This window comes from Rissa tridactyla, chromosome 1, assembly GCF_028500815.1.
Source record: "Rissa tridactyla isolate bRisTri1 chromosome 1, bRisTri1.patW.cur.20221130, whole genome shotgun sequence".
NCBI lineage: Eukaryota > Metazoa > Chordata > Aves > Charadriiformes > Laridae > Rissa > Rissa tridactyla.
The window spans coordinates 173,449,746-173,521,834 of NC_071466.1; the positions used below are offsets into that span (position 1 = coordinate 173,449,746).

At 38.7% G+C, this 72,089-nt stretch overlaps 1 protein-coding gene across 2 annotated transcripts; it reads left to right on the top strand.

Moving 5' to 3' along the window:
- The first annotated feature begins 7,358 nt into the window (after window positions 1–7,358).
- Window positions 7,359–45,366, top strand: SLC6A15 (solute carrier family 6 member 15). 2 transcript variants are annotated; one of them, XM_054188385.1, is made up of 12 exons: window positions 7,359–7,406; window positions 18,644–19,124; window positions 27,969–28,126; window positions 28,607–28,733; window positions 30,573–30,754; window positions 31,913–32,023; window positions 35,414–35,655; window positions 35,760–35,952; window positions 36,922–37,114; window positions 39,884–40,043; window positions 42,471–42,633; window positions 44,066–45,366. In XM_054188385.1, the coding sequence occupies exons 2-12, from the start codon at window positions 18,836–18,838 to the stop codon at window positions 44,435–44,437; spliced, it is 2,190 nt and encodes a 729-aa protein (XP_054044360.1). In that variant the 5' UTR covers window positions 7,359–7,406; window positions 18,644–18,835; the 3' UTR covers window positions 44,438–45,366. The 2 variants fall into 2 exon arrangements, with proteins under 2 accessions (XP_054044360.1, XP_054044358.1); XM_054188383.1 differs by lacking the exon at window positions 7,359–7,406 and adding an exon at window positions 12,937–13,018.
- Window positions 45,367–72,089: the final 26,723 nt, after the last annotated feature.

Here is a 72,089-nt window from a genome sequence, read left to right on the forward strand (position 1 = left end):
TTTAATTTTTTCTGCTGAAGAAATTATGGTCAATATATCGTTCCATTAATTATATCTAAACCTTCAATTTAGTAAAATTTAAATTTTAAATAAACATTTCAAAACCTAACTATCCAAATCCTCAATTTACAGTGTTCCTGGAACCGAATATTTTAATCTGTAGACGCGTCCAAGTCTTGCAACGCACTTTGATTTGCCCCAGGCCGGGGAGAATAAGGTACCTTCCTAAATGTCTCCAGAACACAAAGCCAGGTGCGAAGTCAGCAAATCCATGTTCACTATGTCCAAAGGGATAATTCATGTCCCAAGGGATAAGGAAAAATCTCCTTCAGAATCCTGACCATATTCGGCTCCTAAGAGCAGCTGGCACCATGCTGCAATATGAAATCATAGTGGCTTGTCAGTGCTTCTGTGCTGTTCAGCTGAAGTTCCTCAACATGTTAATTATCACAAAATCAGTGAAAATAGGCAACTTATACAAAACGTTTTGTTTTTGGTTTTGTTTTTTTTTTTTTGTAACCCTTCTGCTACTGTTGGAAACAAAGCATATTTTCAATTCCATCAATAGACCACTAACGCTGTTAACCAAACAGGCTACATTTAAAATAATTTTAAGTTGAAAATGATCATAAGTGATTTAAAACAATTGGATCATGAGGCTTTTTGAAAAATATGGAAAAAATAGGAACGATAGCTTCTCGAAAACTGTAGTTGAGACTCCAATGTATAATATGTTAGAGAGTTCACATTTTAGCTTTGTCCAGGCTTTCCTCCAGTGTTGTGGCTTATGTTTGTATACTTATTTTATTTTTCTAGTTGCTGTGCATTTGCTGGGGGCTTTTTTAGCTCCTTAGACTTATCCTCAGCCTCATTCTCAACGCAAACATATTATTTTTAAAATTTTTGTGTCTCGAAATTTGATTTTATAGACATAAATTCTGTTAGTTATTACATCTGTTGTTTTATATTCAAGAAAATAAGATGTAGCTGGGTGGCTGCTAGCTTTCTAAATTGCTGTCATCAACCTAGTTTTGGTGATTTCTACATTGTCAAAGATATGGAGAATGGCTCCATTATCGCAATTATATCTTCATTTTCCACATTTTCACAAGTAGTATAATTATCTCTTTTAGATATTAACTGCTAAAATATGACTTAATATATAAGTCTTCTGCTTGGTTTGGATGCTAACTTAATTTACATTTTAACTGTAGTGAACGATGTGTTGCTCTGAGCATCTGTGATTTGCATACCCTTCCAATGTTCTGTTTTATCACTCAATACGATGCCATTGTTTCACACTTGGAAGTATCTATGATAAATTTTTTCTTCAATAGGTGACAGGAGGGCACATTTATTCTGGCCAGATTTCTACAGTAGTTCACAACTTCCAGGACTTCATTTCTCATGTTATTCCCTACTAGAATGAAGTATGTTGCAACTTCCTAAATTAGCTGCCAGAGTTGCCTAAATGTATATATTTAAGGGACAAAGCCTGAAGGCAAGATTTAGCTTTGAGGATGTTCCTCTCACAGCGTGATACACACAGCAATGATGGTAGGAATCACATCAGCCACTGTCTTGCTCTCTTATACTCATGTGGTAAAGCCGCACAAGACCACAGCTGAGAGATTATTAACATACTGTAATTCTAAGCAACAGACAACTGCTACGACCGCTTATTCCTGCAGTGCCCTTGCAGAGTTACAGAAATTCTATGCACTGAAATATTCACGCAACTTCTGTCCAAAACCAGCGAAAGTGAGGGTGAGAATATGAGTTTAGCAGCTAATCCTAGATACCCCCTTGCCCTGCCACTATGGTTGAATGTGCCATTGGTATACTCAAGAGGATTTTTCAACTGATTTTTCACCTTATGTCACCTAGTTGTTAGTAATTTCCATGTGCAACAGACTCTTAAATATTGCAATGAAGTTATACACAGAGTATATAACTATATAAGTATGTATAACGATTCACATTTTGACAACATCGAAACAGACATGTCTTTTGATAAAGCCATCAAAAAGTAGCAAATCTCTTGTATCTGTTAATGTTTTAGAAAACATTTAGAGATAAAAATGTAAAATACTGGAGAAGTATAGCCAGACTTTAAGGACTCCATCATTACTGCAAGATGAACGAGCAACCACTGTGGCTTACAACCACTCACAGTAGTTGCCACTATCTCAGCAGATCACTTGCTATATAACCATTGCCTGGCATCTCTTAAATCACAGTGAGTGGCTTCTCACCTGATCCAGGACATCACAGAATCATAGGGTTGGAAGGGACCTCTGGAGATCATCTAGTCCAACCCCCCTGCCAGAGCAGGGTCACCTAGAGCAGGTTGCACAGGAACACATCCAGGTGGGTTTTGAATGTCTCCAGAGATGGAGACTCCACCACCTCTCTGGGCAGCCTGTTCCAGTGCTCTGCCACCCTCAAAGGAAAGTTCCTCCTCATGTTTAGATGGAACTTCCTATGCTCAAGTTTGTGCCCATTGCCTTTTGTCCTGTCACTGGACACCATTGAAAAAAGGCTGGCCCCATCCTCCTGACACCCACCTTTTAAATATTTATAAGCATTGATAAGATCCTCCCTCAGTTGTCTTTTTTCCAGACTAAAAAGACCTGAGTCCCTCAGCCTTTCCTCATAAGAGTGATGTTCTAGTCCCCTCATCATCTTTGTAGCCCTTTGGTGTACCCTCTCCAGCAGTTCCCTGTCCTTCTTGAACAGGGGAGCCCAGGACTGGACACAGCCTTCTGGTGTGTCAGCCACCCCTCCCAGTTTTGTGTCATCAGCAAACTTGCACTCTATCCCTTCATCCAGGTCATTGACGAATATATTGAAGAGGACTGGACCCTGTACTGACCCCTGGGGAACACCACTCGTCACTGACCTCCAACTAGACTCTGTGCCCCTAATCACGACCCTCTGAGCTCTGTCTTTCAACCAGTTTTCTATCCACCTTACTGTCCATTCATCTAACCCACACTGCCTAAACTTCCCTATGAGGATGCTGTAGGAGACCATGTTGAACGCCTTGCTGAACTCGAGGTAAACAACATCCACTGCTCTCCCCTCATCTTTCCATCCAGTCATGCCATCGTAGAAGGCTATCAGATTAGACAGACATGATTTCCCCTACATACATGTATGCCACATATGCTACATATGCTAACATGTTGTTTGTAGATCATCATTCATGAAAGAACCACATCAAAGTCTACAGTATTTTTCCATGATTTGGTAAGAACACTTAGGAATACAACTATTATGCTCATTTGCTTGTCCAAGGAAGTCTGCTTGTGTCATCAAGTTGTTCTACAGAGAGAAGCATTGTAGGGTCAGACTGAAATGTCATCCTGCCTGAAATTTTCTCATTTTTGAAGGATACATCAAGTTAGGTAAAAATCCAAGATTGTTCACTCTCTTCTCTGCAGTAGTTTCCATTAATGTACTAGGAAATGTGACCAAAATTGTTTGAACATATTTACGTATTTTAATAAGCTGAAAAACTATTCAGTTGTCCAGAACTCGAGTTTCAAAACTAGTTGAGAATTTCTGTCTGATGATAACTGCAAAACTGAAGCCCACATACAGACAAACAAAATTATGAGCAGATTTGAAGGGTGAGTGGAGGGGTGCTAAAAACTCAGGTTGGGGGTTAATTTACACTAAGTTAAATGCTGAACCAAAAAATATAAAAGGCAACCCAAGGTGGAAAATCTAAAAATTTTCTGTTTTGACAGCACAGTATCAAATGATGCTGTTAAAACTGAGGTTGGCATTGACAATAGGCATTGACAAATTATATTAAAAGTCGAGCATATTTTCTTCAACTTCTAACAGAGTTTGAAACTACCACAGGATCAAAACTCAGGCTGAGCATGATCCTTAGAACAATCATCACGCTGTGAAAGCACAAAACTCGACTTGCTATTGACAACATACCTGACACTCTTAGCGTTTTTGTGTGTAGCATCTGCATGCTTACTGTGCCTCAAATCATAGTTTAAAATCTGTAAAAAATAAAGTATTTGTGTAAAGCAGTCTTCCAGAGGCTTAGGTCATCGTGATACAGCTACAGCTGATAATTACTGATGCAACTCAGTTTACAGTCCGCAATATTCTGAACTGCAATAGGTTAAGCTAAAATTCACTGCTGAGCTAATACGGAGACAAAGAGAGAACATTAACAATAGTGACCGATTCAAAAGGTGCAAGATGCAGTATTATCTAATTTCACATTTAGCCAGCATGTGAAAAAGTGTCACTTATATGCACTGAGAATATTAAAAAATCTTGCATACAAAAGGCCCATTTGACAAGAAACTGTTGTTTTTTGTTGAAGCAGTATGCGACAGATCTTATAGAGAATTCCAAAACACTAAATGGTTCTGTCCTGCAAGTTCAAGCCCTGGACTATGAACCTGAGGTATGGCTTTTAACCAGTAACGATGACAATCACTTACCGCTGTTCCCATTCAAATTTACTGGTGTATACTGACTCATATTTATTCCTATTTTGCTATGTGCTTGTCTACTTCATTCTAGTTACAAGGATGATATTCCTAAGTTTCACCTATTACTGAATGGCACACCATCAATCTAAGGAATACAAATAGTTCAGTGCAGACGAGATTTTTAAAGAATTCAATACATTATTAATTAAGATTGTAGTTACTCGATAGTTAGAAGAGATGTAAAAATATTTTTTTATTTAGTGGCTTATTTCACATATATTTACTTCCAACAAAACTATAAAATGATGTGTTCTATTTAAAATCTCTATGCAAGGGACAAGATGGTAAAACCTAGCCGAAAAATAAAATTGGCATAACTGCTACCTAAAACATTTTCTTCCAAACAGCACACACTCGTTTTTCTCAGCTTGTGGATTTTTTTTTTTATCTAAAGTTTTGACAAGGTGGAGATTTTGTACATCAGCATCTCAGCTTTGCTTTAGGATAATGTATTTTCTCATGCTGGCGTTTCTTGCTTTCCACTTAAGATTGTTTCTCTCTGTCCTCAAACCTCCTGAGTCACAAGCACAGACACACTGAGAGTCTGACCCACAAATGAGGCTTTCTCTGCCTGTGTGCAGGCCCATAACTGAGAATGATAAGAGAATGATGAACTCCTCTCCAATGTAGCTCAATCTCATAAAGGCTAAACTGCAAACCTTGTGTCCACCAGTGGTTTCTCGTGTTTAAAAAAAATGGCAAATTAGTAAGCCTTTTTTTTTTGTCATTTGCACCCAGGAGCAAAAGTGGAAATCCTTCTACAGTGGAAGCGGAATTGCTTCTACAGTTTTGAAGCTGGAAATATTTGCACTTTGAAGATTAAACCAATGTGGAATTTAAAGACGGCTGGTTTAAGTTCCAATAAACCTAATAAAAAAGATTACAGAGGTGATTACAAGCACTGGAGTAAAAAATATCCCGTTTACAAGAGCTGCAGTAAAAATACCCTAGGCCATCTATTCTGAATGTAGATTGCTAGTTTGCAAAAAGTCTAAGAAGAGGAAAATATTGCTTCTGAATGGTTAGCAATGTGGGATTTTACATGGTATTTGAGGAATTGCAAAAAGCTGTAAATATCTGATGATATGTTTGGTGGACATTTAAAGTTGAATGATACCTTTCCTATGGTAAAATTAGAGATCTAAGCTCATCATTAACTGCACGCAGAATTCAAAGGGATCCAGGAATGACCTTTTCCTGTTTCAATTAAGTATGCAGTCATGTGATAACATTATTAGTTAATTTACTAAATAAAAGCATCACTCATGATCTGGCAGTCGAAAGTGTAAATTCTTCCTCTCATTAGTACTTAGTATAAGAGAAGTTTAGTCCCCAACTAGTAACTTACTCAAGTTTTTTTTTTTTTACTGAGATCCAAATAGTATTCAATCACTAGGTGAAAATTCTATTGTTTATAGGACCGTTTTTACACATAATTGAAATACATTGTGGAAATTATTAGTTAAGTGCACTACCAACAATGAGAAATGCACAATACTATGACAAATTGCTTTTGCTAATTAAGTAGAAATACGAAAGTAAGTTTGCATCGCAGCTTTCTCAGTAAAATATGAAGGAAATGCAAATCAGCTAGGCAGACTAACTTCATAACTCCTTGAAGAAAAATCTCTCCTTGATTCATGCGGTCGGATATATTTATTCAGCGTATGTTAAGACTGAAGTTGTTGCAATCATTACGCACAGAGTGAACATTTCAACCAGTTCACTCTCCATTCCATCGTCCCCACCTGCACCAAGGCCAAGGAGCCTTCCCCGTCCGATTGCGGCGCCTTGGCACGGCCCGCTTCCTCATCTTTACCTCAAGCCTTCCTTTCTACACAGAATCGATCTGCATTCTTTTTGTTGGTTTTTTTTTTTTTTTCCTAAAGAAAAATGCAAGCGAAATAAAAACCACTGAGCGAAGGGCAGTGGACAGAATGACAGAAAGTTTCAGGGGGGGTGGTGGTGTTAAAGTGCAACATCATCTTCGTGCTGTTGCGGCAGCTGTAGAAGTCTGGGCTACGAGACTTGTCCACCATCACCACGGGGACTGGGTGGTGCCTTCCATCCTCCTCATGGCCTCCCTCCATCCCTTCAGTCTCCAGGCTCTCCATCTCCCCTGCCAGCTCTCCATCCTTCGTGTCCCCCCCCAAGCTGTCTCCCACCCTCCAGCACGCAGGTGTCCCCGCTGCAGCCGCCCCCCTGCTCCTCACCGACACGTCACTCCCAGCTTTTGGAAAACCTCCATGTTCTCCAAGGACGCTCACACCCGTCCTCTCCGCCTCCCGCCCCCCACCCCCGCCTCGCGGCGGCCACCTCCCCGCCTGCGCCCCGATTCCCCGCCAACACGGGGCCAAGGGCGGCGGCACACGGGACCTGGGGACACGGCGACCGTCACGCCTCGGGCGGGAGGCGGCAGGGGACGGGGCACCCGCCGTGCCGGAGCGCGGCCGCAGGGCTTTTGGCGCGGCGGCGGGCCTCTCCTTCCTCCTCCTCCTCCTCCTCCTCCTGCTGCCGCCTCTGCCTCCTCCCCGCCCGGGAGGATGCTGCTGCAGGCGGGGCGATGAGAAGAGCAGGGGGGGGGAACGGGGGGGGGAAGCGGGGAGGGGGGGGCTCCTCCCTGCGTCAGGAGGTGCGGCTCCCCCGGCCCGGCGCTGCCCTCCCCCTTCCTTTCCCCCCCAGCCGCTTTTATGTCTGTCTTTAAACGCCGCCGCAGCGAGGGCTGGGCACACGTGCCCGCCGCCGCCTGCCAGCCGCTGAGACCCGCGCCCGCACGGCCCCGATCGCCACCCCGCGCCCGCGGGGGCACACGGCCCCCCCCCCCCGCCTCGCCCCCCGTTTGCCGCAGCTGGAGCCCGGCGAGCCCCGCGGGCGGAGGTAAGGCACGGCAAGGCAAGGCAAGGCGAAGCGGCGGAGCGCTACGCGGGGCTGCGGGGGGAGGACGGGCGGGCGGGCGGGCGGGCTGGGCTCCGTCGCGACCCGCGGTTTCCCAGCCCTGCCGTGCGTGGGGGGCGCTGGGGGGAGCGGGGCCCGGCCCGCCGCCTCCCTCGTGTCGCCGGGCGGGAAGGGGAAGGATGCGCGGGGGCGGGGGGGGGAGGGTGTCCCCTTTCCGCCCGGTGTCCGCTTTCCTGCGGGGCGCTGGGGGGGTTTCCCCCAGCTCCCCCCCCCTCACCTCCGGGGGGAGGCTGCCTCTTCGCCCCGCTAGCAGGGGGGGAGCCGACCCCTCGGGAGACAATAGCGAGTGCCCGCGGAAGCCGCCCATGTGTTTTAGCTAAGCGGTAGGTTCTAAGGATGTGAGATGTACGGAGCTGTTTTTGTTGTTGTTATTATTATTAATTTTATTTTATTATCATCTTCATCATCATTATGGGGGGGGGGGGAGGGGCGGGGAAATTACATCCTTTCCCTACCACGAGCGATGGGCATTTCATTCATCTCCCGCGCGTTGCGTAAAGCACCTTCCACGGACGGCGTCGCGCCCGCTGCAGGGGCAGAGGGGGCGAGGGCCGTCCCCTCCGTCCCGCCCGCACCGCCGCCTCGCCGGCAGCGGGACGGGCCTCGCCGCTGCGGGTTGGCGATGGAGCGGGCGCGTCGCCAGCCCCGCAGGGAGCGGCCGGCGGGGGCCTCCCTCCCCGCCTCGTACCGGCGGCAGCGTGCGAGGCGGAGGTGGTGGCGGTGGCGGTGGCGGGGCGGGGGGGGCGGCAGGGCGAGGGCTGCTGCCGTCGCCGTGTGTTGAGGGCAGGGTGGAGGCGGAGGAGGGAGGGAGGGAGGGCAGTGGGGAAGACTCCCTGTGGCGGCGGCGGCGGGGCCGCCCGGGCGGTGCATTGTTGCCGCCGATCGTGGGCGTCGCCGCCGCCCCCCGCATCCCTCGCCCCGCACAGGGCCGGGGGCTGGTGCACCCCGATGTCAGCCATGTTTGGGTGGGTATGGTAATGAGGAGCTCTGCTCGACCTTTATGCGTCTTGGATTTATTTTCTGTGCGGGATTTTAATGGTTGCAGTCCCCGGTGTACTACGGCATATCCATAGGGTAGATTAGTACCTACAGTTTTCTCCCAGTGATTTTTTTTTTCCCCCTCTTCCATTTTCTTACTAATTCTTCTTACTTCCCATGCCCATGTTGGCTGGGTTTGTTCCGATTTTGCTAGTATTAGAGCAAACTGGAATTTCTTCGCAAGACTTTGCTTTTGTTGTGGAAGTAACTGGGACGATTGAAATGTCTGCCCAGTCACACCGACCTGCCACATGAGAGGTCGCAATGGGATTTGTTCCATTTAAGTAAATTGCACTTTGTTTTATTTGTAAAAGATGTAGTCAAGACCTCATCCTCATCAGCCATTTTATTTTCTGTGTGGCATTGCTACATAACAAGCTCAGTGCCGTGGTATTGATTTCTAAGAGAAGCCGAATTATTTTTAAATAGGATGTCACTGTCAGTATGTCACTGTGACATACGATAGGACAGGGATTCAAATCTTGGTTTCCCCCTCCGAAGAAAAGGATAAATGAAGATTTTGTTATCTGATGTATATGTGCACTGGGTGTATTATACAGAGAGCTTACTACATTTGGCTAAAAAACGATGACAACATACTCCGTTTTTTTCAATTTAGTAGCATGTTTCCCATTATCAACATCTCATTAAAAAGGAAACTTTAAAAAAATACTTAGGAAAGATGGCTTAGTTTTGTCTTGGTTAATATATAAGATTTTACTTTACATGTAGACCATACTAGGATAACGGCAGAATTACAGCCTGCACTCGGTGCATATCAAACACTCCCTTTGGGCTCAGCTCTGCACTTCAGATTCGAGATCAAAAAATCCCATGGGTTTTGATCTGTGCATGAAAAACCGAGCCATTTCATAGCTGTTCAGATGTGCCACCAGTAGTGAAACTAAGTGAGACAGCTAAGGCGTCTTGAAACTCGTTTTGCCCCATAAGCTGATTCCTGTTGACGTTTAGTGTCTTGTCATTCTTACAGTTTTCTTTTTTCTTACAGGCAAGGCAAGTGAAAAAGTATTAGTGCAGATGAGGACCTTATAGACTGAACAACTCTGTCAGGTCTCTTTTCTCTGCTGTATATTGCAAAAGCTTGTATGCACAAAAGTTTTAAAATATTGAATTTACCAGAAAAGAAAAAAATATCACAGGTTATTCAGAAACACAGCTACTATTTACAGCTATTCCTTTTGGTATAAATTGCACAGTTAAGATATATTGATGTAGCTGCTGCAGAAGTGGTATGGAATTACATCACTTGGGAAGTATTTGTGGTAGGAATCTTTTTGGGAAGACAGATTTTTTTCTGACATTCTCTAGTGTACAAGTAAAAGTGTCCACAACATTAAGGACGTGTTCACCTGTGTCCCCAGCTGCTTTCCGTTGCACTGATTGGTTCACTTATGTCAAGGAATAATGTTCTTGCTCCAAAAGACAAAATATCTGTTGATTTTGGAAGAACAGCTTTGGGTCCTTTGCTCATAAAGTTTATATATCGGCATGGAAATGTATTGTAAAAGATGATGATACCAGTGAGAACTTTTCCATGTGACTCTAAAGATCTCTGAATTCTCAGTTGGTTGCAGAATAACTTTGACTTATCAGCAGGTGGCATCTCAAAACTTAATCAACTCCTTTCTTCAGTGAAATTTGATTCAAAGTAACCTTGCCATTCCTCAGGAAATGTTCTTGAATAATTTTGGAAAAAAAGTATCATCAACAAATGATAACTGGGCTCTCTTCTACTGAAGAACTGGATGCACAAAACCTGACAAGCCCATACAAAGCAGCATGAAAGAGCAATGGTAGCTGCCAGAACGGTTGCTTTAGGCAATGGCAATAACTGGGTTGAGCTTCCCAGAAGCCTATACTGAAATAGAGCTATTCATTCTTATCCTTCACTCTTCAGATTAGGGGTTTCTTATTTTCTGTATGGGAGAAAGAAAAGAAAAAGGTTGCGTAACTCCATGTACAGCAACGCCTTGAATCTAACTCATGGTGCCAGTAGTCTGTTTCCCACTTTGGAAACATAGTTTTTTTTGCCGTTGGCAAATGATAGTATTTTTGCATTTCAAGTGTCAGAAATGTGTACTGCAGTGCTAATGATTCAGTGTGCTCATCTTCAGCCAAAATGGAGAAGAGATGGGAAATTGGAAAAGAAGATTTACAGTGTTGGATCATCTATAGTGGAACTGATATTAATTGTTTTCTTTTTAAGTACATAGGGATTTACTGTAACAAAACTTAACAAAAGCGTGATTTATATAATGAAATTAAATAATCCAATTTGAGGAGAAGCAATATTTCTGCCAACCTATCTATGAACAGTTCAGATTTTTTGCTTATGTATAAAAAACAGATGAAGAAGTAATCGCATAAACTCTTCCAAAGGACTGCTTGATTTACTTATTGATCCATCCATAAGCTCTGAAGGCAGAGAATTAAGGTCTTGGGGCAGCTATGTATCTCATAATGTCTAACTTTCACTACTTGATTTTACGACTTAAATAACTTCGATACTTGAGTGAAATATTTTATATCATTTCCCATCTCAGAAGTGTGATAAGATTTTATAATAAAGTTGTGGTCCTGTTGTAGCTTGTATGGTGAACTTAGAAAATGGAGATTTTGTTTCAAGTTGCCAGCAGTTATGCCTTTTGAACTCGACCAATTTACAGTTAAGTATTGTCAGAATTGCTGAGATTACTTCACTCCGCTTCAGCTGGAGCAGTGGTAATTGCTGAATTTGGTGCTTTAATACACTACATATAGGAAAGGACTGCAGAATAAGTGATACCTTTTCTCCATCTGAATAGGAAATTACAGTTAGCACATCATGTAAGTCTGTGAAGTATTTCAGTGAAGTTGATCTGTGAGACCAAAATAGTGAGAAGTCTGTGAAACCAGGTGAGAAACTACAGTAAGGCCAATAAAGTCTTTAGAGATGGCATCCAATGAAAAGAGGAAATTGACATTCAAGTGCTCTAGGTTGTAACATTCTCTCTCAGATATTTTTGTTTGGCCAGTGATTTTGAAAAAGTCATACAAGTTGTTAAGATCAAATCTATTGACAATGAACAATTCCAAGAAAGAAATGTTACTATTCTTGTCAAATCGATTGTGTTTATCTTATAATAGTAGAAAGTATTCTCCAGTAACTAAAATTTAAGGAGACTAATCCGGGAGAGAAATTGTCTGCCTTTGAGATTGCTCAGGTTGCTGATGTAAGATAAAGTCAGGAAATATATTTTGTAGAAACTGAGAACAAATTTCCCAGCAATATTAAACAGGCGCAGTGTCGCTGAAGTCTGTGTAACTACCTGTATTTGCAGCAGGTGTGAATTTAGTCTTGTGTCTTTAAATAGTTTTGCTATAGTCTAAATGATTTAGTATGGAGACTCCATAATAAAAAACATTCACATTTTCTAGTGCTTTCAAGCCTTCCATAGCTGAAAGAGCTCTCTTTTTTTTTTTTTTGCATTATAATGTAGTATGTGTAACATGCATTAGTGTGTCTCCGATAACATCGCTGAAGAATGCAGAGAAATGTAAGTTTCATTGTATAGAATATAATTATCTTTCATTATGATTGAGTTAAGTAGCCATTGAATCTCTGTCTGTTACTGACAGGCTGCATTAAACTAGCTAGGGCAAAATGCTACGTCATGTAGTTCACGCTGAAGAGCGGCATAATGACCGCTTGAGTAGAGAGATAAAAATGGGCTTGACTAGGCAAAAGGACTATGGCGCATATTCTTATTTCCGCCAAAGAACACAATGCTGCATTGCAGCAGTAATTCAGTCTGTGCAATGAGTACTGTAACACAGCGTAACTCTTGCTGAAGTAATTATCTGCACGCACATCCCCCCCTGCGATGGCCATTCTTCACAATCACGGTACTCCCACAGAACCCGCTTTGCTCCTGCAGCCCTCTTTCTCCCTTTCTCACTCAAATATGATGGTCGTTAGCTATTTGCTCCTCAAACTTTGATTTGCCTTTTTGTATATTGGTTGTTCCCGTCATGCTTTCTTCTGCCTCACTCATAGACTTGTATTTGAGGTGCATTTTATACATTTCTTTCCTCCTGTTCTTCACTTTTGCATATAATTCTTATCCAGTGATTTCATACAGACTGAAACCTTTGGCATGGATATCAGTCAGGATCTTTTATGATCGTCTGCCATGGTGAGAATCCTGACTTTTAGTTCTGGGTCCTCTGCTGAATCATACTGGTTTCTTCACTGGGAATTGAGGTGGGGATTTTGTGAACAGGAGCCTAAGACGTAGGCTTGTGGGACTGGGCTGGTACATTGTGCTACCACAGTCTGCCTTCAAAGCTGAGATTATGGTAATGTGAACTGGCTGTAGCTTTATATTGCATTTTTCATGTTGGTATGTTGACTGCTTCATCGGAGAACGCAGAGCTCTGAAGAACAGAACGTTAATCTTTTTCTCCCTTGAGTGGCAACTGGTGAACTTAAAAAGGTACACATTCTTTCCCTTTTCTATTTTTTATGATGTTATAGTAGCCTTCTAGAAAGTTATTTTCTGTCTGGACTTTCTTGACAGTCTTTTATGAAAGTATGAACACACTGTTTTAATGATTTTCCCCTTCTTTCTTTTCCTTCCAACTCACATTGAAGATTGAAACCGTTTTTGATCAAAGAAGATTTGAGGATTACTCGTAATGCATTAAAATTTGAATGTAGATAATTTTGCTGAATTGCTGTGTTTTCGTCAGATGTAAAAATAAGGTAATAAAAGAAATAAAGGACACAGTTAGAACAGAATGGAGAGTTTATTGAGCTTTCCGTTCCAGAGAAGAGTGCTGGTTTAAAAAGGAATGGAATGTAAAAATATTCACATTTTAATTTATGTCAGAAAAGCATGGCTTATAGTTCTTTAGTTGTATCAGTTGTTGGAATAGTATCGTGGGATGTTTTAAACATGAAATTGCTTTACAAATGGCTTTTTATAGAGAGTTGTGCTGTAATTGCAAGAACATGGGGTAGTTGTACTCATTATACTTTCAAATTTGCAAGCAAGTGAGATTTTTTTGTACCTATTTTTCTGTACACATTGTGAAAATTTCCAGCCTCCTAACTTCTAATTGTTTACTGGTACTACACAGTTGAAAGAACTAGAAGTATGGTGTTGGTGTAGTGGTGTCTGTGCGTTGGCATGCAGAGCTGTCTCATAAAGATGCGTTGAAAAGGAGCCTGACGTAAGATTCGTTACCAGTGTAAGGATGAAGAGGAGCAGGCAGTGTTGGACAGAACTAGTACAACTCCCTTACTAGGCATTACGTCTGGGATAAAGATTGGGAGAAAAGGGTGAACAGCAGAATTTTTCAATGTGTCTTTGGGTGCTTTGGCTAATGAAGTTCCTTTGAGTCTCACAGCAAACACACGCCGTTTGGTCAGCGGAGGCTTTACAGGTCTTATCTCCCTTTGCCAGCATTTCTGAATGCGGGCCTGAAGCTGAAGTAAAAGTTCTATAACGAGCCCAGATCTCCCAGGGAGCTAATTTGGGTCTGAATTCCCTGTCGCAAGGGATTACTATTGCTTAATCTGCTAATAATGTGGCAGTCTAATCAGGTTACTCTACTTCTGTATGCTGATGCATTAAGGCTTGATTCTTCTTCCTTAGAAGAAAATAACCCACTGTGTTCTGAGAAAGAAAGTCTAGGTCTGCAGTTTGCCTGACGTGTCAAAAAAGACTCACTGTTTTATCTGTCAGGGTAAGAAAGAAGTTGAGATTTTAACATATCGAGGACAATGCTAGTAAGACATCATAAAAATCTAGCTGACTTGTTTGATTTAGAAAGTCGTTCCCAAAAGTTCGTTTATACTAACTCAGATTATTGATTACTGTGAATTCAATGACAGAATAATTTTCGAAATGTTCTTCTAACTGAACCATATACTGTTCAGCAATTTCCATTCTGTTAAATTCCCTCAAACGATGCAGACACTTGTCAGGTCAGTTTAAGATTAATTTCAGATTCTTTTAAAAGGAGGTTTTACATAAGAAAAGGGATACCATCTTTATTTGTTCATTTCAGTTGTGGAAAAGTCCAGAGAAATATTATATTCTCCAGTAAATGTGATAATAAAAATTTCCCTTCAGTGTTTTCATCTGACACATGACATCATTTGAGTTATAAAAAGGATGAGTGAAACTGCCTGGAAACCAGAATTAAATCAGTTGATCAAATTCCGTGATCTAGATCTAAGAAAGAAAAAACAACCAACAACAGCCCTCCAAACAAACAGCTTTAATAAGGCTAAGTTATATTTTAGACATTTTACTTTTAATCCAAGGTGCTGGTAATAGTGTCGTACAGTAGTATTTTAACATATGTGACAAGATTTAGGACATGGAGTTTAAAATGATCCCAGTAATGGCTGAGTCTACGATACTGAATGCTGTAGTTCATTAGTAAATATAGCAGTTTGTTATGTACATTTTTTTAATAATACTTAGGAGAAACAATCCTGTCACATAATGCTGTATTCCTGCACAAGGCTGCGCAGAAGGTATCTGGTAGTGGAACTAACTGAAAGAGCAGTTTAATAGAATTTGGCATGGTATTTCCTGATTACTGTTTGATCATAGAATCATAGAAAGGTTCGGGTTGGAAGGGACCTTAGAGATCATCTAGTTCCAACCCCCCTGCCATGGGCAGGGACATCTCCCACTAGACCAGGTTGCTCAAAGCCTCATCCAGCCTGGCCTTGAACACCTCCAGGGATGGGGCATCCACAACTTCTCAGGGCAACCTGTTCCAGTGCCTCACCACCCTCACAGTAAAGAATTTCTTCCTAATATCTAATCTAAGTCTCCCCTCTTTCAGTTTAAAGCCGTTATCTCTCATTCTATCGTTCCACTCCCTGATAAAGAGTCCCTTCGTATCTTTTCTGTAGGCCCCCTTTAGGTACTGAATGGCTGCTATAAGGTCTCCCTGGAGCCTTCTCTTCTCCAGGCTGAACAACCCCAACTCTTTCAGCCTGTCCTCATAGGAGAGAACTTCAATACTGGACTAGATCCAAATGATGAGGGAACCAAAAATACCGTTTTAGAGGTAGAAGTGATAAAGTTCAGTGCTGTGTATAAAAAACCAGAGCTTGTTCAGTGGCTCATTTTTATCCGAACCGTGCTGGTGATTAACTTTACTATGTATCTCTCTATTCAGTCTTCACTGGGGAGCACTCCTATCTACGCCTAGCTCGGGCTGAGCAATTTGGTGTCTGCCTTCTGTGCGGGTGATACTTGGATCAAAAAGAGAGGCTTCTGTGTGTGTGTTTCAGCGTGTCTCTGTGCTGGGAGTGCTGAGCACAGGAGGGCAGACTCCCTGCACAAACCAGCTGGGACCACGTTTTGAACATTTGCACCTGATGGTAGTGTTTGGTGAGGTAGGACTCCTCATTGGGTTTAGTACTGACCCCTTTAGTCCAGAGAACAAGTTGTTAAATCTGACAGTTGGAGACCAACTATGGGTTTGTGATGTATCCTGAAGGACTGTCCTGCATCCTTGATGCAGTCTGGCCAGTGATACATACTTAATTAGAAAACCAGTTCTGTTAGAGCAAGCACCAGTCTGCTGAGCATGCCTCCCACATTTCCTCAAGCCCGGCAAGTATTGCAGGTCTATACAGTGACAGCACTATTGATAACATCCTGCTTAATGTAAGGTTAATGAAAGGGAAATTAATATGATACTGTGCTGGGAATAAAAGTATCAAGCCCAGTTTACTCTGAAGTGTAGTAATGCAATGTTTAATGCATGACAGGACAGAATGATGCAATTTCTGTTGGAATTGACTCATCTGTGAGAACTCCAGATAAATCATGTTGGTGCCCTGCAAGTTACTATACCTAAATTAATTAATACAGATATGACCTTTTTAAACATTTTAATAAATACTGATAGACAGCTTGTGCCTCTGACTGAAAATATCTTTTGCTTATTACAGTTAGAGAAGAATTTCAGACCTACAGACGAATACTGATGTAGTTTCACTTAAGCAGCTGTTATATTAAATACAGAGAGAAAATGGTTTAATTTTAACGTACTCCCTGAACTTATTACTAATTACTGGAACTGAGAAGCTGCTCTAATTTACATCAGTGGAACAAAAGGAAAAGAAATGTTTGAAATGCGACTAAAATAGTGGTTGAAGTATCGGATGCTGTGACTGCTAGTCCCAAAGCTCCATTAGGACTGCTTAAATACTTCAACTTAATGTGTTATTGGTGTTTGCATTCTGGTTCTACCTAGATATCTCAGTCATAACTAGGAGCTACTGAACTATACATAGAGTAGAAGAGGATGTAGTCCTTTGAAGAGTTTACAACTTGAAAGATGAAACAGATAAAAAGAGGCCTGAGCAGACAGACATTGATATACAGGATACAGTATTAGGATTTCTCTGTTGTCTTTAACAACTCTCTTTCCCCACTACGCGGTTCTGTGTATAGCTCAGACACTTGATTTTTTTTTTTTTTTAAAGAGCTGTTATCAGTCAAAAGAAAGCCTGATACTAGTTCCACCATGTCAGAAGGAAGGTTTGTAGGGCCCTGAACTCTTCCAGTGACAGCGGTGAGCAAAAAGCAGATCACAAGCCAGTAGGCTCTACTGTGCTTAAAAAAAATTTGGGCTGACTGCCAGAGCTGGAGTTGCTGAGAAGAGGCAAGAACAGGAGGGAGAGGGGAAGTGAGAAGGCAGTGAGAGGAGTCTGGGGAATGAATGAAAAGAGGTTACAATGGAGTTTAGTAGGCAACTGGAGTGAAGTGCAGCTTCCAAATCCTTGGAAACTATTGAAAAAGGTAATTGTCCTCTCGGCCACGAGGCTGCTGATAGTACTTGTGGTGAAAGAGGTTTTATTTCTGTTGTGAGTCTCATCTTGATAAGCTGTGGGCTGGGTTCCAGTGGCTTAACGTCTTTCCTTCTGGCCTGTCACTGAAGCAGCCATGAGGTGCTTGATCTCTCAATTATTGGGCTGACAGTCCAGTAATACCTTGCAGTGCTTGCTCACCTGCAAGTTCATCAGAACATGGTGATACAGGCTTCATACTATGGACCAAATGCTGCAGCAAGTCCATAAGCAAAAGCTGAAAGGTCCCGTGTATCCTGGAGTAATTTCTGATTCTCATGAGTTAGCAGCTCTTGATTAGACTCCTTCTGTGTTCCCTCTTTAGGGTTTTCATGAAGCTTAATGCATAATCTAAATCCCTTTTAAGACTCTTAATTGTGCAGATGGCTTTGCACATACTAGTTTCATCCCATGTGATTAGTAAAGAATTTATCGAAAAACATTCCTCCCCAAAATCTTATGGTTACCTTCAGTATGGCAGCTGCAAGCAAGTCTGTCTGTCTTTGTAGATGATTCCTTGTGTTAAAGAAAAACACTCAAAAGCAGGCATTTTTGTGTCTGTACATACAAGTTTGAAAGGGCAGGCCTTTTAAATGGATTTGGTTACAGCTTTTCAGGTGTTTCAGATGTGCTTAATTATTTCCTATTTCTAAGAAACTATCTAAAGCATCAAAGCTTATAACAGATGAGGATCTCTGCTTTGAAAAAATGATTGTGATTATATATTCCTTGATGAAGAATACGGGGAAATAAGTCACCCTTGCTTTTGAAGCACTAGGTGCATCCTATATTGATTGCTGCATGACTTTCTGAAATGGTCTGAAAAACTTAATCTACTTTAAAATATATTTTTAGTAATTCAAGCACATTTGTTTAGTCGGGCAGTAATGGAATTGGGCTCCTAAATTTTTATATAAAGTGGATACCCCATTATGCCTGATAAGAAGAATCTTGTTATGCTGTCAAAATATGGGCAATTAGCCTATTAGTCTTTAGGAAATAAAAGAAAACAAAAACCCCTCAGCAAGTGAATTAAATGTGTTCTACATAAATATTAAAGACCAAAGAGTGGCCTTAATTCCTACAATTTGGAAGTGGTTTAACATCCCTTTCTTCTCTTTTTCTTCTCTTGTCAAATTGTTGAGATAAGCAGAAATCGGTAAACCAAAGCATATGATTTCTAGATTAAGTTTTTTCTGCATGATAGTATAATATCCTTTTTTATTTTTCACAGATACTTTCAGTAGAACGAACGTTCAGAAACAGAAGTCCTTACTGTTGATTCCCTGCTATCAAGGACTCATCAGGCACCATCTACTCTCTGTTTCTTCAGTATTTTTGGCCAAGCAGAGGGAGAGCTTTCTTCAGCACTTGTCCATCTGTCTCAGCTTAACTTGACTTCCTTACTGTTTTTCTCATATTACAAATGCCTAAGAACAGCAAGGTAGTGAAAAGAGAACTAGACGATGAGGTCATTGAGTCAGTTAAGGACCTTCTCTCTAATGAAGACTCTTCAGATGATGCCTTTAAGAAGAGTGAACTTATGGTTGATGATCAGGAAGAAAAAGATGTAGATGTTGAAGAAGGCTCAGATGTGGAAGATGAAAGACCTGCTTGGAACAGCAAACTCCAATATATTCTGGCACAAGTTGGATTCTCTGTGGGATTGGGGAATGTGTGGCGATTCCCATATCTGTGTCAGAAAAATGGTGGAGGTAAGTCTTGTGATAGCTAGTCGTAACTAAATGATGAAACTAGCCTTTCAGATTTCAAGGTTAGCAGAGATAGCCACAGTAAAACCTGCTCCAGCATGTCACGTTTTTTTTTTTAATTTCTGCCAGAGCCTATGAGGAAAACCCCATATTCTCTTTATTTAGACACATCTGTTAGAGCAGATTCTTCTAAGATTCCATTTCCTCTTTTTAGGGGAGAAAGTTCTTGCTTGATGTGACCTTAACTAGTGGTCAAATTAGCGGCTAAGCAAAATACAGATTTATGGAGGGGTTGCCTTATTTAGGACCTGGCTATTGTTGTGCTAAAGTGTGCTTTATAGCATTTGTACAATAAATCAAGGCATTAAATCTGCATCCACTTTAAAGACCAAAGCAGTATTTGGTCTTTAGTATTTAGTAGTACTAAGCTTCACACCTTTACTTTTTGATTGCTTTTGGCCCTTAGGCCATTTGATGACGATTTGCTTTCTGCAAGAACGAGAGAACACTCAAGAGTGAAAAGGATTTTTTTTACTGATAGTGAATAATTTAAATCATTACGTTAAGGGTATGTATCTATTTTGTGCTGTTATATAGCTAAACATTTTCCTAAATAACAAGTTACCTTTCACTTAGAACAATAACATCAAGCTGTTTATTTGTTAGCGGTCCATCTGTGGTCTTGAACATAGTATGAAGTATGAGGCTGGAAACTTTCCTTCCTCTATGAATGCAGGATTAGTGTTTTATCCTATGCTATACTGTACCCTACTATACTGCATTAATGCACATCCTGTTGTAGCAAATTACTTAGCTGAATTCAAAACAAACCTGTCGCTTTTTAGGATACAAAAAGTGAATCTGTACTACAGAATAGAAAATAAAGAACAATACTTTATTCATGCTGGATTTTAAAAGTTGAATGACAAAGCTGATGTAGTGGAGGAGTATAGACATGAACCTAGAGTATAATCAGAGTACAATCCTGAATATTATTTGTTTTCTCTCAGTCAGTTCAAGCAGTAAAAATGGAGTGTATACTTTCAAATATTCCTTCTCCAGGATAAAGTCTAAATTCTTTTATATCTATTTATTGAAAGATTTTTTTCACTCTCATTTAACCTCCTTTTTTTTCTCCTTTATTCTGGAAAGAAAGTCATTGAATGGCTGATGTAATGATTTGCATGGAGTCTAAAATTTTCGTCATCTGTCACTGTAATATTGACTGAGAAAACACGTTAAATGTAGTTTCTCAAAACCCATAGCTTTTCAGTGTATGGCAATCTCATCTAGTCTACTAGATACAGTATAGAATTTATTGCATATTGCTGCTAGTTAAAAAAATGAATAAATGTGTTAATTATTTTTTAAAACAAACTGATTCATAGATAAAGGTGCAGCTATTAAAATGTTTATATTCTGTATCATTTCATCCTAAGTATGGTGTCAAGATATAGTCTCTAAGATAATGCATTACAACGGTTTGTTTTGTGTAGTTGCGTCCCTTTGGAAAGTCTGTGTTTAATGTAGTAAGTTATTAATTTTGCAAGCCCATTGGGTTCTCCTTGGAACCAACAGAAAAGATCTGTTGGTATGCTCCTTAGGCTGTTGGTTTCATAGCGTCAGGCACTTCTAAAGTCACTCTGCCAGTGAGTGTACAGTTAATGAAGATAAGAAATAAATGTATCTAATTAATTAATTTCACATTCTAGAACACCACACCCTCCCCCCAACTTCAGGGATTATCACTTCCTTAATCAAACTTGAAAAAAATAAATATGGAGTCATTCCAGGTTGAAATTAAATGTTTTCCCTCGTGCAGTGATTGCAGGAACTTGGATGTGTAACGTAGTCTGTGGAGAGAGAAAGTTTTCTGCACATGGCTGAGACAAGGATGTATTTGGCTTTTAACAATAGTTTTGCAAGATGTTAGCGAATTGCAACCTTCAGAACGACAGAGAAAAGCAAGTGATCGTTACAGCTAAAGCTTTCTTGGTTTTCAGGTTAACCATAATGCAAGGTGGAGAAGGTGACGCAAAACTTTGAAACATGTAAAGTCCATTGGTGCCTGTATACGTGTGTGCAGATGGACAGATAATTCTCACAAGTGCATAAAAGGATAGGGGGAGGGAGGGAAAAGTTCAAATGGGTGGTAAAAAGCCCTACACGCATTTTATATGAGGTTCCAGCTTTCTGCTACACATATTATTTCATGTATGTTTCATTCTAGGTAAAATCAGAGTGGTCTTAGGCACCTTATTCTAAATATCAGTGTCAGAACTGTTTTGTAGTCTTTTGTTGAGAAAGCTTTACTATAAATACCTGTTGACGTCTCTGAGTATAAGGTAATAAAGTATAAATCCACAGCCTTTCTGTGGATTTTCATTAGAACTATTTCAGTGAAGTCTATGGCTACGTCTCCACCTTCAGGCTTGTCCAAACATTTTTCATTTTCTTCCCTATGTTGAAGGAACTTACATCTGGCGAATACCATCAGGCAAGGGGAGTATATTGAAAAGTGGAAACCCAATAACTATACTTCAAATTTAAACAAAAAAGAAATAAAAAACATAGTTATTAGTTTTCCGTCACAGGTTTCTTCCAACATTAAGTGTTCCAAAGCCACCAGTAAAAGAGAAGGCAAATCCTAACCATGTAGTAATCTTTAATTTTGTCTTTTTTTTTTTTTTAAACTTCCGTGGCAAGAACAACAAACCCAACAACATAAACATAGAAAAGACACAGATAAGTTAGCCCAAATAGATGTATATTATTAGAAGATTTTGTGGAGAAAAAAACTGGGTGTTTACCGCCCTGTTTTCTAGAGAGATTGGTTTTGGTTATGGCTGTGGCCTGTGGTACGCCGACACTCCTGACTTCAGAGCTCTGTACTGCTTCAGAGAGGTATCTGTGACACCATCTTTACTGTTTCTGGGGCTGATCTGTACCACCAGAAAAACTTCTTTCACTTTATTTATTGTCATCCTTTAATAGTTTTTTCCTGTTGCTTTCATTCATATAAACTCATAAAAGAGTAAGATCTGGGTTTTTTTATGCTCAACAAAGTTACAGTTAGGCTGGGTATCTCTTTGCTGGCATTCACACTCGGCTCTTTCCCAGAACAAAGATTGTCGTGAGAGGTGAAAGAAGAGGCTAGTATGCAGCTGGGATGAACTTTGATCCACACTGGGGAGGTAGCTGTACTGCAGGAAGTATCAAGAGAAAAAAAGAGGCTAGAAGGAGATCGAGAGTACTCCGGGGTGCTCATTTTCTTGAGTTGGGATGAGAGGGAGATCTCAAAGGAGTTTTAGGTTCTGCGGTTGAGGGGCTGAAGGTGTTCGGGAAAGTTTTGAGGAACTAACTATAGATCTCTCTGCCTCCTTCGCCCTCTGTCCTCACCACAGGTTCTTACCCCTGGTAGGCAATGCCCAGTGACCACCTGGCGCTTAAGGCACCTCTTCCACTCTTTTCAGCTTAACACATAAAAAAGCTGTTTCTTCCTTGATGCCTGACAAAGGTGATTTGCATTGGAGCTGGGCATGCTCTCATTTAGCTTTAAAGGGTTTTTATATTTATAATTTTTACACTGCACAGTTTATTTATTACTCCTTTACTACAAGAAGACAAATAGTTGTGTTTGTTCAGAGAGGCCCTGTTCCTATATAACAATTTGATAACGTATGTTAGCATGCAGTGGGTTCAGAGCTGCCTCAGCTTCCTATAATTGATAGTGAGCCCTAAAAATAAACCACTCAGGTCTACCCAGTCTTGCCATGAAGCTAATAAATACCGACAAACTAAACCTGTGTTTTCCTGCTGCTCTTTGCTATCTTCCGGTGAATAGTTGCACACCTTTCACGTTTTTCAAACAAAGGAAATATTTCAAGTTTTTTCTGTTTGGTTGTCATTTTCCTTTAGGAGTAGCAGAAGTAAAATGGTACTTTCATACGTTAGAAGTAACAAAAGCAAACTGAATTAGCTGTCCTGCTAGAATAACTGATATTTGAGTGAGTTGTTATGAAGAGAAGTGAACAGTTATCTAAGAGATGCTTCTAGTGTTGCAGGTGTTAATTGGGAGTCTACAAAGTGTTGCACACCCAAAGATTTTCTTCTTGCATTTTCACGAGCGTTAACTTCGTTTTCCTGATTTTTCTTTTTTTAAGGTCAGTCTTTTTAATGTAAGACGTAAAAAGTCAAAAGAACTAGTGAACAATGATAAACAGATAAAAGCTGTGAGCAGCATAGGGAGATCTGTAGCAGATGATCTTGCCATTATGTTTTGAAAAGATTGATGTGGGTAGAGTCACATCATGAGGTTTTTACAGTTAAGTTGTCTGGATGTTATACCGAAATACCAGCAGATCGAGCAGTTAAGTTCTGTGGTATTATAAAAAACACAGCAGCTATTGCTGAGAACTGCTGAGGGAATAATATGTAAACTGCTAAAGACTGAGTAGTCATTAGAAGCTACAGTCTGGTTGTCTAATAAAAGCAGAATGGGAGAAAAGCAAGTATTCCCTTGTATTCCAGCACTGCATATGGATTCAGTGGCTTCATTATTCAGCTTTTGATCAATAATTTATAATCAGTGCCTTGAATTCACTGATGACTTCAGTATTATTCTGTGAGTTCTGATTTAAACTGTATTATCAGTCTCAGTTTAGTTGTACTTCAGTGTGCTGAAAATGTCTTACTTTTATTTTGCAAGTGTAATTTTTCATTAAACCTTGTTGGCTAAGGGGATTTTCACCCTCTAAGCACAGATTTGTAAATAGGCACACCTGAACATATTTAAACTGTGAAAGACTAGTGACAGGAAGACTATCCTATCAGTAGGATAGACTAAACACCTACGGATAAAACATAAAACCTTTTATCAGAGTTTTCCTAATAAAAGCAGTTTGTATTTTGTAATGGTAAATAGTTTCTTTTAGAGGAGATTAGCAGACTGTAAACCGATAGCGTTTGGTTGCCCATTTGTCATAACTTTGAAAATTTTAACATTTGATATTGAAAATAACGTTGATCTTCATTTAAATATCATCTTCTCACTAGCTTTCTATTAGTGAGCATCCAGTAAGCTATAAGAACTGGGATGTCTCCTCGATACAGTGGTACAGCTCACCTTCATTGAGCAAGAATTAAATCAAACACTAGACACTTTACTAAAAACTGGCACAGCAGCAGTTTAAACAAATCTGGAAAGTTATTAGATTTTTCAGGTTACATCAAGAGTGGCTAGGAAAAGAAGAGTTCTTCTGTAGTATCGAGATGATAATAGTTATGTCGTCTTGCATAGTGCTTATGAAATTATTTTCCAACTCTTTAATCACTATGAATCATGTAATTTTATGCTATTTTTTCCCCCGACCATTTATAAGAACTTAAATCAAAACCAATGTTAATATTCCATTCCTATCAATAATGTAACCAAATGTAGTACATATTGTAATATCAAGAGAGACAACTTACCAGTTATCCCATTACAGTGCTTGGTTAAATAAAAAAATTAAGAATGCAAAGCAATGCTGTGCACGGTATTAACACACAAAAGATTTCAGGAACTGGTGAATCTTTGCCATTCATTCTGGTAAAGGAGGATGAGGTATATTTTGTACATTTTTTTTTTTTCCCTTATAAGATTGAGCTGATTTTTATAATACGAAAGCCAGTGTTTAAGTCCTAAATATGCAAAAAAAGTGACTTTACAGTAAAATAATTTTGAAAATGTAGAAGAAGAGACCTGAACCGCACAGGATTGTAATATTCAGAAGGCTGCTTAGTTGGCAGATGTAGCAGACAATATAACTAATTGTAGGATGCTGTTCAAGGCCAGCATGTATAGTTTATTGTTCTAATTCAAAAAAAATGATCCTTATTCAATATCATAACTCCAAGGACCCATGTTTTCATGCACTGGCAAATAAGAGACATGCTGAGCTGTTTCCATAGCGATTCTGTTCTATGATGAAGTGAAGATGTCTTACAGTTCTTTGAAGTATCTCTAGCCTCAAGGGAAGGCCAAAAGAAAATAGTTTTCCAGAGACGCCGTGGTTTCATGCTGACTGCAAGGGCACAGAAGCCCTTTGCAGCTGTGATATACAGTTGTATAATCCAGTTATATCCACACTGTATTGCACTGAAACTCGGATGTGCACTATTATCCATTATATCCTTCTTTTGGGGATGGGCACAAGGTCAAAAGGGAGCTCAACAAGTTGGAATGACCAGAAGACCAGTGCTTCAGGTGCTCTGCACGAGCCTTCCAGTACAGAGGTGAACTCTGCCGGCTCCCCACGCTGAATTACAGGGTTGTGTCATGTATCATGTAACGTGGATTTAACACCACATTTCTTTAAATCATTTAGCTGAATCTAACTGATAAATCTTGCAACTTACATTGATAATGCACCATAAAACACCCACGTCAGCCCAGTCTTTAAACATGTGCTTAACTTTGCAGCCTTGTGATAAAGGTTGTGGACTGGGACACTGAAGAGCTGGGTTCAGTTCCTGCTCTAGTACAGTCATCCAGTGGGATACAGGGTAAGTCACTTAGGCCCCAATTTTTTGGAGCTGTTTAGGCTTGTCTCTGCTCAGCTATGCAACACCTGTCTAATTAAGACCTCAGGTGTCATTTACAGTAGCGTTATACTATTTAAAAAACTATGTGCTGTTGGCTTTCAATTAAGTGTATGACCAAAGTTTTAAAGGTAGAGATGCCAGAGCTTCTCATTTGCAATGTGAATTTACAGTATACTGTCTCACAGAATTTTTGAGAGAATGCTGATGGTAAATCAAGGGTATTTAATGACATTATTTGTCTTATATATTCTTAAGACAGGTAGTCCCCCTCATTTTGGAATGTGGTTGTTACTCTTCCTCAGTTTTCCTCACGTTTATTTCCTTTTGTCTCTGTTGTCTCTCTTTTTGTAGTAGAAAGTAAGTCCATTGCGTTCTTTGCTGAATGAGAATGTAGCTGCTACCTCAGTAGAAATAATACTTGAGTAGATGGTCTATACTGTGCTGAAATGGGTAGGTAGACCATGATGTTTGGCTCTGTGAGGGAGTATTGTAACCTCAAAACCAGGACATTGTTCAGAGCCTGGCATAAGTTTTGACCAAATGCTGCTCAAGCAGTGTCATTGCATATCATATTACCATGTCATGAAAATAAAACATGAGGAGCTATTTTTTCACTGCTAACAACAGCCTATAAAATATGAGGTAAATAAGATCAATATTCTTTATCTGGTCCACCAGTAGTTTTTCTCAGATTAACTTTCCTCTGTCTTTTTGTTTACTTTTCTTAGACTCAAGACTGTAGTTACTACATGCTCAGGATCTTTGCAAGATCTTTATAATGGAAGGTGATGTCCAATTTGTGCGTATTTCATGAAGAGCAAAATACCAAGTGGACCTAAGTAGGAGTGGATGGTACTAGATAATCTGAGCCCTCCTGCACAGCTTAGGAAAGTTTAACTTTTCTAAAATAAACCATATTCCGTGAGATAAGCTATCTACCAAGGATATGCAGATGACAGTGTATTTTGTTAGACTCCTAAAAAAGCTATGGAAAGTTGTCGCTGGACAAAGAAACTTAAAGTAGGACTTAGCTGGACTTGAGGATAAATCACAAATTGGTTTCTGAACTTTGTTCAGCTTCTCTCTCATCACAGAGATGAATAGCCTGATTATACAACTTAATAGCTCTGAGTCTAAGCTTCTGAGGTCTTTAGATCTTTGCATATGTAGCTTGCTCTGACACGCCGCAGTCTGCATTTCTCAAGTGCTTCTCTTTAGCCTTACAATGGTTGCAATCAAAACTCCTAAGCCCTTTGAGCTAGATGACCAGCACAGTAGTCTATATTGCAGCATAAGAGCCACCCATTTGAAAATTAGGTGCCACGCTGCTAATTGCTGATGCCTAAATGGTTTCTTAGCTCTAAACCTTAATACTTTACAACAGCAAGGAGGAAGTTTGGCTCTGAACTTGTCAGTGCACTTAGTGTGTGGATATATTTGCTTGCAGTTAGTTTTACTGAAATAAATGGAGATACATCCTGAAGTTAAAATTGCATATGACCGCTTCCTGGGAATAAGACCTTGAAAAAAGGAATTGTTTTGCATATACATGTCTAACAGTGAAGTAACAGTTACATTTTCAAACATGCCTTTAAGGAGAGTTTGTGAGTACTGCAAGATCTGGGTCTACAATACTCCATTTCATTTCCACCTCATGTCTCTAGTCTCTGTCTGGAGCCTGGCAGAAAAGGGCTGATACAGTTCTCGTGCTTAGCTGGATAGAATCATTATTTTGTACATCGTGAAATCCCCTTTCTGAGCATCTGAGGTGCACATGGAGAAATCAACAGGGTGGTCTTCCAAAACTGCCTAAGATCGGATGAAATTCAGAATGTTGTATGCACAGTATGTTCTGTATTTCCTTTATATATTCACTCTTGCTGCTCTGTTACAAGTCAAGGTGTAGATTTTTTTAAGAGATGTAGGTTCAGCTCCTGATTGCATCACTGTATCTCTAAAAATCTTGAACAAATGCCCAAAATTTCACACAAGCAAACAACTATTTTAGATAATAACTCACTTTCAGTAAGATTTGCCTCAAAATGTTACAGCGCTTTAGAAATTTGATGTCTCTGGGCTTTACGTATCTTACGAGATGTATGGCCAAGAGTCAGGTAAAATTAGTCTTTGCATGTGATCACAAAAGCTTTGCAATGAATGACACTAATTCAAACTCGAAGCTATTAGAAGGTTTCGCATTTGTTGTGTCAAGTTCTGCCTTTTCTCCCTCTCACTGTGATTTATACTTTGTTCCTTTCATAGGTGCCTATCTTGTGCCGTACTTAATCTTGCTGCTGATAATAGGGATTCCACTCTTTTTCTTGGAGCTTGCTGTGGGGCAGAGGATCCGCCGAGGGAGTATTGGTGTGTGGAATTATATCAGCCCCAAACTTGGAGGAATTGGATTTGCAAGCTGCGTAGTAAGTGTTTAACATTAATCGCGTGGTTTGCTTTCAGTCTGTATGATTTAGACTTACTGTTTTGGTTCAGGAAAAGGCCGCTGATTTATAGCTGGGCTTCAGGGTCGGTTGGCAATGTTTTGGAAGATCTTAAAACTAAAATTAGTATACTAAAAAATACTAATACAGTTGTGTCTGTAAAACCAGTCAACTTGTATTCTGTGATTCTTTTGAAATTAGGAACTAGGCAACAGAGTAGTCTTCTGGAGAAAAGAAGCCTGTAAAAATATAGGTGTTACACGATAAATACAGAGAAATGAAAATGCAGAAAATGCCAGGTATTGGGGCAAGCCATTCGGTTCTTATTCTGAGTTATTTTAGTTAAAATTTGGTTCAGTGGCTGATGTGCAGAAATATGTAGAAGTTTAGTAGGGATTTTTTTTTTTCTTTTTAAAATGTACTTAACTTTGATATGACTTTGATATGCCTTTTTTTTTATAGGTATGTTTCTTTGTGGCCCTGTACTACAATGTTATTATTGGATGGAGTCTGTTTTACTTTTCCCAGTCTTTTCAGCATCCATTACCATGGGACCAGTGTCCTTTAGTTAAAAATACATCTCATACCTGTAAGTCTGTATTAATGTTATTAAAAGTCATATAAAATATATAAAATTTGACATTTTCAAACAAAAGGGAGAAAAAATACAATTAAAGGAGATATTTGTGGGAAAAAATGTTGTGTGCAAAGCTGGTTTTGCATCTTAATAAGATGTCTCGTTATAATAATTGGAAAAAATACAACAAAGAAATCTAAGATAAATATACTGTATTTGGAAAGCAACATTACTGTTAACAGCATTTTAAAGAGTAATGAAATTAGGGGAGTGCTATTTAGTGTGTTGCAGGAAAAAATATTTCTGATTTTGATACTGCTTTTTATGCTTTCTTGGTGAAAAGCAAAAGTGGAGGAAGGATATTTCTACGTTTCAATCAGTAGGATACTTCCTGTCGACAAAGCAAAAAGTGTTGTATTGATAACAAAGCAGAAAATGGGAAAGTGTACACATCAATGAAATGCGTGTGATAAAAGCATTGTTTGCTTTGTAAACCAATAGAAATTAGATAATTGGTCATTCGTTTGTTGCTATAATGAGTTGGTCTCAAATGGACATACTATACAACAACATTAAAAGTTCTTTATCCCTTGGTTTTGGTTATCTTGTTACAGTTACACACTTTGCATTATTCTTGCTTTTGAAATAGGGAATACTTCTTTTACTTCCTTTTTAGTACAGATCTTAAATTTTCTTTAATTACCTTTTGTGGTTTTTTACTCCTTTAATAAAGAACATAACCAGAGACATTTGAAAAGTTGTACATTTTCATAGTGTCTTTGCCAGAGTTGCTTGCTTCGGTTGTTTGAAATAATCAGTGTATTGACTGTATTGCACAAGCTATTGTCCATTAATCGAGCCACAGCGTCTGTCTGTTTACGTGCTCTTATCCTGCTGAATATCAAAACAGAGTGCATCAGCCTAACTTAGGCAGAGGTCATCTGAACTAAGCTTAAACATGCAAAAGTGTTATATTTGATAACATCCTATCATTTTTGGCAGTTTATTTCAGTGAAGATCTGACACCTGTGTTAGTTTTCTTAAAATTAGTGTATTTTTTCCTTTTCATTAATTAACCTTGACTCGGGACCTAGTTTAGAGGTATGATTGATTGTCAGATACAAATAATTTATAAAAACATTACGTAAATATTTTCTTTGAAGAATTATTTCTATTTGTATGTGTTATATGTCTAGATACACACAGTTTCTTAAACTGTTTGGTAACATGAATAAAAAAGAATTACACTATATCAAAAAATCACGTCTGGAATACATATAGTGACTTCCATTTAACATAGCGATGTAGGAGCCATTTTTTTCCTTTTCTCATCACTTTGGTATCATTATGTTGTTATTTTATCATTTATAATAGTAGTTAAGTGCCTGTTGATTTGAGTAGCGTATCGAAGCGACGCAAGTGATAATTTGTTTTCCATATATTTTCAAAATTGTGTTCAGAGAGATACTTTTCTTAGTATATAAATCGCAGTATTGTATGTAGGTAGTCTAATCTTACATGTGATAAATGGAATGTATGGCTTCATCTAGGCCTGCCTACTATTTCATACTTAAGTGAGAAATAAATTCTGCCTAGGACTTGGGTTGACCATCTGCAGGGGAATACATTATCCCAAAAGAGTGTCTTTAAAAAGACATACCCAGAACCTTTCACTGACAGCAGTCACGTTTTCTTTTAGACACCGTCTTAACACTCTTTGTGAGTTTAGTTTCTTGGTAAATGATGACGGCACAATTACAAATACTGAGAATTGATAGAACATTGTTATGAAATGTTGGGAAAATACTGCTGTCCTGAACCCTTTCTTCACCTGCTAACATCTCTTGACAGTTGTGGAGCCAGAGTGTGAAAAAAGTTCTGCAACAACTTACTACTGGTATAGAGAAGCGCTGAATATTTCCAGCTCTCTGTCAGAGAGCGGGGGTTTAAATTGGAAGATGACTATCTGCTTGCTGGCTGCCTGGGTCATGGTATGCCTAGCCATGATCAAAGGCATTCAGTCTTCGGGCAAAGTGAGTATACTGTTCACCTCGGTGGCAGTTTTTTTCTTTGAAACACTTCACGACGGTTTTCTTCACCACACTCTGTTTACTCTCTCATGAAATCCGTAGGAGCAGGTTAGAAGCTGTGACTCACCCCAGGATTTGTATAATCTCGAGTAGAGGAATGTTAGTAGTTAAGCATTAAAACTGTAGTAGTTTTAGTGGGAATTGTAGTAATTTAGTGGGAATTGAGATCTGAAGAATAATAGTTTCCATTCTTATCAAAGTAACTGTTGCCATTTTTCTGTTTATTGTTACTGTCGTTGGTATCCATGCTTCTGTCATTAACACAGCTGCTTTTCAGGATTCTGGATTGGTTTTTTTGACTAATGACTAACCATCCCTTTGCATCTGAGTATGTCCCCTTGTCTGCTTTCCTTTCCATGTGGCCAGATGGATTGGCTAATGAATGGTTTGTGAGCTCTGTTGATTTCAGTGGGATTTTCAGACGAAAAATAATCTGTGCTATTAAAAATTTTGGCACTGAGGTGGAAATTTCTGTGACCTCTTTAGTGTATTTCAGTTAAAGAAACAACTAGTAAGTTTAGCAAGAGAATCGTTTTACTAAACTTTAAAGTACAGAATAGATTTGCTTTTCAGTGATGGAGTGTAAAGGATTATATTCGATTACTCATTATTTTTTGTTTTGGCAATAAACATTACTTAGTGATTTGAATCCATTGGTTATGTACTTTCCATTGACTCGTGTCTTCTCTCCTTCTGTAGACAGAATGAGTTTTTATTCAAGCTGCGTATCTTTACCGTACTATGTACTTTGATCAAAGTCCATTTGTTAAGTGAAGCATTTCTAAAACAGTCTACTTCTGTCCTTCTTGCCGTCATCTCACTGAGTTCATACTGAATTTCCCTGGAAGCTCAGCAGTTTGTTAGTCAACACAGTGTCAACTGTATTGTTTTGGTACAGTACAGAATTTGTTTTACAGTCATGTGATTTTGCTTTCTTCTGCAGAGACAAGGGGAATGGGAAGTGGGGAAGTGTACTGCATATTTCTTAGAGCATATGATTATCAATTCAGTCGTATATCCAAAAGATACTGAGTAGTGAATGAAACTGTTGAAAATAAAGTCCATGGATGGCGTGTTAACTTTTTTCTCAATGTTTTTCAGATCATGTATTTTAGTTCCCTTTTTCCTTATGTGGTACTTTTATGCTTTCTGATCAGAGGACTGCTACTTAATGGGTCAGTGGATGGAATTCGTCACATGTTCACACCTAAGGTATGTGCTTAATTTCTGTTGTCAGTGTATTAAAGTTTCAGTGGCAATTTGACCATTTATGAATGCTCTCATTTAAGCTTATTGTCTTCATAGAACGTTTGGCCATATTTCTGTTTGGTTAAATTGCAAAATTGTTGTTGACCTCAGTGGCACAATATCAAGCCCCAAGGTCCAAAGGCTCTAAGTGTTCCAAGGGTCCGTATAGAGTTACCTCCCTTAGGTGAAGGGTTCCCAGAGTTAGATGCCTTTACAAAATGAAGCCACTGAAAGTGCTATTTACAGGATTCAGGGTGTTTAGAAAGCTACAAATACCGAGAAGAAAAATGAATCTTAAATCTTGCCATTCTCTAGGGTTGAAATGCCTAGTTCTGGGATGTCACAGTGAAATGCCTTACCTTGAACGCTGTCATAGCTTTACATAATTAATTTGTCCCTTTTGAAAGGTGACAAATTTTTCCTTTTTAGAAATAAATTAATGCTGTTTGCATAGTAGCCCAAAGTAGAGGAGACCTGTCTTAAATACTAAAGTAGTGTAAGTACTCACCCCTCAGCTTTCCTTACCATGTTTCTTATGGTTGTTATGCCGAGATAGCAGCAGGTCTAAGCATACATTTTTTTACAGGAATATGTCTTACGGAACTTTAGATTTTATAACTACAGAGGTGAGAAGGGATGTTATGAATCACTGTGTAGTCTGAAGATCTAAATTCTACCCACACCCATCTCAGATACTTGTAACTGTGTCTATACTACAGGAACAGCACGTTTGAGTAGCCAGAGCCCTGGAATGCTCTGCTGCCCTTCATATTGTATTATGAAATGGACTTTCCAACAAGTCCCATTTCACAATACAGTTGGGCAGAACAGGACTGATGTTTCAAAAATGAAAGCCAAATAATAAGATGATTAAAATCAATGCACATAGTGGCTATTGCCAGATGACAGGATGTTGTTCGTTGTTTTGATTCCAGGTGTTTTGAGTCTGCGGAGAACTGTCATCCTATAAAAATGACCTTTGTTAGCTATCACATTGTTATTTCTTGCATTGTGATATGCAGTCGTGCTCCGCTTCACTCGCTCTCAGCGCTTTAGGGAGTCGGGGTTCTGCAGGAACTTGCAGGCTGCTCAGGCAAATTTGGGGAATCTTAGGGACAGAGAAATGTAGTGCTTGCTGGTGTAGAGGAAGTCTGTATCAGAGGTGGAATACAGACGTCTTGAGGTTATCATTTGGTTTCTCAGTGACAGTGTTAATCCTTTCTTTAACTAGAGAAGCACCACTAGAGACTGAGAGAACATAAACAGTGAAACTCCCCTTGAATACTGACATGTCTTCACTATTTCAACTTTCATGGTTTAGACCTAAAATAAGTTGCAGCTGGTGCTTACTTTATAGTTACTTTTTAACTTAATTACACAGTTGTTTCAAGTGTTCAGATAAACGATCTTGAAAAAAAAAATTGTTTTTAATTTCTCCTACTGGTTTCCAGTTCTGTATCTCAAAATATAATTTAAATTTGAGGTTAGGGGGCCTGTATGTCACATATAGTATATGTGAATATAAACCTCCAAAAGTATTTTCATTATAATCTCTGATTGTTTCTGTACTTGAGTACTAATTTGGACTGTAGATTTGCGTGAAACTACCTGAGGGAAGTCGGACTCCCCACCTGTTGTTGTTTCCATTCGCTCCCTTGTCCCAACAGTTTATTTGGGCAGGCAGGCTGTACAAAGGACTGCTGAACTGATCTCGGTTGAAAATAATTCAGGTAGATAGACATGAAAGGGGAGGGGGAAACATCTTTTCAGCCTCGATTAGTTCAGCAAACGACCACATTTTGACCACAGATGATCACAACACATTCCCACAGAAATGTCGTGTCAGCACAGCAGAGGACTGGCACACATTGGTGCAGGTGTGAGAGCACAGGGCTGACAAAGAAGGGGAGAATTCCTCTGTTTGGCGTGGTTGATGAACAAAGCATCAATTCTAAATAATAACCTTAATGAAGAACCTAAAGAAAGCTATAGAAAAAGCCCACTGAAGTCAGCTACTGAAATGAAACTGTAGGACTGTATGAAGCTTAACTACAGAGGCCCCAAAATTTCACAGGAAACATAATAGCAAACCAATTAAAAGTTTATTTTGAAGTGCTGTGAGGTGTGTCTCTGAGAGTGTCCTACCTTTGATGGTACCAAATGGTGTACTGCAGAAAGAGAGAAGCGTTTTGATACTTAAGCCATTTTCCAGATTTAGTAAAATTAAGACTATTCCTTGCGCTCCCTCTAGTGGAAAAGCTCTGGCATGACTGTGTGATACAGCCAGGTTCAACTACGTGCAGTAGCTACTTGTGCATTGTAATTAGAACAAAAATTGTAAGTCAGGAACAAGTTTATTGTCATAAACTTTTTTTTTTTCCAAGACGCTGGCATCTATGATGATGCTTTTTAGTTTTACTGTTTTTGATAAGCCTAGGGTTTAAAAAAATAAATAATCAGTATGTGTATGTCTTTCACTGTTAAATGAATGGAGGCCCTGAGTCAGCCTGAGAAAATCTAATGTTTAAATGTCATGTGTACTTTTTTTTTTATGAATCGGTAACTAGAAGAATCTGAGCTAGAGAGATGATGATGACTCATAACTTTGTAACAAAGATGTTTCTTGAAGTATGGTCATCTGAGCAATACAGTTCAATTTTTTGATAAGAGGCTTAGTTGTCCCTCAAACACATGACCCATTTAACTTAGGGTAAGTTCAAGGCATCTGGCTTAAGGGAGATTTGACATGTGGACTATACAGATGGTGGTGGCCAGCGTTTATCTCATATGTTGCATTTTGCTTTACATCATTGCATGTAATAGAATTCCATATAAGCATGTGTATCTCCTAGTCACTTTTTTTTCTAAAAAAAGCAACAAAGCAGTTTTCAGCATACTTACTGCATTTATAAAAGAATTGATCATACCAAAATGCATTTGGATTGTAACAACTGTCAGTATGTATACTGTAAAAAAAAGACAGTAAATACTGTTTAAAAAAAAAAAAAAAGAGTAAAACATAGATGTTCGCTTTTATTCCTCGGTTTTACTAGCTACTATTTTAATTATCATATAGCTCCAGTAGTGTCTCATTGTTAGGAACATACTGTATAGCATGTTTCTCTTTAAGGATTATATCATATAAAATAAATAGAAATTCTGGACCATAAGTTTGCTCAACTTTAGGTGTCACATCCAGGTTTCATTTTGTCATAATGAAAATACATTTGTAGTGGAGCATTAGCATTTTATGATGTAGGTTGTTTTCCTGTTTTTATTTTTTTTTTCTGTTGTATTTTCATATAATAGATATGCATTTTATAGCTGACATATATTATATCTAATTTCAAACAGCTTGAAATAATGCTGGAGCCCAAGGTCTGGAGAGAAGCTGCTACTCAGGTGTTCTTTGCCTTAGGGCTTGGATTTGGTGGAGTCATTGCCTTTTCAAGCTACAACAAGAGAGACAACAACTGCCATTTTGATGCTGTTCTGGTGTCCTTCATCAATTTTTTCACTTCTGTGCTGGCAACTTTGGTGGTGTTTGCAGTTCTGGGCTTCAAAGCCAATATCATAAATGAAAAATGTGTTATCCAGTATGAATATCCATTTCTTTCTTTTATTATTTTTATGGTATATTTCATTTATGAATTAACACAGATCATTGAGTTTGATTTCTCTGTTCTATTGTGTTTTACAGAAATTCAGAGAAGATTTTAAAACTTTTGAAAATAGGCAATCTGAGCCAGGATATGATACCACATCATATCAATTTCTCAAGCATTACAGCAGAAGATTACAATTTAGTTTATGACATTATTCAGAAAGTTAAAGAAGAAGAGTTTGATTCTCTCGGTCTGAAATCTTGTCAAATTGAAGATGAACTTAACAAGGTGAGAGTAATAAGTAAGTCTTAAGTACAGAGATTATGAACGGATGAATATTTGTAAACCTGAAATAAACTGTGAAGTATACTTAGGCAGAGTATCAGTACAGTGTACCTATGAGCAGTGCACCTATAGAGATCCATATGGAAACATGGTTCTGTGCAGAGCCGCGTTCCACCGCACCTGAGGACTTTGGGGTCCAATGTCTCAATGTAGTCTTCACTGACTTACAAGATATTTTGATCGTTATATCGCTCTCCTCAGGAGGTTTTAAAGTTCTGGTTTTCAGAAGAGTTGAGCATGAGGATTTTTCCAGAGACTTAACGGAGGTGTACCTATTCACCATCTCAAACTGATGTGTTCTAATGTTAATAATTTAAATTATTAAATATAAATACTATTTCACTAGAAAGTAAAAAAGTTATTCTCTACTTATTATATAATTGCTTAATGAATATCATCTTGTTTTGAAATCTTTACAGTAACCCAGATCTTTAAAAGAAGAGATATTTTTCTAGCCTTTTCAGAGGGACTTCCAGTTTTAAACACTGTAGTGCCTACACATTAAACTATGTAGTATCTGAAGCTAAAATGTCAAATTGGTGACCTAAAATTTAAAGTTCCTATACTGTTCTGGCCATTTAAATATGAAGTCCTTTATATCCTTACTGGAGAGAACAGAGTGTATTTTGTAGCAGTCCTCTATAATACCTCTCCTGAAAAATTATCAATGAAAGAGAGGAAGAAGTGTGTTGTTAATATCAGTCAACTTACAGATTCTCAGCCAAATCCAGTATTTCAGTAAGTAATACTAAGTTTGCAGGTTTGGAAGAATCACATATTAGATAGCAGCTTCCTACTTTTAATGTCAAGATTTAATCAATGATATTTCTTGAACACAAAGTCAGATTGTCACGCTAGGAAAAAAAAATAGTGTCCATGAATAATAACATGTGGATTTTTTCTCACTGACAGGCAGTTCAAGGAACTGGTTTAGCTTTTATTGCCTTTACAGAAGCAATGACCCACTTCCCTGCTTCTCCCTTCTGGTCAGTCATGTTCTTCCTCATGTTGGTAAATTTGGGACTTGGAAGTATGTTTGGAACCATTGAAGGCATCATCACACCCATTGTTGATACCTTCAAAGTCAGGAAAGAAATTCTTACTGGTGAGTTGCAGACTTTCTTTTCTCCCTAGAGCAGTAAGTTAAATTTTTTTTTGAGAGTATGAAGTCTTGTTTTTTGACATGAAATTTTTCAGTGTTGACGCTTTACAGAGCAGTAAATCACTGCATTCCAGACCGTACTTTGATGGACAGGCACATTAATATCCGAAAGTAAAACCTTTTCCTGAATGCTACAAAAGCAGGAACATCCTAGAACTGAAATTTTAATGGAGAATTTCTGTTACAAGTTTCTGTACGGTCAGTCCTTCTGAGCTCTTCCAGAATACTTTCTATTCCAGCCTGTGTCACAGATCAGGGAGGAAAAGGAAAGAATGAAAATACATTGCAAATTACTACAAATTATTCCTAAGTAGGCCAAATGAAATCTTAATTTATGATGAAATGTTTATTATGTTAAAAATCAGTACAGTTGCTCTCTAGAGGAACATTTTTTCCCCTTTGAATGTGGAAAGAGTCTTAAACAAGATGTTTAGAGTTTTTTTTTCAATTTATTTTAATTTATTTAAATGCCCAAAGTTACTTGACGTGTAGCCTGTTCATGTAGCTCTGATGATCTGGTACCAATTTCTCTTTTTGTGATAGAATATCAGCATAAAATGTGAAAGTTAGGTTTCTGAAAATCTTCAGGACAGCTACAAGGAACATGATGTGTTATGCACAAATTCAGATTTCGTTTCAGTACCTCTGACGGAAGGGATAGAAAATAAAAAATATATAAGGTTCTTTAACATTATCTAACTCCATGAAGGAAATAATAATAATAATATATTTTATAAGAGTTAAGCCCTAATGTATCAGATCACTGTTCTTTGCTGACTGCTCTCCTTACCTTACTTAGGTAATAAGTAATATTTAACAAAAAACATGTATTTTTTTTTGCTTTGCTAGATCTAAGAATAAAATTCTTCATAAAGATAAATCAACTGATTTTTCAGAAGTCCTAACCTATTGAGCACTTGTTTGTTTTTTTGTTTTTATTTTAATCAGCTCTTAAATTCCTACTGAATAACCAGTAAAACATTTAGAAATTAGCTGTTCTTCCTAAGTGTATATGCAAATACTATGATATATAGTCATTAGTCTGGAGTAATGGAGTGTTCTACAGTAATTCCTTGTTACTGTGTTTGAAAAAAAGACCAGCAATTACGATGAAGGGATATTCAAGAACTGCCTTTCTGTGGTAATTTTTTTGAGTGGTATGCATGCATGATTTTTTGCTAAACTCAGTTGTGCTCAAAGGATTACAGCTTGATGTCGTGTTTTTATAATTAGCTTACAAAATTGAAATGCCTGGGTTATACTTCATGCAGTATCGGTGGGATTTAACAAGGATTATGCCTGCACTGGAGTTTGTGCTTAAAACCCACAAATCTTCACTTTTTACAGAAGTGTGAGCACATTTGCAACTTTTTGCACTATGGTTCCAGTTCAGTCCCTCTTGAGTTCAGGGAAACCAACTCATATGCTTAAAGTTATTTTGTGTTCAAGTATTATGCCGAGTTATGGTGAGTATACCTACCAGAGCCTTAGTTTACAACTAAGGATGCATATTTTTTGGGTGTAGTGGTAAGACACAATGGGAGAACATAAGAAGAACAAGGATTTCTAAATTCACATACATACTGTTCTGGTGGTCTGACTCTTTTCTCAGGGTCAGTAACAAAACTCTGAGACAAAACAATGAGACTCAGGTTGAGGAGATTTAATCTGTGTTCTTTTGTTTTTGTTATCTTGTGTTAGGAGTTCACACTGATTTGGAACGATCTCATCCATTCTAATTTTCTACTCTGAAAGTCATTATAACAATAATTACTACAGGCTTGAAAAATGTGATTGATCTTACACCACAGTATTTAAAAAAGCATCATTGTCTTCCTTTCACTACATTAATCAATACTAATTGATTAGCTGAGATTTATGCAATGGATATATTCTGTAATGATATTTTATACTTTGAAACAGATTAATTTCACCTAATTTTAGACTACTCAGGTGTATCCTTAGCATAAGTTCTCAGGGAAGGGAGGAACGGCCCTTCCAAGTAGGAGAATCACTCTTACTGGTGCTCAACCTATAATTGATTTCACGGTTTATTGAAATTTGACTTATTTTGTGGCTACTTAAGCATTCATTCCTATTCTTGATAAATCTAGTAGGAAAAAAATAACATCGAGAATCATCATGCATTCAAGAAATGTATTTTGGGTTGTCCCTAAACAGAAGAAGGGGCAGAAATGTTGCTTAGTGCACAGATACGTTTAGATAGATTCTAATGGAAGTTCATGCTGTGAATTATCGAGGGAAATCTATTTTTATTTTTTAGAATCATAGTCTGAAACTTTGGTCCTTTTCACTTCTAAATTCCAAAAAGTGATCTAGTGGCCAAGTAACATGATCTACGATGTTTAGCTTACCAGTTCTGTTTATTTTTGCCTTGCATTCACATTAAGTTAAATGTTTAATGAGAAATAGTCACATGATTAACCAGGACTGTTGTAATACGGCAATTCCAGTACTTACTTCTAATTTCATAACTTATGTAGGGAATAGGTAGGATTCCTAATGTTCTTAAAATTGAGACCCCCCCCCCAAAAAGGGAAAATATTACCAACTTTGATTATATGAAATAATGTGTTATTTCAGCATAAATAAACAGCAAAATATTTTTGCTGTTTCGAACTGTCTTTATTTCCTTTTTTGTCCATGGAACTTTGTGACAATTACAGCTCACATTTCTGTCTTTTATTCCAGTGATCTGCTGCTTAGTAGCATTTTTTATTGGACTGATCTTTGTGCAACGCTCTGGAAATTATTTTGTGACAATGTTTGATGACTACTCAGCTACTCTGCCCCTGCTTATTGTGGTCATTTTGGAGAATATTGCAGTCACCCGAATTTATGGAATAGACAAGTAAGTGAAGGAAATTTGTTTCCCTGTCCATATCAACAGTATTCATTACAATAATTATTGCTATTTTAATTATATTGTGCAACGTATTTGTGGTGCACACATAAATGCAAGTAAGTATAAAGTGGGTCAATCTGGACATGCATCCAGTCTGGTTTTAAGAACAGGTTTGGAGCAAGGTATACTGCATCAGGACAGTGTAGTGAAACCTCAAGAGCAATTGCATCAGACCCAAAGAGAGGAGAATGCAATAAAAGAGGCAAAATTAGAGAGTTAGAAAGGAGGCTGGGTATGCAAGAATGATGAAATTATATAGAAATAAGACAGCAGGAGAAAGATTTCAGGAATTAATAACCAGGATAGCAAAGAATAGGTTCAAAACTTAGTTGGAAGCAGCACAGTTGACAGTGAAGTTAAGTGACCTTCTATCAGTGATGGCTGAAGAGAAAAGAACATCAAGTACCTCTGAGTTTTTTACATCTCGTGGCAGAAATCACCATAATGCATTTTAAGGAATAGAAGAGCTTGTATCAAAAATAACTCATGCCATCCACAGATAAAACAGAGTATGCAATACTAGCACATTGAAGTAATTTAAACATCTGTGTTTTCTTTGCATGTACAAAGAGTGACATAGAATGGGTGGTTTTTCATTTGACTTTTCACTTTTTCAGTCTGAGTAATCAGCAAATCCCTCACCATAATGAAATAAAACCATAATAAGAAAATTTAATTTTATGGTTTCCAGACATTGTTTCTTGTCTACGCAAGTAGTGCCTGGTCTACTTACTCATTAAGGAAGAATTCCCACTTGGGCCACATGTATAGTCCTATAATTGATCACATAGACATGAAAACACCATGTAGATGTTTTTACGCATAGAATAAAAGATGAAACAGATGACTTGGGTATCAGGTTGGTAATGTCCACTCAGGTAGAGTTCCATAGTGAAAGGAAGTAGGCACGTCAAAAGTCAGCAAGTTACCTGTGAGGAAGCTAGTGTTTAAGAATAGCTAAAATATGGTAATACGTTGCTTCTGAATCAGAGTGCAGTTGATTGATGTTTTCAGAAGGGGTTCTGGCAGGATATAGTGAAAAGTTAACCGCCAGATTTCTCATTCATAACGGCCACCTGAACCTCCCTTTGGAGCATTCCTGATATTTCTTCTGATGTATATTTCTTCAAAATATCCTTCTTCAGGAGCCCAGTGTTCTTGTTTGCAAAAACTGCCAGAACCAACAACCTCGGGTTGTCATTGGCTGTGATAGCACCAAGGGGTCATAATCATAGATGAAGATCCATGTATATGTCTTATTAGATACATTGTCTTCAATCAGATAAAAAAACCAAACCAAATCCATTCAAAGGGATTACAGCCAAAGGATAGAAAAAAACAGACAACATGTGAATCCCTGTAGTCAGAAAGGAAAACCTGCTATGCTGGAATGAGTTCTAAAGGAGCTTGGTAGCTTTGAAAAGAGATGATGAAAGACTTTAAAGTGAAAATAATAGATTTATTTTCAACTGTATGAAAAATTGGAGATCCCAGAAAGAAAAGGTTATCTATAGAGGACACAAATCATTTGTAAATTCAGCTTCTTTTTAAAAATGTGTTTCATTGCAGTGTAAACAAAGGATCGAATAACTCCAACTACACAATTAAAAATTTTTTTTGAGAGTTTATACAACAGTAGCTTCACATGTATAACAGCTTTGAAAACATATTTATTGCTATAGAAGCTTTTTCGAGACACATTTCAAAAGGGAGTGGGACCACAAGGGAGTTAAAACAGAATCTGTACTTCTGCACGCTCCAAAAGAATTAACTCTAAAAGTATTTTCTCTTTTTTCTACTGGCTCTGGAACCATATTCTCCTCCGTCAGGAGTACAAAAATAGGAGTTTTGTTCATATCATAACTTGCAATTTTGAGGCACAAGGAGGCAGATTTTAAACTTCACAAAGTTTTTTTATTTCAGCAACTTACATGATGCAAACCATAGCTTTTGCATAAAGTTATTTTTTGCACTGCGGCACACGTGGGTTCGAAATTAATTTTGCAGAATCTATAAGATGTGCTGGTTTTGTATGTCCTCAAAAGTAATGACGCATGCCTCAGTAGACAACCCAGCAGACAATGTGAGAAGATGTAAAAAAGGGTCTTATTAAAAAAAAGGTGAGTTTAAATATTGTTCCAGCACAGTCTAGCAGGCAGTTTACTAAGTCACTGCACTGTGTAGCGATTCCTTCTGTTCTGAACTAGTAATACAAGCTCTAATTTTCATCCCATCAAGTAATCTAAACTGCAGACATTTCTATACATGCATTTTTTCAGTGTGTCTGTTCCCTCATATTAAGTGCTATGTATCAATTATCGTAGTTGAAATCTCAGTGTACACACTAACAATAACCTTTTATTCCCTTCACAGATTTATGGAGGATCTGAAGGATATGCTTGGGTTTTCTCCAAGCCAGTATTATTACTACATGTGGAAGTATGTTTCACCGTTAGTGTTATTATGTTTGCTGGTAGCTAGCATTGTCCAAATGGGATTAAGTCCTCCTGGTTACAATGCTTGGATTGAAGATATGGTATGTATATAACAGATGCCATCACCATCATAATGATCATATCTGAAGTATTTCAGAAGTACATGAAAAGACAAAAAATTTGCAATTAGAAATTCAAAACCAGTATAAATAATGACATGGTGGTTTTTATCTCAAGTAACATTAATGTAAAACCAACCACTTTTTAATTTTAGAGTAGTTCTGCTTTAAAATATAACTGCTTGACAGGAACTTTCATGCTTTTTGTGACTTTTAGTTAGTTGATGTATGTTGAAGAAATTCTTAAGAGTGGGAGCAGTTCACTTTCATTAAATTTTATTTTACTGCAGAAAGTAGTTGGGTGATAACACTGAATAACTCATTTCAGATATCACATCAATTTTTTATGTGGAATTAAGTATTGAGATTAGCCATGTCATAAATTTTCCCCTTTGGGAACACATATCACACTGTAGGTAACAGCTGCATTAAAACCTGTCTCTGATAAGAATGTTTGATTTGTAAAAAAAACTTGTCTGTATGAACAGCAGAGTCAGTGCTGTGTGTTGGCTCCAAAAAGAGATTCAGTCAGGGTAACTCCTAAGATTTCTGCTAGCTTGTAGGCTCATCAGCCCTCAGAGGAGAGTAAAATGTCAGAGAAATGAATCTTGGGGACCCTTCTGAATGGACAATTGTCCAAATTGGCCAGTGGAAAAAAATTAACAGCAAAGACAGGTAAAGCGTAAACACAAGAGGTTGGCTTTACTACAGACAACCACTATTATTTTCTCAGGGTTCTCAGAAAAACGCTCTTGTTATGTTTGATTCTTGCCCTCAAAAATTAGAAAGAGAAATACCTTACAATACCAAACATACCATTAATTTCCGTCTAAAAAATCAAAATGTTAATTGAGCTACCAGGCAAACTGAGTCTGTTGGCCAGTGATTCCTGGATGCAGAAGAGGTGTGGGGTGCAGCCACTGCCCCAGTAAGTGTGTTGCAGTTTACACGAAGTATGTACCAAGTGGAACAATCCCACAGGGTGATCTGAGACAGTCCCTGACTAGACCAGCTATTAGCCTACAGAGCAGGCACTTATTTTCCAGGCACAGTTACAGATAGCACTGCACACTTCTCTGTTCTGAACAACCTTTAAAGAATCAAGGAACAACAACAGCCAATCATGCAGAAAGCCTGATGTGAACATCTTGGTTTGGGTTCTGCTGGAGTGCTCTGAGCGTCTCAGAAACTGTGGGACAGTGTTTTGGTCCTACCCACTGGCAGAGAGACGGCAGTCCTACATCTCCTGTAGGGAGACTGTTCAAATTTGAGATCCGTAGTGGTGCCCACGTTGTGGGTGCAAGGTGACAAAAAAATGAGTATGAAAACTGCAGGCCTTGGTGAGGACTGACTGCAGGTTTGTTCTTTTTTATGTAGAGATGTATTAAGAGTTTTTTTCTCTTGAATTGCTCAGGCTACGGAGGAGTTCCACAGCTATCCAACATGGGGAATGATTGTCTGTATATCTCTGATGGTGTTGGCCATACTGCCAGTCCCAATAGTCTTCATGGTGCGTCGTTGCAACCTTATTGATGACAGCTCTGGTAGTTTGGCATCCGTGTCCTACAAAAGAGGCCGGATAATAAAGGAACCTGTTAATCTGGAGGGAGATAATACAAGTCTGATTCATGGGAAGAGCCCAAGTGAAGTGCCGTCTCCAAATTTTGGCAAAAACATATATCGAAAACAGACTGGATCACCAACTCTGGACACTGCTCCAAATGGACGTTACGGTATCGGGTACCTGATGGCAGATATGCCTGATATGCCGGAGTCTGATTTGTAACTGCAGAAAAAAAAAATGTTGTTTGTTTCTCCTCTCTCACTGATCATGGGTCTCCTACGAGAAGTGGTCAGCTTCACTTAGTAGGGTGCGATCTCAGGTGCTCCATAGCGACGGTCTTTAAAATGTCATGACTGTACATACAGGTTGAGAACACTCCCTTTGGATTAATTCTCTGGGTTTTCACTTGCACTGAAGGGAGTACATTCAAAATCAATGGCAGCCTGCATCTGCCAGCATAGCCAAGAATTCGATTTTAATTAATTTCAAAATTTAAAGCTTTCTATCTCTGAAGCCCAGGTCTCACTCAAATGATAAAATATTTCTGAGGTAATATCACTGAAAATCCTTTTTTCTTTTTTTCTGCTTTCAGGTTAACTCCCCAGTATTAAAAGTGAGCTCAGAAGTAGCTCACCAAACCCGTGTTTGTGCAAACACTTGTATATACCTTATGTAGATAACGCTGTACTTATTTTGTTAGCACTGATAATTACTTAGGCTATTAGCTGAGTAAAAACCAAACCTGCAAACTATTTTCTTATGTAATAGCTGTATAGAGCAATAGTATTAGAAAAATCAAGGAGTAGACTTACAGGAAGGCGAGGAAAGATTCCCTGTTCACTGGGGACCGCATAAACTGTGGCTGTATATTTTGTGTAAAATATTTGCTTTTTCAGTGTGAAAACAATGTAAGAGTGAGTCACTCCAAGAATCTTAAGGATTGTGCAGATTCTGCATTTTTTTCTATGCTGTGTGCCTAAAAAAGACCTTCTTGATATTTATTGTGGTTACAAGATTACATATATATTATATTTATATAATATACTTGTAATGTAAATATGTATATTATTCTGTATGTAATCGTTTCAAAAGTTGAAGCAAGATGGCTTTTTTAATTAGTCTCCTTCAGTTTTGCTTCTGTTTTATGCAGATAATTTTTTTCAGTCAGTAATTGTTAAGAACTGTACGGCATTACATTTTAACCTATGAATAAAGAGACTGACAAGGTATTTCTCTGTGATTTCCTCATACGCTTACTATAACTGTGCACTTATTATAACTTACTATAAACTGAGTTTTCTCACTTTTACGGTTCTCTTCCCCCATCCCACCTCAAATTCATTTGAGGTAAATGCAAGTCTCGGAATCATAACCACATAATGGATGTTTCACTATCCTGCTCTCCATCACTCCAGTTTAACCCTGTTTCAGAGGCCAAAAACTGAAACACATCCCTTACAAAGCTCTGACTATCATTCATTGCCCACCTCTTGCCCTTTGATGTGGGAAGAAAAATCGTGAAGGCTGATTTGGGATGCTGGTGGCCCACGAGGTAAGTGCCTTCGGCTTGTCCACATGGGGAGCAGTGGTGGTCTAACACATATCGTAGCTGCGTGCTTCAAGAGTACAGCTTTGAGCATGTCAACGTGGAAAAGCTATGCCAAACAAATGAAAAGGAAGAAAATTTTAAACAAATCAGAATATCTTGGCAACCTGATAACATTCCTTAGGGATAACTTTTTTGTCTTTGGGAGGATAATCCCAGATAATTTTCCATTTCAAACCTGGGAGCTTTTGAAGTTATTTCCAATAGTCAGAAAGTCGGACTAGTAGCATTAGTTGAGCAAAAGCTGTATTTATTTACCAGGCTTACCTTACGTTTGTTAGAAGCTGTGCACATAAAATAAGAGTTTAGAGGATGCATGTATTAGAATGTATGGGAGAGAGCTGGCGTAATTTAAGCAGGTTGTGCATTCGTAATGGATCAATTGGCAGTATTACTATGTGTATAATGGATCAGTGTTAGAGACACAGAGGAAAAATATGCCTGCTGTGGTAGAGCAGCAACAGGTTTTTACCACTGTATCGCGCCAGGCTTCTGAAGTAAGTGACTGCTCAGGGTAGTTGCCATGCATCCCCTCTGTGCCCAGTCCACGGAGTGCAGAAGTGTCTGATGTTACCAACTTCTTGCCTGTAGTGATGCGTGCTTTTAGCTCTATAGACTCTAGTTTTAAATGTGAAGTGATGGCCAAATGTCTGCTGCTACGCAAGATCTCTTAAGAAGAACGTGAGCACGATCTTACTATCAAAGTGCAATAGCTACTTCTGTTTAAAGCATCGCAAAGGGGACTATTGCTACTTAAGCAGGCTGCTGAAGATTATTCTGCTGGGGAATACATGTCTTTCTGCCCTTCTGCCTGTCTCCTTGAACGCTTTTAATGAGTATTTAGATTTTTCCACTCATTTAAACCACTGCTTCTCAGTCAGTTGCTACCTAATAGCTCCAATTAGCACAGCTCACCTCAGCTTCATGAAATTTTTCAGGCTTGAGAAAGCCCAGAATGTATGTCGTGTCCTATCTACTGCCGATGTTTGCTTCATAGTTTGATCTCAACCATGACCGAACACCCTGAAGTGTGGAAGTTCCTTCGACCTGGTTTAGTTTCATGGGCTAAAAATCAAGGCACTGCCTGTTCTGCCTAAAGAAGTGGGACTGGTCCAAAAAATAGCTAGATGTGGAGGTTTAAAAACATTAAAAATAATTGCAATAATGTATAATATATATAAAACTTAAATATTATATATATCATTTTATATATTTATAGTATTTTTTATATGTATATCCTTGGGTATCAATGGAAGAACTGAAACAAAGTATGAAATTGTCTGTACAGTTGCTGCTAAAACCAAGGGGAATTCACACCGCTTTCATACTTCAACTTTGGGAGCAAGTTGTTACTTGCTGTCCCTATGGATAAAAAGAAGTAAAAGAAGAGCAGAGGGCAGGAGAGAGAGGTTTCAAATATTTATCTACTTAAAAGCCAGACTGTGTGTCTTGCCAGTCATAACCACAATTAATTTTCCTTTTTTTTTTTTTTTTAACGGAAAAGATCATTGGAAAAGGCAGTCATGCTTAAAATTAAAGAAAATCCTATTTGTGTCTTACACTATCAGAAATACCCTAAGAACAAAATCATCCGTGTGGAAAGTGAAAATACATTTCCAATATAATTTATTGCAGGAGGCCTAAGGTTTCTGAAACCAATATGCTTTGTGAGATCTGATTTCCCCAAAGAAAGATAACCCAATCAGTCAGCATCAGCATGGCACGAAAAGGCCCTGTCATTACCTCCATACTCTTCAATAGGGGTTCTCCAATTCAGTGAAGTGCAGGACAGAGATTATACCGTATTGTTGCCTGTTTTCAGTCTTTTCTGATGTATCAAAATTTTATCGACACCTTGCAGAGTGTCATGCAGAGAAGAAAACGAGAACAAAGAAGAAGGGAGACAAGAATGAAAGAGAAAAAAAAAGTTAAAAAAAAAAAAAGTTGAACAGATATAACCCTCATGCTGGTGTAAAGGGAACAGTGATCTTGTCACAGTCGGGAGAAGTCGGTTATGTTTGTGACAGCAGTAGCAGAGAAAAGAAGGATGTGTTTGCAAAAGGGTTTTAGATAACTCTGAAAATACTTAACAGTATTGCCCACCATGAAAGACTAACACTCACTGTTCAGCTGAGATGCAGTGTACTTCCTACTGCTACAACATCTTTGAGAAATTAGCAGAAATGTAGTTACGCCGGTTTTAAAAAAATGCAGGAAATTTAATATAAACCTTTAAATGCCTACTTAGATTCTGTGGTTTCAGGGAAAAGAGGAGGAACTCGGGAGTACCAGATGTGATTTGCTTCCTTTGCCACTGGATGGTGCTCATATTTCATGTGTGTCGGTAAAATGGCATGTTCAGGAGGTTTTAAAAGCGGCGAAAGTATTTTTGTTCTCTACCAAGAAAGAGAACTCTTCAGAATGATCATGGGGTTGCTAAAACTCAGAACTTTAATGATCTTCAGTACCTTCAGCTGGTGTCATAGATATTTGATTTTTTATATCCAAGTGAAGAAAGACGCAACAGATCTTTGACGCTAGTAAAGGCAACAACTCACTGTCAGTATCCCAGTGCCAAGTAATACACTTTTGGGTCTTGAGAGCAAGCAGCAGCTTCTTGATTCAATATTTTGAAATCAGTAATTTTCTATGTCCTGTTACTTGCCATTCTAATTTCTGAAATTAGTGAATTAATTAGTTGGTGAATTAATTAGTGGAATAAAAGAATCTCAGGCTATAATACTATCACTAACACTAATAATAAGACTTCAGTGCTTCTCGCTGCCATCATCATTAAGTGTCGAAAGTTGCGATGAAGCAGATGAGAGCTGAGGGGACAGCAAGGAGCACGGAGAAGGGACGGCAGCTGGAGGAGTGACTCAAGCCTGCGACTGTGCTTCTGAAGAAAGCAACTACTGGGATATCTGGTAGTGTTTTAAAAGTAGTACGGCTACTAAAACATGCCTTGGGCAGCTGTTCAACCCTTTTGGTGAAGACAGTGTAAAACACCACGCACTCAAGCTGACAGAACACCTGTGTCTTTCATCTGTACTGTATTCATCATTATTTAGCACTAAATGAGTGAAAGTATTAGCTGAGACTCTCTTGTCTCAAACCAGCATCAATACATGTCTTTGTTGTTGATTTTTTCCCCAACATAGTACACAGAATGGCAATGAGGGCTCCTATGCCATAGTCTTTAAATTATGGTGTCAAGATAAAGAATTTATTCAGTGAAAAAACAGACAGATGTAGGCATTCTCCATTTTTATTCAGTCCCATATCTTTTTCTGCTTTTGAGATGCCTTCTGGATGTCTCATGTCCAATCCATACTCAACAGAAGGAAAAAGAAGAATGTATTTTCCATCACTAGAAGTTCAAGGATAAGAGATACTCTCTTAATAAAAAGTAGAACTGGTTAGCAAAAAGAAAAACGGTATGGAAAGAAAAAAGAAATTTGCTTCAAAGCAAGTCTAGTTGATTTGCAGATTTTTTTATTCAGGCAAAAAGGAAATACATGCAAAGGAAGAGTCAGGTTTGCAATCCAAAGAATAAGAAATTAGGAAAAATGTTAGAAGAGTGGTGAAAGGGGGTGGAACTGAAATGGAGCTCATTAAAAGAAGGAAGAAGGAAAAAGATATTGCTGAAATAAGACTCACTCAATGAATGATAAAGTGTAAATTGAACAGGTAGTAGGTGACCAGAAAGATAAAGAGGTACGGAAAAAAACCAAGGACTTCAGAAAGAAAACAGCTTTTGATGGCTATGTGAAGTATGGTGTAATCAAGCCTTTAGAAGAAATAGTCTACAGTTAGATATAGCTGTTAAAGAGAGGTATGAATCAAAGGTGGTTGAAGCTCTGTTAGCATAGGAGGAGAGGGAGGGAGGAGGAATGAATCAGGACAAGAGAATGCTGGACTGGGAAGAAAGACTTGGGCTGTGTCAGAATCAATTTCCCTTTAAGCATTCAAGAGTCTTTGACATACTGAAAAGCTTGGTTATTTTTCATAAAACATTTTGAGATGGTCTGGGGAAAGATGTTAAAGAAATACAGCCTTCCAAAATTATTTTATTTTAGCTGTCTGATTTGAAGACAAAAAATATCAGAGTAAAATAACAGGTAAATTGTGCCATGAATTTAAGGTTTAAGGAGAAAAATAATTACTTAAAAGCACAGAAAACTCAAAGTATGAGTATATGAGGTGAAGAAAAATGAGAGTTTGTGGCTAAAAGCTCTGAGTTGGAGACCACTGTGTTACTGTGATTTAACATTGTAGTAAATCTCCTGAGCATTTGCCTAGCGTCAAGGATATGAATAGTCCCAGCCATTACTCACAGACTTGAAATTAGCCAAAGACTCAAAGCACCTAAATGGTACGCATTTTACTGCCTGGTCCCTGGAATGGAAACCAGATACCCAGCCTCCCATATGCAATGCATCTGGACAGTGAAGGATTCCAAAATTATGGATCCATAAATGGGCAACATTTGGTGTGGGACTTAAGTGTGACGGAACCCCTTGTTCTCAAAAAAGGAGAAACTGAGGCACTCTGGAGAAACTGCCAGGTCAGATAGGTGAGATATTGATGTCTGTGGGTCTTCACGGAAACTGAGTGTTCAGCTCTGTTCATATATAAAATATTTTGGATAAAAAAGTGTTTAATAACGGGGACGTTGTATTTAATGAAGATGTCATGAGTGTTCTGCTCTCCCCTACGCAGCAAAACCATAAAAGAAAAACTTCTTGCCTGACATAAAAAATAGAGTGGCTTGCAAAAATGTTGTAAGCCATATACATACACATTCCCTATACCTATACATATACGCATACCTATACATATACATAAACATATATCCAGTTACAATTCAACTGGCTTCCTGAGAAAAGAACAAAAGAGGGATGGAACAGTTGGCACTTCAGGATCTGTCTTTACTCCTCAAGATTTATTTTCAAATAAGTTTAAGATTATTCCATAAAGAGTCTTACAAGCGGCAAATGGCTGAAAGTAAGGTCACTAGATAAAGAAAGAGCTTTTGAATTAGAGAAATAAGAGGATTCTTGAGACACGTTTTGAAATTTCATAAGAAACTGCAAAAATCTCCCCCAGACCTCAGATCCCCTAGGGTCAGCTTAACAACGCCTCCATATACCTCGTAGATGTCCCAGTGCAAGATTGGTCTCTCATACATCTTAATTCACACGTTGTTATAAGCTTCCTTTTGATTTTGATTCCTCTCTGCCGCCCCAGGATTCCTCAGATGGTTCCCATTTTCACCACAGGCTGCACAAACAGCTGTGCTGGCACAACGGAGGCGGTGGTGTGGAGACAGGAAGGAAGGGCTGAGAGCGGAAATTGCTTAAACCTGCACTGCCACTGAAGAAAGAAACATGGAATTTCGCTCTCAGCCTTAGACATACTCGGTTCTCTCTAGGAAAACGGCGATATGAACAACTAAACAGTATCACCAGTCTCTTAAGGGTTTGACATAATTTACTGTTGGCAGGTAGCTGAAAATTAGCCAACACATGGTGTACGTATATATGGTCATATATCCGTATAAAAGGCACTGGTGACACTAAATCATGAGTTCGTCACAATCACTAAAAAACAACAAAAAGACTGAATTGCAATTCTTCTTTCCGTAATGTTTTCCTTCTGTTATTTGGGATAACTTTTTTCTAGCCTTCCATATCTGCCTTTTCCCCATTACACAATCGCCAACCTCCCAGCCTCACTTAACACTTTGGTAAAGTACCTGGAATTCGCAGAAGCAGCCTAACAGCATTTATCACACACGTACAAATTACATTCTAACTATCTGCATTGGATTTCTTAATTGCCTTTGCAGTTTGAATGCAGAGAAGCTGAGTCTGTATTGCTGTGCTGGGCAGAAAACACACGCCAACATTGCACCGGTCAGGAGGAGTCTGGTCCGGTTCACACTCCAACTGTGTACACATGCTGCATCTCTCTGTATTGGCTGCGTAAAGGAGCCAAGGATCTAATTCTCCTTCTCTGAAACACTTCAAACCATTCTTAGGTGAAGAACCTGTTGTGGGATTTTGTGATATCAAAAACCAACTGGTCAATTCTAGTAATTTGGTGAGGAGGATGAGGATGATGTTTTTATCTTCCTAATCTCACTCCTGCCCACTTTGGCACTCATCAGACCTTCACAGAATAGATACAACTCATTAGCCCAGCAAAATACTTCAATTTTTATTCCAGTTTATTTTTTGTTAGGCGGTGAATTAAACTGAGTTGTCAGAGGATGTGATGAGTGCAAGCACAGATGCAGGAGGGAGGAGGTGACTACAGTCAGGAAAGGAATAGGCAGTTGGAGTAGGATGGGGGATGGACGTCTTTCTTTAGTTAGTAATGAAATTATTATATCTGCTCAATCATGTAACATTAGATGGAGATGTATGACTGGATAATCTGAATTTTGGCCTAGTAGGAACAATTCCCAGATCCATTATACCATTAAGAAGCCTATATTATATGTAAGTGAGCTTTCACAGTATGTATCACTAATTGAATTCATGAAGTGCATTCTTATTAAGGCAGGTTAATAATCTTCTAGGACGAATTGTGAGGGAAATGTTAATGCCTTATCATGTCTTTAATGTGAATATAATAATTTGCCACTCTTTTAGCTTTTAACTCTGCTGCTGCTGAATTGACTCAGAAGGTTTCCCTGTCCTGATGCGTGCTTGAGTGTGCTGCTGACCTCTCATCATCACAGTCATAATAACGAATGGCTAATTTTATTTCAGCGAATACCATTATTTAGCTATCAGGAACCCATTTCTTCAGAGACAATGGAAATGTGTCTAAGTCAGATCTTAGATTTGACTCCCAGCACAAATACAGGCATATATGATGTTTTGAGTGCTGCCCAGGCAAAATACTTGAGAAACTCAGCATGTGGTGTTACAGATATTAACGGTGTGTCGGGAAATGAAGAAAAATGCACGATGAAAATGTAACACTTCAGTGTCCTTGCTGACTTGATGCATAATTATTTATATGCTGTACAACATATCAAAGATCTCACTTGAAGACACAACGTCAGGAGTAAAAAACAGAAGGGTCTGCAGCTGTGTTAGACAGCCGAGTTTCTTCAGATGGAAGATTTGAAGAAAAACGGCAGTAAGTATCACAGTGTTCTAAGAGGCATAAGCATAACCCCCTGTCTCAGCAGCTTCAGGAGCTGGTATTGAGCAGAATCATCGTAGACTGAATCAGCTCCTCAGGAATATGTTACCTGTGGAAAGTATGCAAATAGCCAGAAACTCACTGAGATCACCCTATAGCGATCCCTTCAGACAACAAGACATCCTATACTAGTGAAGTTAAAAAGTACTTAGGTAAATATGCAGGTGACTGGACAATGTCACACAATAAAAAGGGAGCTAGGGAGTAAAGTTGTGGAAAAGAAAATGCAGCGGAAAAATGGTGTTCAAACATCAGTAACTCAGTGTTATGGACCTGAAAACAATTTGCTTTAATTTGATTAAGAAAGAAAAAAAAAATTCAAATATTTCTAATATTGGAAATATTAGAAACTGTGAGCATCAGGAATGAAGGTCATTTTATAAGTATTGCACGCTTGGAACAAGAAAAAAGTTAGCAACACAGAGGGAAAAAATTGTCTTTGTGCTCTGCCTTTGTGCACCCTGACACATACTATATGCATGATGCTCAGTGCCTGCTTCTGGACCCTCCTTCGTCAAAATGCAGCTTCGTAGGGGACAGAGAGATTCAGACAGCTATTTATTCATTCTGCTAGCACGTCCCAGGAGCCTGGCTAGGGTATAAACTCCACTGTGGAAAGCCAGAAATACCCGCCTCCACACACACACACAAAGAGATCAGTCCCTTCTCTCAAACAGCCTACTCTACTAATAAAGGATTGTAGTTTACAGTTCACAATCTGGCCTAGCAGACAGTGGTATAGGAAAACAGATCCAGTGGGAGATACCTACTGTTCACTCAAGACAGTGTTTTACTGAGCAAGGAGAAATGAATACTCAGCTTTGGTGAAACTTGGATGTAATTCTTCAACGTGAATAGAAGAAAAGCCAAGGAAAACTCATCCCGTCTCAGAAATTTTGAGCATTCTTACATTTGCCTTTTATGACAGGGCATTTTGGGGTTTTGCTTTTATGGGGTAGCACCACTCTGTCCCCCCAGCCTGCATCTCCCTAACCCCAGAAGATTCATGACAATTGTTGAAAAAGGGAGAGAAATGCAACAGCAACAAAGTGAGATACTAAATAAGACGCTCAGTTATATTCCTCTCCCCTTTCCTTTTTTAACAGACAAAGCACAGGAGTAAACCCCTCCAAAACTGAGAAAATAAGTCCTCTATTCAGTTTTTTATTGCTTGTATGAAGTTAAGAAGGTGAGTCAGGTGGTGCATAATAAACCAAACGAATTAACCCCTCATTTTGTTAACTGCAGGTCTTAAGGGGAAAATGTGATATTTCATGCTCTGTATTGCTGCGATGAGGAAAGTCTTTAAAGTGGGACAGAAGATTTAAGCTTTAAACTTCTGTTTACTTTAATGAGCGTCATGCAGCTTAACCCTGTGAAAACGTGTCCCTGTGCAACCATTAAGGATGAAGATTTTCATTTTTGAATCTTTCATGTACTACGCATCCTGGCTCGCATGTCACATATTTGAGCCAAACTGTGCAGTATGTGCCAGTATCTTTTTCATTTTCAGTGCTCTGGCCCCTAATTTAGGTTGACAGTCTAGTCTTGAATTAATATAGCTGCATCATCAACAGCATTAGAAAGAATTCATCTGTGCTGGCAAGTGCTTCCTTTCCGCATGAAGGAGTCAGTTCTACTCATCGGTAGGTCCTATTAAAACTATATTATTCTACTTGTAAAAAAAACACTTTTGCCAAGACCGTATATTATATGGGAGGGAAAAAGAGCATGACTTGTAGGTGGCTGCATGTGTGGTATTCCCCCATCTTTAACTTTCCATCTCTATCTTTTTTTTTTTTTTTGAAAGACAGGAATAAAAACAGTTTTGGGAATCGATTCCAGTAGGGCCAGATTTGTTACCAAAGCCGTGAGATTGTCATCTATGTTATGCGTAATACTTGGTAATGTTGTAAAAACCTCCAAACCAGCACAAATGAGAATTCTTCTGGTGCAGATAGAGTTGTCCAAGTTCCATGAGATACATCTCCTTCCCGGCAAGAAGGAGGTGTAGCCCTAGAAAGGGCCAGGTACCAGCCTAGAGGAGGCAGGGCACTGTCAGAAATTGGGAATGAAGGAATAAGGGTTGTGAGAGCTGCTGGAAAAAGCAGTGCAGTGCAAAGGGAGTTGCACAACCTACAAAGGATTTCCCTGTTTACTAGAGTTATGACAGTTTAAGCCTGGCAGAATGCAAAAATGGTTTAGAGCATTTTATCCCTTTCTCAGAACTGTGGTGCCTATGATGCACATTTTGTTGGGTTTCTTTGCTGTTGTTTTTTTTCTTCTTTCTTGATTTTTCATGTTAAATCTGTACTTGCACAAGGCTGACACAAAATAGGATGTGCGATGTCCATTTTTCAGGGAAGACAAAGACTAGAAATATCACAAATGAAGTTTGTAACAAGTCTAGATACAAAGATTGGATCACACTCATTGGAAAGGAGAGGAAGGAGCCGACACTTTTCTTATGAAGCCAAAGAAAGAAATGTGTCTTTACTTTGAAACGTATTTTTCTGGGATTAAAGACACTGGATACTGGTGCCATTTCACATGGCAAGTGCAGAGCTGGCTAGCACTGTGGTCCTTGGCCGATATGTTTACCTTAGGTTTTCTTCAGGGCTTGTTTTACAGCTTTTTTTAAACTGACAGCAAGAGCAGGTATTTACCCAGTTTAATTGAGGATTTTAACTGTCCATTTTTCCATTGCTTTTGCTATTAAGGAGTAAAAAAAAAATGGGGCTTTTTTCTTTAAAAGTAGAAAATTCAAATGCGCGTTGACATTTCCTGAGGGTGCGTAGTTATGCCCAGGGAAGCTGTGGATGCCCCATCCCTGGAAGTGTTCAGGGCCAGGCTGGATGAGGTTTTGAGCAGCCTGGTCTAGTGGGAGGTGTCCCTGCCCATGGCAGGGGGGTTGGAACTAGATGATCTCTAAGGTCCCTTCCAACCCGAACCATTCTATGATTCTGTGATTCTATGCATAGCACCTCTTTGGGAGAACAAGATCGTGTGGCAGCAGATGCTGTAAGACAACGTACATGTGGAGCTGTGACATAAGGTGAATGAACATCCAAACAGCTGAGAACCAAGAATGTCATCACAGGCATACAATGCAAGCTTGAAGCCTGTTCTGTACGTGCAACAAGTACCTACAAACAATTGCAATAAATAACTGACAGGAGAGAATTTCTTAAGGTTCGAGTACAGAATTACGCATCAGGGAATACCAATTCTAAACCTAACACTAATTCTAAATCTAACCTTCGACACAGATTTCTTGTGTGACATCATCTAATTAATCTCTCTTCATATCTATTGTTTTCTCCATCAACTATGAATATGTTGCAACCTCCATCTTAACATGCCCATAATAATAAATTTTTCACTGATATATTGAAGACAGTCATAATAGCATAGTGAGTGTTCTTTTTCTAGTTAATAAAAGTTTTCTATTTTTATTATTAAGTTTCTTCTCAAGAAGGCATAAGGGAGTCTAGCTGCACTCGAGTGGAAGGAAGTTATATCAGATCAGCAGTGATAAAGTATTAGGTCTCTTACAATCAGTATCAGACTCAGGCAGCTCCGTAGGCAGTAGAGATTCCCTTGGCTTCTCTTCTCCACAGAAAACATTCACCACTATTTAACTTAGCCAAAACACAGACTTTTCATAGCCTGGGATCTCAGGTAATGCTCAGGTTGCTTATATGTTAAGCCAGATATGCTGGGGGCCACTTGGAGAGATAAATATATGCCCTTTCTTGGAAGGAAACTGGCTTTCTACTTTTGTAATTAGGTGTATAATTCATTTCTCTTTTCTTTTTAATCAAGCTGTGGCTGGTCAGGACAGAAATCCTCTTTGTAAGAGCAGGAGTCATTGATGTACTGTTCCAATTTTCTACAAGTATTACCAAACTGAGAGTGGAACCATGAATCCGATCACTGTAATAAAGTCAATAATGACCTGATCTGCAGAATAATAATTATGCCCCTTCATAAGCAGAAGGAAATTCAGGTAAATTTTAAGATTTCAGTCAAAAGCTTGCTCGTAAATTCCAAACAAAGTAATAAAATACCAGCCGAGATTAACAGATTTGTTAACAAAAGTACATTTTAATTTCTTGCAAGCCCTTCATTGTACACTGTTGAAGTGCTTCTGGTCCAAAGATTTGCCGATAAGAGCACTGATTCCAATCTGTGCAACACATCCGGTGAAGCACTGCTTAGCTCTTGGGAAATAGATTAATGGAGACAGAAATCCAGGTAGGTACAGAGACAGATAGATCAGTCAACCCCCATGGAAACCATTTCGCTCAATGACAGAAATGCCTCAGAGTTGTCTATGACACTGATCTGTTCTCTCCATTATGGTAGTATAGAGCACTATATTCAGGGCAGAGTGTCTACCCATTTCATTCTCTCAAGTGTAGTCGTAAGTGCACATCCAGACCATTCAATACATTCTGGTGCATAATATTTCAGTTTTATGGAAACAGGCTTGAGGTAATCAAGTATAAAGTGGGTTAGACAGAATGATGCATAATGCTGCCCCATACAGAATGGGAACTTGAAAAAGCATCCATCAGGGACATTAGCTGGAGCTCCTCTCAAGCAGTTTAGTACCATAATTTGGCACTCTTACTGCAGGTTTGATTCAGTCAACATCAAAAAGTGTGAGGGGAATGCAGGCCAGGCTGCTTGCATTCAGAGAGCTTCAGAACAACAACAACAAAAAAGGTTTATGTGCGGGTTTCAAGGCAGGGGTCGGGATTTTGTAATCATTTTGCAAAGATGACAAGCTGAAGTTGGTAGTTGCTTGGAAATTCTTTGTGGAAGAAAGATGTTCATTTGGTAGTGAAATTTTCTTGAAAATACCCCATTTTTTCCAGATGTTTCTCGTAAAAACCATTCAAAGAAACAGGGTGAGAACACCATGTTTTGCAACCTTGTACTGAAGCCTGATTTTATTCATAATGGGAGGATATATTTCTCTTTTTTAGAAAAACTCTTTTTTAGACTGATGCAAGCAGTTTTGGTGGCTTTTGTATTCAGTGAAATAGTACTCCTATAGTTAATGTACACGCAGATATTGAGACCCCAGTTGGAGTAGCTCTTCTTAGACAACCGCAGGCCACATCAGGCCTGATTTTCTTATTAGAACTATTATATCATGGGGAACTGTGAGTACTCAGCTCCTCACAAAATCAAAGTAGTTGTTTTCTCCACAGTGTTGTGGCTAATAGTCATATTTAGACTCTGGCAGGTTATACAGTCATAAAAATGAGGCTATTTTTGGCAGCTGGAATGTTTTGATGCTCGTGGGAATGAGGTGTTTTGTTGATAGTTTTCCTCGACCCGCTACAGAAACTGCCGGTGATGGGTAGGTCAGCCAATCGGAGACACTTGCCAGAGCTGTGGATTTCATGAGGCTAAATTTCATTTGAAAGTAAGTTTTCCCTGTCCTCGTAAAATGTGTTTGTTCTTTAGAATGATTTCATTCTAACTGATAGGCTTGGACTTCAAATAAACGTATCAGTGTATTAGTAATATCCCTGCAGATAACTTGTCAAATGACCACCCACACAAAGTAATAGGAGTCAGAAGTCATGGCTCAAATTCATCGCGAACCACAGAAGATATTGCAGGTTGCTTTTTCTGCTGCCTGTGCATTTGAATAGTTTCTTTGAATCAGACTTCTGAGCTTTGGAAAGATCCAAGTCATGGACGCAGAAAGACACAGTACAGCATAGTCATGTAGCTGCTGAAAATATACAGTACTGCTAGCCAAATAAGTTAAGGAGAAAAAAAAATTACGTGTAGTGCTGTGGTGTGTTGTTCTGCCTATTATCAAGGGAACAGAGAAACCCCTCAAACCGCAGGAAAAGACAGTTATCAATAGATCTTCAATTTCTTTTCTCCATATACAGAAATTGAATTTAATTTTCAGATATGAAAGGAGACATATTTCTGAAGGTGAACAGCATCCTCACCTTGAGAACTTTGCAGCTCTTTGTTTCAATCCACAAGCATAAAGCAGAAAGAGATTTCATTCTCTCTGCTGCTGTAGAGAAATACATACTTACCAGATAGTCACATTTTGCTATGAGCAAAACTCAGTTTTCCTAAATAGGCTGTACGGTCTGTTTTGCAGCTTTTCTAGGGAAATGGCTTTTTGTTTTTGTGGAGGGACATGAATGAGTTGATATTAAAAGGGCCTATTCTGTTTTTGTACTTGGAAAGTACTTTTTATCCTCATGTACAACAGGAGCTAAATAATAAATTATTTGAAGCAAACAAATGCACTGCTTCATATTTTCATAAAACGACCCAATGAGAACCCTAGTGTATCTTTTTAAATTTCACAAGGAGTGGTGTATTTTCCCCCAGTGACTCCCACATAGTCAGCAATCAGAGTAAATGCATATGTAAGAGATTCCTTTTTTTTTTTTTTTAGATGGGGAAAAGATATTGGAAATCAGCTGATATATAATATGAATGCTAAAAGATTTCATGATGAAGTAGGATTCTGTTTGGTGAATGTGCTTTACAGGGTAAACATTGCCTAGAAGTGGGATATAATTTTGGAATGTGTCAGTGGCTGCCACTCCACTGATTGCACAAGGAAAACATCAGCTTCACTTGTTCTAAGTAATCCCTGTATTCTAAGGGATGCAGGAATTGGGGTTTGGTGCTAGGTTAGTTAAGAGGCAGAACTGGTGGACCCCACAAGAAGAGGGAGAATCAAGTGATACTTACCATAAAATTACACGAAACTCTGCCTATATTTGAATCTACATTACTGTAGTTTAACACAGTGTCTTTTCCCTGAATCCAAGGAGAACATAAAAAAAAAAGGCTTAGGGTTGCCGCACCCATGCATCTTAGTTTAGTAGAGCAAGACATCCTGATCGGTATCCAGCTCTGCCTATTCTTAAGAGAACATCCAAAATCCATTTAACAAAGGCTGTAGGAACATTTGAGCTGTCATCCTCAATTCTGAGAAAGGAGAACAGTTCCAGGAAACCTCTATTCCAGCACGGAGGTGAAAAATGAGCTGCTTGTAGATGCCATCCAGAAAAGGAGAGATCACAGTTGGCTGGGCCAGGTAGGCTGCTAATGCCCGGGGGAAGACAGAGAGGGGAATAATCGAACCAGACCTGTTTGAAAATGGACTTGGTACTAACTAACTTGCACTATACGTGACTCCCAAATCTGAACAGCCCTCATATGAACTGGAAAAAACTCTCTTTTCTATTTGTCAGACTAGGAACTGCATAGCAGGAGGTCGAAAGAGAGGTTCAGTAAAATTCCAGAGAGTGCTTTTCCATGAGACACGGTATCCTTAAAAGAAAGGGAACCATACTGATCAACTTGGTTGGCCCTGTGACGGACTAGTGGTGTGCAGTTCTTGTGTGCACAGGTGCTATGTGAAAAGGCTGGCCTTCCTCTGGCAGCTTTCTCTGCTATTCTTACCGTGCAAAAGCAAGCTTTGAGGGAAGTGGAACAAAGCTGTTGGCAGTAAAGCTGGCATTTAAATTGAAGCATAGTAAGAACCACATGGTGGCGCATGGGACAATGGCTAGTCGATCACTAATCACTCTTATTTTCTGCAGCAGAGCATTATTATTAATAGAGTAACAGCATATGGTTACTCTCATGGAAGACGTAGCCTGGAAAGCAAGAAACCATTTGCATGGTGCCAGCCATAACAGTCTACTAGGGTTATTTGCTTAATCGTAAATTTGCTTCAGGTTTAATGGTAGACATCTTATTTTTGCTGGTTTCTGCTGCTGTTGTCAGCAACTGTGTAAAAGTCAGCTTCTTGTTGTCTAAAAGGTCAGGGAGTAATACTGTATTGTTATTTGGAGCTGGACACATTTATGAGCAATTTCTTCTGTAGCTACTCAAAGCATTCTGTAAACATCCCCAAAAATCAGTGAAAATTTCAGCCTGAACGGAAGTACATGGCTGTCTATAGTCTTAACAAATGACCTGTGACTATATATACAATATGGTTGGTGATAAGCATGTGGCTTCATCCTTTTTCAGAGCTGTTGCCCCAGTAATTCTCATTTGAATTATGAAAATTGAAGATACCAGAAATCTGGACGTGCTGAAATGCTAGTAATCCTATTTTTAAAGCAGTTTTGTGGGAGGGTAATTATACAGAAAGACTGGGTTGATGAGTATCCTGAACCATCTTATCTTTACTTTCCTTGCCATTTGTACCCATTTACTAAAATGTTCCTTTACTTCACAATTACCATTCAGCCATGCAATGTACATAATTAAATTCAAATATCTCAATAATAAAGAATCTCTGCCCTATGGAATTGATTTTCTCCAAAATCTTTCCAGTTTGTCTTACAAGATAATGTCCAGAATAAGATGCATTAAAAGAAAATCACTACTCATGCACAGAATCCAGACATTTTGTTTGGATGCAGACCTACATATTTATAAAACAAATCTGTGTTTGCCTTTTTCACCTCTGCAAGCGCCTCACCGTAAATTTGTGCCTAACTTTCCTCATTCTTCTTTGCAATTGCTTTTCCAACCTATCACTCACATTTAATATCCCTCTTAAGAATTAGCATAGATTTCAAGTCTACAGAGAATCGTTATAGCTTGACCTGCTTGCAGAAGCTGTAAACTTTAAACTGTTAGGTGATGTACCCAGTCTACAACTTCTGAACAAGACAATTTCTTAGAAAATGATCTAGCCTTTATTTAAAGACTGCAGATGATATAGAATCCATTGCCTCACTAGGAAAGCTATTTCAAAGGTTAGCCACTCTGTGTTAAAAAGTGTATTCCTCAACATTTGTCTGAATTTGTCTTACTTTAGCCTCCACCCATTGCATACTGTGAAGTTTCTGCCTATTAGATTAAAGATGCTCACACTTTAAGAAATTTATTCCACACTTACCTACAGAATGTAATAAAATCGTCTTTATTTTTCTCTTGAATAAACACCAGATGTGGACATCATCATCAAAAAATGATTTCACAAATGCCATGCAGAGAAAGGCAGTAGGAAACTACAGTATCTACACTTACACCTTCCGATCCTTATGTTCTGCTTACACATAACAGATTCACTGTGACATTCCCCAAAATTGCATTTGCCAGAAGGTGATTTCAACCGATTATCCTTCAGCTTCTTATCTCAGTATCTTTTTCTTAGTCACTACTTTTTAAAAATCGTCCTCCAGATTGTTTAGTTTATTGTCTTTTTTTCTTATCTGCACATACTTTGTGTACATGTGTATATGCGTACATGCGTGCATATTGATAAGAACTAATATTTCATTATTCAATACTGCAGTGGGTTGACCTTGGCTGGCTGCCAAGTGCCCACCCAGCCACTCTCTCCCTCCTGCTCCTCAGCAGGACAAGGGGACAGTATAAGATGAAAGGCTTATGGATTGAGGGAGGGAGATCTCTCACCAATTACCATCACAGGCAAAACAGGCTCAACTTGAGGAATGTTAAGTTAGTTCATTGCCAATTGGAAGTAGAGTAGGATAGTGAGAAACAAAACCGAAACTAAACACACCTTCTCACCACCACCCCTTCTTTCTAGGCTTCACTTCTCTCCTGACTCCTCTGCCTCCTCCCTGCTGAGCACTGCAGGGGGATGTGGAATGGGGTTGCGGTCATTCCAGGTCTGCTGCTCCCTCCTCATCATGCTCCTTCCCTGCTCCATTGTGAGATTCAGTCCTTCATGAACTTCTTCAACATGGGTCCCTCCCACGGGGTGCAGTTCTTCCAGAACTGCTCCAGTGTGGGTCTTCCACAGGCTGCAGCTCCTGCCAGGAGCCTGCTCCTGCATGGGCTCTCCACAGGCTGCAGCTTCCTTCAACCCACATCCACCTGCTCCAGCAGTAGGTCCTCCACAGGCTGTAGAATGGATATCTGCTCCAGTGTGATGTTTTATGGGCTGCAGGGAGACAGCCTTCCCCACCATGATCTCCTTCATGAGCCGCAGGGGAGTCTCTGCTCAGGCACCTGCAGCACCTCCTCTCCCTCCTCCTTAGAATTATAGAATTGTCTAGGTTGGAAGGGACCTTTAAGATCATCAAGTCCAACCATCAACATAACACCACCAAAACCACCACTAAATCATGTCCCTAAGCATTATGTCTACATGTCTTTTAAATACCTCCAGGGATGGCGATTCCACCACTTCTCTGGTCAGCCTGTTCCAATGCTTGACAGTCCTTTCAGTGAAGAATTTTTTCCTAATATCTAATCTGAACCTCTCCTAGTGCAAATTGAAGCCATTTTCTCTTGTCCTATGGCTTGTACTTGGAGAAGAGATTGACCCCCACTTCTCTACAACCTCTTTTCAGGTCCAATAAGGTCTCTCGCGCACCTCCTTTTCTACAGACCAAACAACCCCAGTTCCCTTAGTCACTCCTCATAAGGCCTGTTCTCCAGACCCCTCCCTCACCAGCTTCGTTGCCCTTCTCTGGACTCACTCCAGAATCTCAATGTCTTTCTTGTAGTGAGGGGCCCAAAACTGGACACAGAATCCGAGGTGGGGCCTCACCTTGTTTGACCTGCAGAGGCCCCTGCAGCCCCCTGTTGCCAACATCTGGGCACCTGCACCCTGTACATCCACCCCGCACCTCTGTGAACCATATATTTAAGAATTATTGTTAAAATATACATTCATCACACAATTCACACAACCTTCACTTACATCAATAAAAAGAGTTCTCCACACCAAAGTCGAACTAATACCATCACTGCACCAACATGGGTAGACAATAGACACACATTCCACCCCTTGGTCCCTTCGCCACATTACAACAACAAAAAATTCCCCACAAATACTCGACTTTCAGGCAATGTCCAGACCGAGGTTTGCCCATTACCTCTACCAGTTACTCTCCTTATCTGGAATTCCTCCAGAGTCCAGAAAGGACTGTGGTGGGTTAACCTGATTTCTTCTCACAGCTGCCACCCCTGCAGCCCCCCTGCTGCCAAAGCCCTGACATATTAATCCAACACAAATACCCTTTCTCTTTTTGTGTCATTTACAAATTTAATGAAGAACAATTTCATGTTTTCTCTCATTTGAATGATAAACATACTAAAAATCATTAGCCACAAACATATTAGAGTCCTTTGTATCCTTTATTCTCATTCTTTATTTTTAGCTGTCCCCCAGCTTAATGACAAACGCATATTGTATTCATATCTGCTCATTTTTCCAGATAACTAGTATTTAAAACTTACAAATCAACAACCAGTTTTGTGACAAGCAGCAGTTAATCATCTTTCTAGAACTTCAATACCTTTTTCCATAAATCTTTGATAGTGTTCCTTCCCTCAGACAGTTTTTGTCGGACATAATAACATTTGATACAGATGATTTAACTTACTGCGGATGAGAAAACACAGTACCAAAAGTTATGCTAAAGCACAGGGCAGTATTTTAAATGGCAGGCTTATTAACAATTTAAAACTGTGTGCAAAAGCCCTCTCTGGCCCAGTAAGTACGGACAGAAGAGCAAAGCCTGTTTTTTTGCTCCCCCACCACCACCGTGCTTAGGAAAAGTTCATTTTCACAAAGGTTTTTCAGAGACTGTTTTTGAGGCAGTGGAGGCTGTGTAGTGTCCATAGCAAACACTCCCTCCCTTCTACAATGAAGGACTGAATTTAGGGACACAGAATCTATGTCTGAACAGGTCAAATCCCGGCAGCATTGGCACTGTTAAACTAATAAGTGATGGCAAAAGGAAACCAAGAAAAAGTCAAATGTTCCTGACACCTAGTCTGATACTGATATTGTCTGTAGGATTTTGTCCAGGAAACTGCAGCAATGCAGCCTTTGGCTGCACTAACAGATATCCATCCTTCCTTTCCCTCATTGTAAGAATCTTCACTTAGCCTGTTACTATGTCTGCTTTTATTGCTGTGACAACCCTGTGACCCTATATGTCAGCCCTATGATCCAAGAAGGATTTGCAGTCCCAGTGTAGGTTCCCCTTAAAGTTTACCTTTTTCAACGAATTGAAATAGTACCATTTTTCTCCATCATGAGTCTTTGTGCCAGCTGAATTGCAGAGAATAGGAAAGAAGTTGTCTCTTAGTATGAAAATGTTTGCCAAATCATCAGGCAATGTTCATTTCTCTAATTCTGTTGCTCAGTGCCAGCCTAGAATATGGTACTGTACATCTAAGGATACAGTCATAAAGATCAATGTCCCTTCCATTTTGTTTATATGAAGTTAGAAAATGTTTCCATAGTATGGAGACTAGCTATCAACTGTTCCATGTCGGATTAGGTAATCTTTCCTATTTAAGGATATCTACTCACGTAACTGCTTGTTCCATACGTTTCAGAGTTTTCAAAGGAAACACATGTTCACTGTTATTGTCATCAAAATGAGTTTTAAAAGGGTCTTTAAAACCTTTGGGGTTGCTTCTACAATCGTAACCAAAGTTAATACTCTTTGAAATAAAATACTCTATTTAAAAAGAGAATGGTATATTATTATTCCAATAGTAGGAAATACAGTACTCATTAATAAGATTTTATGTCTTGAAAGTCTCTTTCTCACATGCACACTTACTGTAAATGTGGATCAGAATAACTTCATACTGTGTACTTAAAGGTATTTTAAGAAACGGCATGGTATTTTAATTTCGGAAGTGTTGCTTTTTCTTAGTTCTGATCTCTATATTATGACCTGAAAATGACGCTGAAACAAGAAGTAAAGCTATTTATTGTAGACATACTTAATATAGGCAGTAGATTCAAGGCAATACTAGGAATAAAAAAAAAGTCACTGGTAAATTTAAAGCTTTAAAACCAGAATAAGTAAAAATATCTGAAACACTCTCTGGCAGCCTCATTTCACCAGGCTCACGCTGAAGTTTCTTATTTTTCATTGATTTCAAATTGGAAGTTAATAGACAGTTTAAGTGAAAAGGGCGGGCATTTAAGGCCAGACGCACACCTCTAAGTCTTTGGTGATGGATTAAAAAGTCTCATCTTTCTCCACAGGAATCTTCAGGAAGATACACAATCTTCAGAGCTCTCCGTGAATTACTGAGTACAGAAAAAGAACAGGCTCCTACCTCAGGTAGCCTACAACAGTACATAAAATAAAGATGAACTCGATCCTGCCCGTTTGATCAGTTAAGGAACAGTCCAATTTAAATAGCAGCTTTCACGGGTCTTCAGAGCAGTTGCTAAAACTTCATTTATTCTCACTTATCTTTCCATTTAATGAGCAGAATAATAATTTTGTCCTTTGCAAAAATCTATGCACAGGAAACATCAGCTCCTATACGAACAAACTCCTGTGTCCAGGTGTAGCAACTCGACAGTCAAAAGGGCTCTGTGCAGGTCGCTGCAATGAAAAGGTGAAAATTCAAGACATAGGGCACAATATTAGAAGATATTAGGAAAGATGATAACATTTATCTTATCCTATATTAAGTTTCACAGAGTATTATCTTGGTCAGGGTATGCATTTGCTACTGTAATGCCAGTAACAATAAAAAAGAAATCTGTGTTTTTAACATGACTTTCTTCAACCTCTATGTTGAGAAATTGTAAGAAAAAAAAATCTTAACTGTACTGCAAATAAAAAAAAATTACAGCTTTGCTTTTTCCCTATAAAAAAGGATGGTTTCCCATTTTGATTTGTGTATTTACAACAAAGGTCAGAACTCTTCCACTGGGGCAGGTTTTAGAAATGAACAAAATCAAGTCCCATGCAGCTTTTCATGCCATATTATTTTTGCACTCTGAATCAAATTCTAATTTTATTTACTTGGGGTTTTATATTTCAGTCACTAGTATTAATTTTTATTCTGTAGTTCTTTTCAATTTTTAAGTCTTCAGATATTTTTTTTTCATAGTAGTATTTCCAACCACTTTACTTTTAATTATGTTTCCAGTTTTAACTACACATCATTTCACTTAGGTCAACTTTCTTTTACATTTCAGATTGCTTTGAAGGGCCTTTAGTTCTGAAGTAATCTGCCTCGTTTTATTTCCTCCTTCCCTTGTAAATTCTGCTCAATTTCTTCTAGCCAGTCTGGTTCTGATTTATGTTTCATTTATTTACATTTCATTATTTTCACCTTTTAAACTTTTTTCACCCTGTGATTTCTCATTTTCCAATTCTTTTCAACTGCTTGGAAGTACCTCTCCCACACCTATTAAAAAAAACTTGTTTTTTATTGTATTAGCTTTTTTCCCCCCCATGCTGGAAGAAGTCTTCCTTCATATATTTTATCTTATTTTTGAACATGCTTTGTTTTATTTTCAGTTTCTTTGTATAGCGCTTTTGAAAACAGTTGAAAACTGATGCTCTTTAAAACATGGCTTGTGATTTTCCTATTGTGTTTAGCATCTAAGATAGCTAGCTTTTCTGTAACACTTTGAAATAGTTTAGGATTTTATTGACATCTTGTTTTCAAAAAGGAAAAAAGAGAGGGTGGGAACACATCATTCTCAGTCTGGCATGTTTCTTCTCACCATTTGACTGTGTTAAAAATGAAAAAGGAAATGAGGATCTGTTTTGCTCTGTACTAAGACTGGCCCCAACATGGAAAGAGAAAAAAGGCCTTGTTATGAAGGGAGAGGACTGATAAAAATCATAATGGAATATTGGAAAAAAACATTAAAGGCAACATTTTGGCTCTAGTACTTTTTTTTTTTTTACTTCCCCCTCCTCCTGCCCCAGCTGTTAAAAAGGAGACAAAGTAACCTTGTTCTCTGTTACATTTCACACTTTTTGGAAAAGTCCTCTTGACTGAGACAAAAGTCTTCCTCGAATTTCTGTTTTCTAAATCTATTTTCTATTTCAAGACTGCATTTTATTAACCATTTCTGAAGTCTAATAAGCTTTTATTCTACACATACTGCAATACTATATTTCCTTGTAGACTTCAGTTTCACACCATTTCAAAACAGAATGGTTTTAAAAACTGAACCTGGCAATGCAATGATGAATACACATTGCGCAGCACGGGACAGGGGGCAATGTTCAAAGAAAAGATTCCCATTTATTTTACAGAACATTAAAGTGATCCCTGTTTTTGTTTGGTTATAATTACCCAATGACATCTGGAGTGTTCACTGACTTTCACAGGAAATTGCTGTTGTCCTCTATATTCTGTTTATTTCGGCTTGTTCTAAAGTGTCAGAATCTCTCTCTCTCTGGTGAAAAACAGGTGAATTATATAAGCATTTTGATTTTTAATCTTTATTGGCATGACGAGGTTGGTGCATAGGTGTTCCCAAAGGTACAGCATAAATTAAAGTTATATTGGCGGGGTGTGGCAACATGGTTTGTCCATCCCCCCTGCCATGGGGCAGAATGGGTGCATGTGTCTTGTTAAGAACTCATTACATTAATTCACAGCTTTTGCAGCCTCCTGTATTACAGTACATTGCTTTATGCAGGATGACTCTCAATCTGATTCCACATTAATTGCCTTCCCTATTCACTCCACAAAGCAGAGATGAAATCTACCTCACATTATTACTATTTAATCAGAAGGACCTGTCTAGACCACACAGTGAAATGTTTCTCAAGGTCAAAAGTGGAAAGATTTTTTTTTTTTTTTTATATTGTGGGATTCAATATTTGTACTTCTATAAACTGAGAAGCTGTTGCTTTTTAAATGTTTATTTAAGAAAAAACTAAATCAAATTATTACTTCTTTTAGAGCAGCAAAATAGAGGCTTAAGTCAAGGTCTTGCACAGACTTTAGATAACTATGTAACCTAAAAAATCAGAAATCTCTTTGCTTTCTATGGTTATAGTACCTACTTTAAAACAAAATGAAACATCAAAGTGGTGTTTGTGTGCAATCAAAAATTTTATTATAATGGCTTGCTTTTTCTTTTTTCCTTCTTTTTGAAGCCAGACTTTCCCTGAAGTGATTCAGCTGCAGGGAAATAAGGGGAAAGGTTCCAAGGCTCTTTAATAATTCAGAATAGAATTGCAGAACATGAAAACTTATTATCCTGGCCACTGCTGTCATCAAATACTTTCAAAACTATGTTTGATGGCAGAGAAATTAGTAAGTGGTTGCTTCTTTGTGTGGGCAAACTAAATCACCTAAATTATTGATGCTAAGAAATATTTTTGATCAACATTTTTTCAAAGCAAAATTAGTTTTCAATTAAATGAATAGAGTGCATTATTTCCTCAAACACTCTTTTGACCAACACTCGAGTTTGGCAAGAATGCTGACCCTTTAGCCAACACATACACTAATTTTTGAAGTTTATGGACAAAAATATCCAGGTTTCAGTTTCCTAAAGTAGAAAAATCATCAGTGTTTGGGGTTTTGGTTTTGACAAAAAATGTAAATTTCCCATTAAAAAATGTAGAGGAAAGGGGAAAATATGCTTATGAGGAACCTTCTCCATCTTTACTTTCCAATTAATTCGAGTACTTTGCAAGAGCTTGAGTTTATAAAGGCCTGCATGTAATGAAATTATACCCTGTAGACTCTGCCATTTGAACTTGTTCAATTTCTCAGTTGTTTTAACTGAAATCCTGAGACTTGCACACTTATATTACTGATTCACATTATTAGGGTTAATAAACATTTAAATTTTATTGACCTGCCTAAATTTGGTTCCTTTACCATTATTAAAAATTATGAAAAATGTACATTATTCTGCTGATATACATGAGTTCTGTATTAAGAGAATAAATCATCACGTGGGCAATTCCTTTCCTTTAATATTGTCAGACTTACAGCCATTTCAAAAGGGCAACTGTACTTCAAGAATGAGGACTTGTGCAGGTCTGAGATCACGTGCCAACATATATGCTAAATATTTGCTTTCACACTAAGAAATGGAGTTCAGAAAGTTTTTTTATTGCCATTCCTTGTAAAACATGCAATATAATAAATTAAAAAAAACACAACAGTTAATCAATTTGCCCTCATATTTATTCTGACATACTGTGTGCAATTACATGGATAACACAGAAGAATTATATTTTTACTCCTGAGAGCCTCTATGTGCAGTTAAGGTGTAAAATAGTACTAAGCTCACTTTTCTGTGCCTTTGCTCAATTCTCATTCATGTACTTTTCAGAAGTAGTTTTGTACTAAACAGAAAAAAATCATAACAGATACGTAAACAGCTGTCCTCACTGTCAACACCTTCAAATACAAAGGCATCCCAAAAATTTCTTCAAGATGAAGAAGGCACAAAAGACACTGAAGAAAAATAATAATAGAAAATGAAATGTCTATAGTTGATCAGACTAAAAATTCTACCTGTAACCGTGCATTTCCTTCGTGCTAGCTTAAGGTAATAAAATCCACATAACAAAATGTATAAATTCAATACATTACGTAAGAACTCTAGATGAAAACTCCTTGGTTTATGTTTCTGTATATTACATACCCACACATGTATAGCTAGAAGGAGAGAAAGATAAACAGAAACATAAGCCAGAGACACTCAGTGAGGGAGTAATCTGCCATCACAGCACGAGAGCGCTCAATGGAAAAAGGCAGTAAAAATATTAAAGAAAAAAATAATCTGTATAACATGAAAACTTAAGTTTGAAGTTTGGTAAAGATTTCCAGCAGAGATGGGAAACTAACTATAATACACTTCTGCAGGACAGTATTGCCTGTTCATTTGCTGGGTGCTCTGGATTTCATCTGCACTAAAAATTTGGAAAAAATCAGTTTTTGCTCAAGGGCAGATTCCAGAGGTACGAAGTGATACAGGAAGTCCTGTTAATTTTCTTCTTTGAACAGCATCCCATTGTGCCAGAAATGCATTACAGTGTCATATAAAAAAGGAAAAATAGTATTTCATTTTTCAGAGGAACTTTTCTTTTTTGCTGCTCGCTGGTGTTGTAATATTTATTAAAGAAGGCATAAATCTCTGCTCTGTTCTGAGGAAGGTGTATCTGGTTTGTTTGTGTTATTTATTAAATGAATTTCCTAATTCAAAGAGTCAGATTCTTAAACACTTCAAGATGCAAGCAAGTCACCATGAAGGGAGTCAGCAGTGTTCTGACTCCACTGAATTCAAGGGGGTAAAGCACCAGTGTTGTGAGAACATAGCTTTTGAACAGCTGTCTAAAAGATGTCTTCAAACCACCATACCTGGCCGTGCCCCATGCGGGTTACAGAGGACGTACTTCCAGGGTACACGGGGCAGCCCAGTCTTTACAGTGGTTGCAAGCTTGCGTCAGGAGTAGGTCACTCTTACCAGCCTCATTTCTAGCTAGGCAAGCCACTCCCCAGTACCAAACCATCTATGCTCGATGTGCTACAACAAGATCAACAGCAAAGAAAAAAGGGGCTCTGAAATTTACTGCTTGATAGACGTTGGCTTAGTATGAATGCAAGTTGAAAAGGTGGTTAGCCATATGATTAGGAGAGCAAGGTATTAACATGTTTGTGGATAGAGGATGGATGCCATCACAGCTCTAGCATCAGATGGCTTGGCAAGTTTATGAAAGGAGATTATGTAACATCTGGATTTGATAAGAGACATTTACACATAGGCATAATACCACGCATGGATTGCAAAACTGAGAGACATGAATGCTGTTGCTGAGGGTGCAAGAGCACACTATAATAAATGCTTTGTGGGCTGGCTTTTTACAATGAACTCCTTGAATTCAAGCAGATGAAACAACTCACACAGCATCCATCCATGACTTTTTTGTAGTGTCAACAAAAAGAAATAAAAACAGAAAAACGTTGGTTCTGCTGAGTCAATCAGCTCTAGGGGATTCTTATACCCCTTTCCCTCTGAGGCCTAGATACAGAATATCCAGGAAAACATCTGTGGGGCTACTGGGATCCCTCCAAAATCAGCCTAAAAGACTGCTATTTATGAGTAATAATTTATTGGAAGCTTAGTGGAATGGGAACGCAGGAGTGACACAGCTGGACTTCAGCCCTGGTAAGGGTTCATCTGACAGAGGCAGAAAGTATCATCTGTACCAGTTATAGCAAATAGGTCTATAATAGTCCCTGTGTCTGCCTTCGACCCCTAGTCTTGCCCCTTCTCAGCCAGGTTGCGGT

Coding starts and splice junctions, on each gene's coding strand:
- SLC6A15 (XM_054188385.1), top strand. CDS start 18,836: ATGCCTAAGAACAGCAAGGTAGTGAAAAGAGAACTAGACGATGAGGTC. Junction 30,755..31,912: donor GCATTCAGTCTTCGGGCAAA/GTGAGTATACTG, acceptor AATGTTTTTCAG/ATCATGTATTTTAGTTCCCT. Junction 42,634..44,065: donor ATGCTTGGATTGAAGATATG/GTATGTATATAA, acceptor TGAATTGCTCAG/GCTACGGAGGAGTTCCACAG.